The sequence below is a fragment of the Pleurodeles waltl genome, chromosome 2_1 (genome assembly GCF_031143425.1).
Source record: "Pleurodeles waltl isolate 20211129_DDA chromosome 2_1, aPleWal1.hap1.20221129, whole genome shotgun sequence".
NCBI classification, from domain to species: Eukaryota; Metazoa; Chordata; class Amphibia; order Caudata; family Salamandridae; genus Pleurodeles; species Pleurodeles waltl.
In genome coordinates, this window is record NC_090438.1 from 913226046 (window position 1) to 913298134 (window position 72089).

Consider the following 72089-nt stretch of genomic DNA (forward strand, 5'->3'; position numbering starts at 1 on the left):
GGGAACAGAGCTGCATGGTGCATGAAGAATTTTGTGGAAGGATGTCAACAGGCCTTGGCAACTGCAAAGCATGCAGTACAAAGGGTACTGTCTTGCATGAGAGGCACACTCTTACCTCCACCTAAGTTGAACAGTAGGACGTCAGGATTGTTGGGACCACTTGAGCCTACCATCCATGATGCAGGATCCACGCAGCTCAGCAGAAGAGGGGATCCATAAAGCCGTATGTCGTTGCAGTAGGTGCCTGCTGAAGCAGAGGAGTAACTCCTTCACCCCAAGGGAGATTTCTTCGCTGTTCTTTTGCAAGCTGAAGACAGGCTGTCCTCTGAGGATGCACAACTGGGAAACAGTTGCACTTTCTGGCAGGAGCTGAAGATACAATGTTGTCGAAGTCGTCTTTGCTTCTTTGTTGCAGTTTGTAGAGTTCCTGGAGAGTCCAGATGCAGTTTCTTCGGTGAGAAGGTGAAGTGGAAGAGGCAGAGGATTCCTGCTGGAGTCTTGCAATCCGAATCTGAAGAATCACCCGAGAGAGAGACTCTAAATGTCAGCTAAACAGATAAGCACCTATCAGGGGAGGGCTCTGACATCACCTATTGGCAGTGGCCACTCATATGCTCACAGAGTTCCCTGTCAACTTGGAATCCAAGATGGCAAAACCCAGGGACCCTCTGGAGGAGCTCTGAGCACTACCCCGGGGGTGGTGATGGACAGGGAAGTGGTCACTCCCCTTTCCTATGTCCAGTTTCGTGCCAGAGCAGGGACTGGGGGTCCCTGAACTGGTGTGGACTGGATTATGCAAGGAGGGTACCAAATGTGCCCTTTAAAGCATTTCCAGTCGCTTGGGGAGGCTACCCCTCCCAAGCCTGTAACATCTATTTCCTTTATTCTGCCTTCCTGGGCTCGAGCTTTTCAAGCAACAGGAGGGCAGAAACCTGTCTGAGAGGTGGAAGCAGCTGGGGCTGCCTGGAAAACCTCAGAAGGCTGGAATGGCAATACTGGGGGTCCTCTAAGCAGCCCCAGAGTACATGGAATCATACAACCAATGCTTGCAAAAGCCTTGGTGATGATTCCAACATGTTTGATACCAAACATGCCTGTGTTCGGAGTTATCATTATGTAGCTGGACATAGGTAGTAGCCTATGTCCAGTACACAAATAAAATGGAGTCCCTGCACTCATGAAGTCTGGGAAAATGGTCCTAGAGGTGATCGGGCACCTCTGCTAGTACACAATACACAGGTACTTTGCACCCTGTCCCTAGGGCTGGAGGCCTGCTATAGTGGTGACTTATAATTGACCGGGTGCAGTGTAAATGGCAGTGAAAGGGTGCATGCACCTTTTCAAGCATGCTGCAATGGCAGTTCTGTAGAAGCCTTTGCATGGGCTCCCTATGGGTGGCAAAATATATGTTTCAGCCCATAGGGATCACTGGAACCCCAATGCCCTGGGTACCAAAGTACCATATACTAGGGACTTAAAAAAAGGGGCACCAGGATGCCAATTCTGGGTGAAATACTGGGTTACCAGTATGCAACAACCAAATTTAGAGGGGAGAGAGCATAATCACTGGGGCCCTGGTTAGGAGGATCCCAGTGAACACAGTCAAGCACACTGACATCAGGCAGAAAATCGGGGTAACAGTGGCAAAAAGAAGGCACTTTCCTACAATGAGGTCTTACATGGCTTCATAATGTAACCTGCAATGTGCCTTAATTATCTGTTGTGCAGCTGTTTACTTCCTCACTAAAAATGGTTTGAACAAAAAAAGTTTTACCGGCAATGCTGATAAACCAATGCTCTTTCCCATTCAATTTACTCTGTGCTTGCAGAATAGTGCTGAAACTGTCGTATTAAAACCACAGCAGCACTCTTTTTGGAGAAGATGCAGTAGCTTCTCACACTTTCAACCAGTGAGGACTAAACAATCTTAAGAAAGTAGCATGAAGTTTAGACCTTACCCATACTACACAGACTACAGACAAGTTAAGACATTCAGATTATATAGAAAACCTTACAAAACGTTAAACACAATATGTTTACATGCTCATTTCACCCAAACCTTTTAATGAGAAAGTCAGCATTTCTGTCTTGTCAGTTTCTTAAAGAATAATCCTACACACCCAAGATCCATTTATTGGTTCAAATCAAGCTCTTGTGTTGAAAAGCATATGAAGCAATGTTCATCCAAAAACATGATTACCAGAGCACAATTGTAATTTGTACACACAGCTTATCCCTGTCAGCTGATTCCTCAGCTGCCTGTGAGTGTCATAAAAATGTATTTACCACGAGGGGGATGTAGATGGGTGGAGCTGGGTTTCAGTTCATACAGGAGCCAATTTCTGTACTGCCTTGGATTCTGTTGTACCAAAGGCTGGTTCTGAGTCCCCTTCTGCCACTGTGCTCTACTTTAAAGGCTTGCCCATTTATGTGGATGCAATGCAGGTTGTGAATAAACTCCCGGTCTCCAGAAAAAGAGTTAATATGCCGTACCGTGATGAACTAGCCAAAGCTTTCCCTCTAGGTAGAGCTTTATGGACAGAAGGAACCTTTCCAGCACTTGGAAAAGGCTGTCAGTTACTTTATTTGTTCCATCTCAGCATGACCAGTACAAGGTGCTGAGACTTGCCCAGGGTGGTCACACCCAGGGCAGACAAGAAAACCAACTCTGACATTTTGCATCACTGAAAACAGGTTCAGCAGGACCTCCAAAGTAAAAGTGTCTGGCCCCGTAGGGCCTACCCAGCTACAGCTTCCAGAATTGCCTCCCTTGAGGATTTTGAATGACCAAATCCTAGGTAAAATCTTGATTGGGGTAAGGGGCAAATGTATCTCACCCCTGGCAGGGATGAAATCTGGATTTTGATGTCAAAACCAACAGCTTCAGCAGCAGCTTGATAGCAACGTATCTGACTTTTGGGGAATCTCACGAGCTATTGTCTTAAAACATGCCCTAATGAAAGATTTTGCTAAACATGTCAAAGACTAATTTTGCAGGTAAAAACTTTGATCCGGATGACCCTTTTGGTGTATTTACCCTCTGCTCCATCGAGGTCCGCTTAAAATCATGCCTAGAGCTCAATAAACTGTTCCATGGACATGACATGAAATTCCACAATGGGAATCACAATGTGCAGTGCATACCCCTCAGTACCCCTACAGAAGTATGTATGGGCACTAAAGAGTATGCAGTGCACTCCAATGCAGTGCATACCCCTCGGCGCCCTTTCAAACGTACGTAAGGGAACCAAGGGTTATCCACTCCACTTCATCCCCAGTTGGTGCCCTTGCATAATTATGTAAGGGCACTGAGGGGCACACACTGCACTGGATAGAAGAGAGAGCAGTCCCTCTTTGCTTAAAAATCACTGCAGATTAAAGTTTAATCTGCAGTGGATTTAATTACAGAGGAACTGCTCCCTCTTCCAGTCCTGTTTAAATCCAAACAGTGCTGATTTAATTCAGCCATCATATTTCCTAAATAAATTAGTAATTACATGAGCAAAGTGGAATTACTCTATTACTACATTACTCCAAAATGGCTAGTGGAATTCAAAATTTAGCCCACCCCTAATTAACAGCTATTTTTTTAAACATTTTTATGCTTTTTGCTTTAGCATGTTTACATTTTTCAGTCCCTCTTAACTTATTTTAATGATCTTGGTGACTTTTTGCTCATTACATATTCATTTTCTCCAAACTGGCTTGGGAATTTTATTGTGATATATTGTGAATAAAATTCATGGTAATGCTTGAAATTAACATACACTTCTCTTGCTAATTGTCTGCTGCTTGGGCCTTTTCTACCATGGATTAAGTAGTCCGAATTGTTTTTTAATGTTACCCGATTGGGTTTCTGGGGTTGTTGGGTTTAACCGCACTAATCTAATAGGCCCGTTCCTGACCATTGCCATATGGCTTCTGTCAATCCAGATTCTCTATACACCAGCATGTGCCACTCTGGAAGTTTTTTTTTTTAAACATTGTAACGAGAGGCTGATATCCAAGTGTTGCCTGCTAAACACACTAGGGTAACAAAGGACCCCGCAGGCCCCGCAGTGCGCCCTCCTTCCCTGAGCTCCAGGAGGTCTCCTCAGCAAAATACCTGGGCCTGGGAGCTCCTGAATACGTCCGAAGGGGACCCTTCATCCACTTGACAAGGGAGCCCTCTCAAGTTTTGTTATGCCACTGGCTAAACAGCAAGGAACGTGAGAGAATCACACATGGCATAAAATCACGTGATTCGGAGATGTTTAGTCCATTTGAAATACTTTTACTCTTTGCTGCGTATTGAACACCTTAACTAAACACTGGCCAATTATATTATTTTACGGGACTGCACTATAATGTCAATTGCGCCATGCATGAAAATAGGCATTGAAAAAGTCATTTTGTTTGACATTCATCTGTTGAAAATACTGTTTACCAATCTCTATCGCGGACAAGACAGGTATAGCAGCGCCGTCAGTGTAAGATTTGAAAAGTCAACATAAGGAGGTGGTACAGGGGACAAGACCAGCAGAGCAAAGTTCTGTCACACACACAGAACTGATATAACACAGGCAGGGAATACTTCTCTTCCTCACAGAATAGGTACAGATCAGCCATCAGATGTACAGCCACATCCTTTTCACACAGAACAGAAGTAGGAAGGCAGCAAAAGTCCAAGCTTCCCTCTGCCACGGTGGGTCTTGTAGTCACTACATGACTCACGCTGTGTAGTGCTGTGCCAGTCCCGTTGCCATGTTTGCTCATTATGCAGATGTGTAGCAAGAATAGCGCCATCAGTAATGCAAGCAAGGAAAATCACCCACCCCGACCAGGGTTGAGTAGTAAAAGTTACCTAAATGGGATTGCAGAGGGCGCCTGAGAGCTCTGGCCCAGGTACTACTGGACCCACTGATAGCTATGCATCTTCAATTATGCATGATGTCATTTTCTTCTGGACTAAGGCCCTCATTCCGACTCTGGCGGTCATAGACCGCCAGGGCCGCGGGTGACGGAAGCACCGCCAACAGGCTGGCGGTGCTTCCTGGGCCATTCTGACCGCGGCGGTAAAGCCGCGGTCAGAAAACCGGGTCCGGCGGTTTCCTGCCGGATTTCCCCCGGTTGCCCAAATCCGCCATGGCGGCGCTGCAAGCAGCGCCGCCATGGGGATTCTGACCCCTTTCCCGCCACCCTGTTTCTGGCGGTTTTTACCACCAGGAACAGGATGGCGGGAACGGGTGTCCTGGGGCCCCTGGGGGCCCCTGCACTGCCCATGCCAATGGCATGGGCCCCCTAATAGGGCCCCAGCATGCTTTTCACTATCTGCCTAGCAGACAGTGAAAAGCGCGACGGGTGCAACTGCACCCGTCGCACACCTGCAACACCACCGGCTCCATTCGGAGCCGGCTTCAGTGTTGCAGGCCCCTTTCCCGCTGGGCCGGCTGGCCCTACCTTAGGTAGCGCCCGCCGGCCCAGCGGGAAAGTTGGAATGGCCCCAGCGGTCTTTTGACCGCGGGGCAGCCAAATGGCAGTTCCCTCGAGGCGGGCGGCAACCGCCGCCCGCCGGGGTCAGAATGACCCCCTAAATGTCATTTCTGTTGGTGCCTCTCCATAGTATTGATAAGAGCAGATCAACATAAAAAGATACATGACACTGGTTGTTTGAAGAAGCCTTAAATGAGGACAGTCTCACGATATTAAGATATGGTTCATACTGCTAAGCACACGTCGATGTAGAGAGTGGTGGCACTGCTGAGAAAATTATGCTCTGATCACTGATTTTCATGCAGAGAAAGGCTTTGTGCAGTCACCCAGGCTGCAGATATATTTTCACTTTTCCTGTGCAATGAGTATTAATGGCAGATTAATATTGCCAAATGTGGGATTGTTGTAGCAATAATGCATTGGAAAGGAGTGAAACAACACCTTGTTTTGCTGTGTGGAAAAGGCCGCTTTATTGGAACAGGTGCACCTAAATCACCCAACCTTGGCCTTTGCCTCACAAAACTAAAGCCTCACTAGACATGGGAAAAATCTATCCAACCTCCTTCCCCCTGCCCTACCCCCCTCCCCCTCCCTACTCTCGTCCTGCCTTTCCTTTCCCCCTCTCGTCTACCTAATTTTTCCCCGTCCTACCTGCTTCTTTTGAACCTGTCCGCTAATGTGCAGTTCCCTGCCTGTCAATCTCCAACTAATGCTCCTTCCCCCCTATAATACCTGAATTGCCCTGCCTTTTCCATCCTCCACAGCAGTTTTTATTACCTGCCCTGCAGCTCTCACCGCCACCAGAAAAAGACCCGGTCTTTTTCTGCCCACCCCCCATGCCTCCTTCAACAAAGCTTTCAGGTGTCCCTTCAACTGTAATAGATAGAGCTCTATCCCCATAAATGAAAGATGCACGCTGTCGTCCCTAAAAAATTCTGCATCTTCAAAACGCAAATCCACATGCTCTTGAAATGACAGCCCACTTTCATTACAAAAATTCCTCATCTCTTTGTTCAGCTTGCACCTCGCCCTCTCCACAGCCCCCGGCTTCCTGGCCCCCCTCCAAACCCGACACAGGACAAAAGCTGTAAAAACTACATGACATCCCTTCCACTGAGTCACCAGGAACTGCAAATCCTTCTTCATTGCCTTCATGAGGTTAAGTCCAGTCGTAGCCACTAAATCATTCTCCCCCAAATGGATACACAACAAATCAGGGCACTGCCTCCTCTCTCCCGCACTTTGCAGGCGAGGCAGAAGTTCACCCCATTGCTTCCCCCCTTTCCCAAACCAGCGGACCTGGTACTGGGCTGGGTCAAAGCCTAAATTCTCCCCAATAACAGTCCTCCATGACTGGCACTGGGCCCATTTTACAAAGGAGTGTCCAATCAACCAAATGGAATGATATGCCGCCTCCGGACCCAGCACCACACCCAAAAAAGAAAAAGAGAATGAAGACACATATACCAACAATACCTCAATAACTGTGCCCAAAAATCCCGCCCTCTCACGTACTGCGGAAAGCAATCTGACGCCACCTCCCCACGGCCTTCAGCTCCTCCCTGCCCCACCCCTTGCTTCCTGCTTCCGTCGCAACTCCGATCCGAAAAGAATGCGTACCAAATTGTGTGGCATCCAATCCCAAGCACTCCAACCCCTTGCGCATAACGGCTAATAACTGCGAAGCTGTCACACCCCTCCTATGGGCGTGGCGAAAGACCGCACCCGCACCAGTTCCTGTCTCCTTCCACAGCTGTCCCTCCAGGATCCCTGTGCAAATGGACCTATCAGGGTAGCGGCGAAGAAAAACCAGAGCACCAACATCCTTTTGATCCGTCTTGGATCTCCTAATTAACAGAGCCACTCCCTCGGCTCTAGAGCGCACCTCGTGCCATTGAATCCCCGGACGCCCTGCCAAACCCAATAATTCTGACACCCGAAGCGCCCCAAAAAACAACCACGACATTAAAGTCCGAAAAAGTAACGCTTCCATTGCATCGAAGCAAATCGCTCCCAAAACCGATAAAAGCCTTTTCAATAAACTCAAGGACAACGGCTACCTAATGCGACCGCTGTTTGCCATTTCCTTCGCCCACCCTTCTACAATTCTGTGGCCCAACTCCCCCGCAGATGGAGGATAACCCCAAGGAAGCTTACCCATGAATCCCAGTGCCACTAACTTTCCCGCTATGGTAAACCTGGACTGACCTTTCTCGATCAAACCATAATGAATTGTATTACATCTTCCACCATGTCCTCATGTCTTACCCGTCTCCTCGCCCCAGAGCCTACAAACTCCTCCTAAGCTTTTGCATACGCCCGACTAGTGGATGGTGCCAAAGAATTCAATACCAGCGGTAGCATCCTCTGGTGCCTATTCTCCATAGCTCCCCCAGCATGCTCGTCCCATGCAGGTCCACTCCTGTGACTAATCCATGGAATCGACCCCACTGAGAATGAGACAAAGCATCAGCGATATCATTGTTGACTTCCGGCACATGCCCTGCTCTAAAAAAGATGTAATTCTTTAAGCATTGCAGCACAAACACCCGCAGGAGCTGTAAAACCTGGCCATCCAGCACTGACTGCCGATTCACCAAGTGTACTACAGCCATGTTGTCCACCCGAAAGAGTACCCGTGTATGCTGGAGTTCCTCACCCCACAGGCACACCGCTGCCACCAGCGGAAAGAGCTCCAAAAAAGCAATGCTTCGTCCTCCATTCTTCCAATCAAAGGGCCATTCCTCCGCACACCATCACCCTTGCCAATAGATACCAAACCCTGTCGCCCCCGCCGCACCCGAAAAGATCTGTACATCCCACTCGCAATCCTACCATGCCTTCAAAGGAATTCCATTCAAAGTGTCCAAAAATGTGCCCCACATCCACAAGTCCTTACGCACACCTACCTTCAAACGCACATGATGATGCAGCAGCGACTGTCACGCCAATGCCAAAGCCAATCTCCTACAAAAAGTCCTCCCTGCTCTCACTACTCGGCAGGCAAAATTCAAGTGTCCCAACAGTACCTGAATGTCATGCACAGTGACCTTACGTCTCCGCAAATGTCACAAATTCTTTTCAGCATGTCAAGTTTCTTGTCCACTGGCAATCAGGCAGTACCCGTTATCATATCCAACTCAATACCCAAAAAAGACAGCGCCGTACATGGCCCCACTGTTTTGTCGGGAGCCAAGGGCACACCAAGGTCTCCCATGATCTCCACAAACTGTCTCAGCATGGCCGCACAACGCGGGCTGCCCGACGGAGCCGCAAAGAAAAAGTCATCCAAATAATGCGTCACCTGCCGGTGACCTGTTATCCGCAAGAATATCCATTGCAAAGCCGTACTGAAGCACTCAAATAACGCACAAGAGCTGGAACAACCCATGGGGAGTGCCTTGTCTACATACCATAACCCTTGAAACTGGATCCCCAACAACTCAAAATCCTCCGGATGCACCGGCAGCAGCCGGAAAGCTGACTTGATTTCAGTCTTAGCCTTCAGTGCTCCATGACCCAACTGCTCCACCATTTCGATGGGTACATCCACTGACGCGTATGACACTCTGGCTATGTCCTCTGGAATGAAGTCATTGACGACGATCTCTCTGGCCACGACAGGTGATGAATCAACCTGAACTGCCTGCACCCCTTCTTGGGCACGACACCGATAGGTGACACTATAAGGTTCGGCATCGGCCAATCCGAAAAAGGGCCAGCCATGCAACCCTCACGCACCTCCTTCTCCAACTTCTGACATGCCACCTCCTCTTTACCGTACACCGACCGAAGATTATCCGCCCATCGCCGCACCCGCGGACCCTCGTACCCTCGTACCCCAAACGAAAACCGCATCAAAAACCCCGTATGACCAAGTCAGCGTCCATCTGTTTGTCATAGTCTGCTAACCAAAACGTTAATCTGTCCACCTCAGAGTATGAGCCTTTTCCCGCAATTCCTTGTCTCGGTCTCTAGCCATCCCTGCCCCCGTAACCAGTTGACTGTCCCCTGCCACCAACCTCACTCTGGGCACTGCCTGCCATTGTGGCACTCTGTGTTCCTGTACAATGCGTGAGGGGGTGACGGCAAGAGCACTCGGAGCATTCATGTCGGAATTTACAATACTTCCGGGTACATATGCCCTTTTTGTAATCCCAGCAGGCACCGGAGCGTCCCGTTGGGTGGGGCGCTCTCGAAAGGGCCGATATGTGATAGGCAAACCGCTGGCCGTGAAAAACGTCTTCCCAAACTTTGTCGGGCCCATGGTGTGCTGCCATGGATCAGAATCTATCTCACCCCATTTCACCTCGGGGTCCGCGGCCATACGGGCCCTAAACTCCTCATCATATTGCCTCCAAGCATACCCCCTCATAGTTGAGCTGAGCCTCACGAATGATGTCCATGTACCTAAAAAACGACACCGCCCGCTCTGGAAATCACTTGCACTATACGCTAGCAGTGCCGATATAAGGCAACTTAACCCGCTTAGAGGCCGGCTCCCTCTCCTTTTCTACTTTAGAGTCACCCAACGTCTGTGTCCCCTGTAGCCTGTCATCAGTCGCCGTCCCGCTCACCGCTCCGTCCACCATAAGAGCGTCTCCAGTGACGTTTTTTACATCCCCAATCTCAGTGGCTACACCTGTATCTTGCACATACACTCCCTTAACAAGGTGCACTGTATCCTCCCTCGCCTCAGTCGCCACTGACACCATTGAGCCTGTGGACTCCTTACCTGGATATAGTAACGGGGGGCGCTCCTGCGCCGTCCGCTGCTCAGAACCAGGCCCATCTCTCCTGTGGCCCGCCGGCTACACCTGCCGTCGCTTCACACTCTGCAACAACTTAGTGATAGCATTAGTGTCCCCCTACCCTGCCAGCGCTCCCACCATTCAGATTCACTCCTCCCCTCTACCAGTTCCTCTTCCTCAATGCTACTCGATTCCAAGTCCTCCACTCGGCCGCATCCTACACACCATCCTGTCCACGACCACCACATACCTCACACCCAGCAGGAAAACCCCCTTTTGCCCTCCGTATACCTGATGGGCCCAGATGCTGCTCCCCCGGGTGGTGGACCGGCGGGCACAAAACCCTTACCACCACACCACCCAGCGGGAGCGTCCGCAGGCTCGCGCCGTCCTCCTCGCCTCCCTGCTGACGCTATCCGGCCGGCTGCCCCGGGCTCCGCCTTCACTTCTTGCCAGGTCGGCCGAGCCGCACCCTGCTAGCCTGGCTCATCCTTGTCAAAGTCCAGTGGTTCCTGCCAACAAAGGTCCGGTGGGCCGGAGTTTGAACTGACCTCTACCAAAATGCCTTTTGATGACTCGCCGTCCCTGCCGAAATCCTTGCCTGCATCTACGGTCCTTACCATCCCCTCCCCAAACCCTCCCTGGCTGGGCCCCATACACACGTGTAGAAACCTTAAGGGTCCAACAACCTGCGGGTCCTCCTCCTCCTCCCACCCTCCCACCCCCTGCTCCTTATCTACCTCATCCTCACTGCCGCTCCATTGAAACATGGTGGGTCCTGTGGCTGAGCCTGAATTCCTCCTGCTTCCAGCCCTCCCACCTCCAGCGACCGCCCAACCCCAGCCACCTCTCCCATCCCTGCCTCATATGAAAGCTCCCCCTCCACCCCCTCCACCCCCTCCCTTCCTGGACCCTCCCCTGGTCCCTTCCCAAAAACCAGCTCTGCCGCTGCATCGCGGCGCGATTGACGACAAGTTGAATCCTCATTATCCCAGCAGCTCCGAGCTCTCCCTTTCCCCATCCCGCTGCCAGCACAAACCAGGCCGCGCCCTTCTCCATGTGGGGCCCCCCGCCTTGTTCGGGAAGCTGGTGGCGCGAACGCTCCACCCTCCGGGGCTTCCCTTTTGCACTTACACACGCCAGCCCTGTCCCAGCTGCTCCCCGTCCCGCCCAGGCCGTGCCCCTCCTCCGCAGCCCTCCGGGAGCCCTCCCACCCCTCCTCACCTGTGAGAAAGGCTTGCTGGCACTCGGAGGTGAACACGCCACGACCGCCGCCGCTACCCCCGCCGAGGCCCTCCGCGCCGGGCACTCAGGCCCAAATGCCTCCGGCTGCACTAAATCCATGCATCTGGCCTGCTCAAGCAGCGCCAACGCCTGATGGACCTTCGCGTCTGCCATGACTCCAGCAGTGAGGCCCAATAACTTTATGTAAGTAAATTTCGTGCCTCATTGTTTTTTTATTTTTTTATTTTTTATATGTAATCCAACCCTTGAATTAAAACTACCTATAGCACCAAAACACTAATGAGCTTATCAAAAAGAGGCCACAAAAACGTGGGAAAGGAAAAACTGGCACCTGGCGCTCCGGCCACTAGGTCACCTTCCACAGAATGGTGACCGGGAGCGCAAAATGTCTGGCTATACACGGACCCCACCCCACAGTTAAATGGCACCTGGGACACCCACCCGCGTCGCGGGCTGTACCACCCTTCCCAACTTCGGGACCCCATCTTCCACTAGTAGCACAATAGACATCTACCTAATATTTCCTTCGGAAAAATATCACTGCCGTCATGTCTGAAATGTACACAATTATCTCTCTTTATCTCCTCCTTTTCAGCAATTCTCCTTTCATCTCTTGCTCATATGTTCCTCACATGCTCCTTTTCCTCAGTCTCCCAGTACTTTTTCTCTGTCTCTCATTCTCTGTTCTCTCATGCTACTGTCTCATGCATCTTCTTTCACACTCCACATCACTCTCCATCCTCTGATGCTCTGCTCTGTCCTCCCACTTCCCTCTAGTTCATTTCTCTCATATCTTACACTCTTTCTCATTCCCCTCTCGCAAATTATTTGTACACATTTCTACTCTCATCTTCTTCTCATAACCTCCCAGACAGCCTCTTCTCTCACACGACCTACTCTAACCCATCTGTCTCCCACACATTCACACATCTTTGGCACACTAAACTCCTTTACACAGCTTTATCTCTCACATACACTCAACTATCACATCCTCCAATGCTTCCAAACCTCTCCCAATTCTCGCAATCATTGCACACTCTCTTGCACCGTCCTCTCACACACCCTTTTTCTCCCAGTCTTTTCTTTTCATATTCTCTTTCATGCTTACGCCAGTTTCTCACATGAACATTGACACACTCTCTTCAGCAAATGTTGTATTTTTGTACTGCACTTCACCGGGGCAAAGGTTGAAATATTGTTTCACACTTACAGCAGTGAAAAAAAACAGCCTCGACAATATAGCCACATAAACTAGAGATGTTTGTGGAGCAAAACCCTATGCGGGACAGCAGACCTAAATGCTGCATTGATGAATGTAAGATTAGATGTCACTGTTTAGCAGGTATTTCGTTAATAAGAAGCAGGTAGTAGTGCATAAGTCATTCAGAAACTATTAGGCTTTGATGTTTTAGTTCACACTAAAGAGTGCTTTTTTCAAGTTAGATAACTGCCAACCTCGTATAAAAAGGTTTTGAATGAGCGCGCACTGCAAGCCTCACAGCATGCCTTCCCAGACTTTGAGATGCAACTGTTAACATTCGTCAGAGTCTCCCTTGAGGAGCAAGGTCTGAGTAACTTTGAGCTCTGGAATGAGCTGTTGTAAAAAACCTTGTAGTCTTACTTCTATGATGGGTTAGACTGGCCAATCAGACAGTGCCTGATAAGCTAGTTTGACAGGTCAGTGTGTGGCCCGTTTTTTGGCTGTGTGCTATCAAACTTGTAACACTTTTGTGCGGTTTTGTTGTATTTAGTGAGTTAAAACCAACTATTATAAGTATTAGTAATATTATTAATATTAATACTATTTTGCCCCGAAAACATGTAGCCATATCACTGAGAAGAAGGCAATTTCATGTTATGACATCTCCCTGGGGACGGAAGGTGAGGGTTTTATGGAAACAACATCAGGAAAGCGGTCTCATCAGATCATCATCAATTATTTTGCTAGTACACAACAAACACCATCTGGCTCTTACAGCAACCATTATCTACCAAAAGCAGATTTATTAGAAAGCTTCTGTATCTACAGAAGGAGTGTTTGCTTTTTCAATATTAACCCACTTCATATGAAACTATGTTTTTGTTTGTTTCATTTTGTGGGTGGCTGTTATGAAGTACCCGCAGCAATATATGTATACACAAGTGTTTGGGAATACCATGATTACTGCATTTACTTGTGCATAATGCAAGCAGGCGATTCGCTGAAAAGATAAACATGAGCATCAGTGAGAAGATTCACTGTTCTGAAAACAACCTTCCTCATGGAAATACACGGATAATCATAACGAGGCAGGAGAAGTGTTTGCTAACAGAACCTGTTTACAGACAGTCAGAACAAATTCACTTATTGCTCAGCATTTTTCCATATATGAAAGTAGCATATGGGGACACCTTCCATCGAACTATGTTTGACAGGGTTCATGCCCGTGATGACGTAGGCACTGACATAGGCAATGACGTAGGTAATGACATGTATACCATGCCCCTAGGTTGTCAGTCAATCACCGTGCCTGTCATGTGTTGTTGCTGTGTGATTGATAGCCCTAAGAGCTGGCGTGTGGTTGTGTGCCCGGACATGTTCAGGTTGTCAAAGGGTTGTGAAAAATTACAACTCCAATAATTTGCCTAGTGTGTGAATGACCACTTTTTTTTTGCGTTTAGACCGCATATAAGGCTACCATAAGCAACCAGTCTTAAGCATCGGAGTATCCTGATCAATAAGAGCCCTTGATTGCCAATATGAAGAGATACAAACCCATCATTAGAAGGGTGTCCACCGAAGGCGACATGACAACTTTCGCTAGATATAACAGCCATCCACCCTCAGTGTTGGATGAGGACATGCATCTGGGCACCCCTAATGATGTGGGTTTCGATGCTACGGGTTATCACGGGGACACTGACCATCAGTTTGAAAAGCTTCCCCTCAAGGATGTGCTGTTGATATCACCTATTAAGGGTGATGGTGGTGGGAGTGAAGCCTTATGTAGTGGTTGTTGGAGTGTGACCTTTAGAATTAATATTATCATGAAAAGCTTGCAATATAATGTGTAATGAAGCTGCATAGAAAATGTGATAGCATAGAAAAATAATGTATGCGTTTGAAATGTGCCCACGGGGAGTGGCCACCAATGTATACGATGATTAATGAAACTGATTAATGATGAATTAACAATGTACTAATGTATGACTTTGTATTGGCATTAAGAGTTATGTATTCGGTTTTGTTAAATTAATTGCTAGGCCTTAGTTAGCCGGAGTAAATTCTTTCTCATGGGACCCGACTTGCTCAAGGAGACATTCTTGCCAAATGCAACATTGTAATTCGCAACAGGTGCATGGCCGCCTGGACTAGGAGAAGACAATGAAACTACTGGCTGGAGCGTAAAGTGTAACTTTTCTTACCTGACATTCCACCCGATGAAAACGTCAATCACAGGAGTCAATCGATTGTATGAGAACTGTGTTTTACAGAAAATTCTAGTAAGGTGTGTGGAGAATTATTGGACAGAGATAATGATGCACCAAATATTGCCCAATGGGAAATTAGAGACTTGTTAGACTGTTTTAATATAACTGCATGACTCAAGGAGAAGGGAGCTACTTTTGAGACGATTCTTTGCCACTCTTCCTCATCCCTTGCATTTCTGAGAGACTTTGGGGGTCATTACAGCATTGATGGTAAAAGCCGCTTACCGCCATGCAGAAGACCGCCAACACACCGCCGCGGAATTCTGCCACGGTCATTATGACCCACAGCTGAGAATCCGCCAAAAGGTCAGTGATAAACTGGCGAAAACAAAACCTCCACGTCAGGCCAACAGGAATACGCCCACACTATCACGACCCATGAATCCACGCGGCATCACAACACACACCAACCCACACATCACCTACACCACCCCATGGCATGGCGAAGACCCCCCAGGTTCTCTGAGGAGGAGCTCAGGATCATGGTGGAGGAAATCATCCGGGTAGAGCCACAGCTATTCGGATCACAGGTGCAGCACACCTCCATAGCTGGGAAGATGGAGCTATGGCGAAGAATCGTGGACAGGGTCAATGCAGTGGGACAGCACCCAAGAAATAGGGATGACATCAGGAAGAGGTGGAACGACCTACGGGGGAAGGTACGTTCCATGGTCTCAAGATACCACATCGCGATACAGAGGACTGGCGGTGGACCCCCACCTCCTCCCCACAACTAACAGCATGGGAGGAGCAGGTCTTGGCTATTCTGCATCCTGAGGGCCTCGCAGGAGTAGCTGGAGGAATGGACTCTGGTAAGTCAAATCTTCACTACTATATCCCCCACCCTACCTGCATGCCATCACATACCCCCACCCTCGCCCTCACCCCCATCTCTCCTACTCCTCACAAATGTCCCAATATCACAAACCACCCATCCCCACACCAAGCCTTGCATGCAACACCAAGACATGGACACCCATCACCAAATCATGTCCACTACAGATACCCATACACCCTCCTAAACCATCATCACACAAGGTCCCACACAGGAATGCAAGCACTGGGGTACTCGGTCAACCACCTATTGCACACCATGGCACACACAGATGCAATAATCATGCTTTTACACCCCTACTGGACCCCTACCCAACGTCACCTGACAGGAGGGTCCAGACATGTCCACACCACCCACAGAAGAGGCCCACAGTGATGACAGCAGCTCTGTCCAACTGGATCTAGACGACGAGCCCGGCCTATCTGGGACCTTGGGACAGTCGGTTCCCCTCACGCAGTAACAGGCCACCACAGAGCTTCCCCCTCTGGAAACACCAGCACAGCACCCACCCAGCGGGCCCATACCTCTGTCCCCAGGACACGTCAAGCAGCAGTGTGTCCACCACTATAGGGAACCCAGGCTAACCCAACACCCCAACAACAACAGGGACCTGGGGGCAGTGGGCACACCGTTCAGAGGACAGAGGCCCAGGGAAACAGGGAAACTGGGAGGGCTGCTGTGCGACAGGGGGAGGACAGGCCCAGGGAACCTATTCTCCGCGAGGCCCTCTCCAACATCATGGGAGCCTACCATCATTCCCAGGAGATGATGGCAACGGTACTGGCCAAGTTTCAGAAGACCCAGCGGCTGCAGGAGAAACACTATTTGGGCTTCAGGGAGGAACTCAAACCCATTAATTCCACCCAGTGCACCATTGTAGGGGTGCTGAAGGAAGTCCTCAACACCAGGAGGGACACTGTGGCACAACAAAGGGCCCCTGACACTAGCCTGGACGATGAACTGTCCACCACCTCCGCCGGCGCTAGTGGACAGGAGGCACTGCTACAGGACCACCAAGCCAGCACCCCACCCCCTGCAGATGGAGAGCCACCCCGCAAACGGTCCCTGAGATCCAGGACAAAGACAGAGAATGATGCTAAAACACCCGCCAAGAAATAAGACCACCCTGATTGTCACCCTTTTGTCCCACCTTGTCACCATGTCCATCCTCAAACTGCCCCAGCTCCACTCCCTATGCCCCTTTGGACAATGCACCTATGAGACTAATAGCTTGGACTCTGCCATGGACATTCCTCCACCATCACCCCTCACCATTTTACAACCCCCTCCAATATTGAGCACTTAAATAAACACCCTTAAAGCACAAAACAATCTGGAGTCTGTCTGTGATTTCGAATTAGTGTATTAGCAATTACAGTGACAAAATGCTCTTTCAAATGTAATATCAACATACCTATGTCACAGCTCTAGTCCATGAGGAAACAAAGCAGATGTCACACAGTGGTACCCACATCTGTGAAATCGTAAGGGAAAGGGACAACTCAGTGACTATACTCTGGTTGAAAAGGACAGACAGTAGAGAGGTAGTAGTTTTAAAGTACATGTAGCAGGCAGGTTTGTCTTCTTACCTTTGTCTCACTGGAAGAATTGCAGGATCACTGAGAACCTGTTGTCGATGTCCTATTCTTCTGCTTCCTCATCTTCAATGTCCACAGGCTCCACAGCTGCCACAACACCTCCATCTGGACCATCCTCCTGCAGAAAAGGCACCTCTTGTCGCAAAGCCAAGTTGTGAAGCATACAGCATTCCACGATGATCTGGCACACCTTCTTTGGTGAGTAGAATAGGGAACCACCTGTCATATGGAGGCACCGGAACCTGGCCGTCAGGAGGCCGAAGGTCCGCTCCATAATCCTCCTAGTTCACCCATGGGCCTCATTGTAGCATTCCTCTGCCCTTGTCCTGGGATTCCTCACTGGGGTCAGTAGCCATGACAGGTTGGGGTAACCAGAGTCACCTGCAAATGGCGAGGGACAACTTTTAGACACACACTAACTGTTAGGGACATCCACAGACCCAGACAACTATTCCCACTGATTTGGTTCCAGGTGCTCACCTAATAGCCACACACGGTGCCTCTGGAGTTGCCCCATCACATGAGGGATGCTGCTATTCTGCAGGATGTAAGCGTCATGCATGGAGCCAGGGAATTTTGCATTAACATGGGAGATGTACTGGTCTGCCAAACACACCATCTGCACATTCATGGAATGGTGACTCTTCCGGTTTCTGTACACCTGTTCACTCCTGCGGGGGGTACCAAGGCCACATGTGTCCCATCAATGGCACCTATGATGTTGGGGATATGTCCCAGGGCATAGAAATCACCTTTCACTGTAGGCAAATCCTCCACCTGAGGGAAAACGATGTAGCTCTGCATGTGTTTCAGCAGGGCAGACAACACTCTGGACAACACGTTGGAAAACATAGGCTGGGACATCCCTGATGCTATGGCCACTGTTGTTTGAAATGACCCACTTCCTAGGAAATGGAGTACTGACAGCACCTGCACTTGAGGGGGGATTCCTGTGGGATGGTGGATAGCTGACATCAGGTCTGGCTCCAACTGGGCACACAGTTCCAAGATTGTGGCACGATCAAGCCTGTAGGTGATGATCACATGTCTTTCCTCCATTGTCGACAGGTCCACCAGCGGTCTGTGCACCGTAGGATGCCGCCATCTCCTCACATGCCCCAGCGGACGGTGCCTATGGAGGAGAACAGTGAGCACAGAGTCAACCAACTCTGAGGTACATAAACACAGCTTACTCCAAAAACCATTCATAAACCGAATTTTGCCTGTATGAGTGTTTAGCCAAGGCCTAGGTATGTGTGACGCAGTCAAAAATAAAGCCATGTGGGCCCCTGAAATGGCGGCTGCCTGACCTGTAAAGTGGGACAATGGGATATGAGGTAACTGCGCTGGCGTTGTCCACCGTCGCGGTAGGCGGTCGAAGACCAGAGCGCAATTCTGCATTGGTTAACATTGGACCCTATGGGTCCCAGGAGCCAATGATGATGTACGCCTGTGGTGACGGTACGCACCGCCGCAGACGTGACAGCCATTTTCTCACTGTTCAATCACTCGATACCTGATCTTCGACAGGAGAGGACCTACACTGCAAGTGCTGCTGTGACCTCAGTCTGGAAGAGACTCCGAATTCACCAGTGGGACGGAGGGCGAGGGTAGCTCCACGGCGGGGACAGGAGCTGACACCAGCGATACAGACTTATCCTCTGATGGGAGCTCCCTTGCGGTGGTGGTCCAATCTGTGCCCCACGCATCTACAGGTACAGCCGCCACCCCCCCTACCAGCACTGCCCACCCAGCAGCCCCTCAGCATTTGCCCCGTGCCTGCTCACCCAGGAGGGTGGGCATCACCTTCACCCCAGGCACCTCAGCCCCTGCCCCAGTCACCCCTTCTGCCCTCAGTGAGGAGGCATTGACCGCCTGAGATCCCTCACTGTTGGGCAGTCTACCATTTTGAATGCCATTCAGGGTGTAGAGAGACAGTTGCAAAAAACCAATGCATTTCTGGAGGACATTCATTCTGGTCAGGCAGCCCTTCAGTGAGCTTTTCAGACTCTGGCCTCAGCACTGATGGCAGCCATTGTCCCTGTCTCTAGCCTCCCCCCTCCAACTTCCTCCACCCAGACCCACACCCCTGTACCTCAGCCTATCCCAAGTACACCATCAGACCAGCATGCACACACAAAGGAAGCTCAGGCAAATATAAGCACCACACATCCCACAGGCACTCACGCAAGCATCACACACATGCATACACACCAACATCCACTGCCTCCACTGTGTCCCCCTCCCCCTAGTCTCCCTCCTCCCTCCCTGTCTCGTCTCCACTCACATCTGCATGCACTACATCTTCAGCCACTACGTCCATCACCACCACGCACCGCTCACGTGCAGTCACCACCCCCACTACCATTCACACATCCCCTGTGTCCTCTCCCAGTGTGTCTGTGAAGCCACCTCCCAAGGTACACAAACGCAACCACACACCCACCCAACAGCCATCCACCTCACGACAGCCTCCAGCGCATGCACCTTCACCCAAAGTCAGCAAACATACACCTCCTACGACTACAACCTCTTCCTCCACTCCCAAACCCCCTCCAGCTAGCCGTCCCAGTGTTCCTAAGAAACTTTTCCTGTCCAGCCTTGACCTCTTTCCCTCACCTCCCCCACCCCGTCAGTCTCCTAGGGCCCGACTCTCCAGGTCCCAACCTGGCACCTCAGCCAAAACATCGGCGGGACCAGTGGTGCCAGGAGTGCACCAGGCAGCAGGGCAGGCAGTGTGGCAAGGAGCCACAGGACGGACTGTCCCCCACATGTCAAGCATAAAAAGTTGGACAGTGCCCGGCAGGAGAGGGGAAAGACAGCAGCCACCAAAGCCACTTCCAGGGGTACAGTTGAGATTGTGGAGACAGCTGCGACACCATCCAAGGTGGGGAAGGGGCACAAGAAAACCGGCAAGTCTGGGAAGATCAGCACGGCAGACAAGACCGCCATCAGCCCCGCTGCCCAGGAGGCGACCGCCAGCAGCCACACTGCCCCAGACAGGACCGCCATCAGCAGCCCTGCTGCCCAGGAGGCGAACGCCAGCAGCCACACTGCCCCAGACAGGACCACCAGCAGCAGCCCCGCTGCCCAGGAGCCGACCACCAGCAGCACCACTGCCCCAGACAGGACTACCAACAGCAGCCCCGCTGCCCAGGAGGCGACCGCCAGCAGCCCCACTGCCACAGACAGGACCGCCAGCAGCTGAAACAGTGCCAAGGACACCGCCGCCACAAGCACCGCAGGCCCATGAGTGCAAAAAGCTCTGACGCTACTGAGGCTGCCACGAGCAGGATGAAGCACTCTGGGCCTAAGGCCCCCTCCAAAACCAGCGGAGATTGACATACACTACCTCAGTCCTTGGCAGGATGAAGTACGCCGGGTACAAGGCCCCCTCTAGAACAAGTGGAGATTGACATCCACTACCTCAGTCCTTGGCAGGATGAAGCACTCTGGGCACAAGGCCCCCTCCAGAACCAGTGGAGACTGTTATCCACTTGAGAGACTGTGGCTTTGCACTCCCCAGGATTGAACAGTGGGCAACCCACCCACTGTAGAGACTTGAGAGACTGTGGCTTTGCACTCCCCAGGACTGAACAGTGGGCAAACTACCCACTGTACAGGCTTGAGAGACTGTGGCTTTGCACTCCCCAGGATTGAACAGTGGGCAAACCACCCACTGTAGAGACTTGAGAGACTGTGGCTCTGCAATCCCCAGGATTAAACAGTGGGCAAACCACCCACTGTAGAGACTTGAGAATGGGGCCCTCTCGTGGATTTTGTGTCGTGCACTCAACCGGCTGAGGTGCCCCCCTTCCCTTCCCCCTGAGATGCCTGTTTTACTTCTATCTGATGCCCCTGCAGTGTTCTCTCCGTCTTCTTCGGGTATCTTGTGTGGACCTCGCCCATGCCTTTTGGGCCCAGTGAGCCACGGACTATGATGGTGGACTCCTTTGGACTTGTGTTCTTGGTGTATATAATTGTATATAGTATAAATGGATATATTTGTAAATATTTTTGATGTATGTAATTGAATATATCACAATTATTCGACTCTTCCTTTTGTCCTTGCATTCTTCCAGGGGGGGTTTGGGGGTTGTAAATGTAATGTATCAACATGTACTTGTGTGTGTGTTGTAGTGGGTGAGGGTGGGGGTGGGAGTGTTGTGTGTTGCGTGTGTGTGTCACTGTTTTTTCCCTACCCCCTCCCCTGTGTTGTAGGTGCAGTACTCACCGTTGTCTTCGCCGCCGGCGTTCGTGCTCCTGGTAGAGGAGCAGGAAGATAAACTCTGGGAGTATCTGAAGTTCCGGTTCCATGGCGTCCTGGTTCCTCGTGGGATGTGTAGAGGTGAGCGTTTTCCCTTAGAAGTCCTGTTTCCGCCGTGTTTTTGTTTGCGGTGAATCCGCCCCAGAAAAGGTGGCCGATTGGTGGGTTGTATTACTGTGGGCGGTACATTGTCTCCCGCCTGTCTGTTGGCGGTTACCACTGCGGTGTTTGTTTGTACCGCCATGGCGTTCGGAGTGTTAAAGTGGCTGTCTATGTTGGCGGTTTCCGCCACGGTTGTAATTCCGTTTTTTTTACCGCCAGCCTGTTGGCGGTCTTACCGCCGCTTTAACACTGACCACAACGGTTGTAATGATCACCTTTGTCTTTAGCCGTCTGATACTTTAAACCATACTCATCTTACCCCTTGTCCGATATACACTTCTCCTCCTTATGAGGGAAGAGCCTTGTTCTTTATTCATGCCCTACTGAGACTTGCTGATGGCGAATAAACTGATGTCCTGAGGACGAAGACTGACGCTGATTGCTGATACGTTGGAGGGGTAACTATCTGACGAAAATTGTAATTGTCTGCTTGCCTTTCCTTTCTAGGTACCAACTGCTCTTTTGATTGAGGTCATAGTTAGATGTTTTCCAAATTTGTGTTTGCCAAATTGTTTTGCATGAAGCCCAACATGCTAATGCGAATTCGAAGTTTGTTAAGGAATCCACTAATATCGGATGCAAATAGACAAAGGACTGAATTCTTGCTTTGTTGAATAATGTACTAATGATACTCTGCTAAAGTTGACTCATGTTAACGTCGTGCTTCATTCTAATGTTTATGATCTATGCTTTGATAAAGTTTTGCTCTGATTGCCAAGTTATAGTGGTTTTGATGTGCTTGTTATTGTTGAAACTCATAAATATGATACTAGATTGTAACTAATAGAGAATAAATATCATTACTCACAATTAGATTCGTTGTGGTTATTCATGGATGAAAGGTCATGGTGCGTTCGCTATATTGAGCTATATTAAATGTTATTGATTATCTTAACGATGTGTTATTGTGAACATTGAAAGAGTTATTGACATATTGATTGTGATGCTAAAAGGATATCTCGTTCTGGGAAGTCTCCAAACGTGGTCAAAAGGTTCATTGGCCTAGACGTGTCTCCTGGTAAGATTACTTATCCAGGTTCATATGCGTTAGCACGGTGCAGAGGGTGGAAATGACCACGTCAACATGGAATATCTTGAAGAGGCTATGCAATTGCATAACTTCCTGGTTTATGAAGGTTTTTGGCAATCCAAGACCCTGAGTCTGTAATCGTGCAGCAGCCGAGCTCAGACTCTGGTCAAGCGACGATGGAACTTGATGACTCTCAAGATTTAAGAAGGGCCGCAGAGTCTCGAGGAAGTGTTGAGGTTAGTAAGAACCGTCTATAGACAATTAGCATGTATACCCGTATTTTATGTATTCTTAACTAATAGCTGTCTTTCTTTTGAACCATAGGAGTCTTCAGCCAAAAGAAGAGCTGTGGATGAGTTGCAACCAAAGGTCAACACCATAAATGTTTATTGATTTTGCTGTTCACATCAGAGTGAAAGTTCCATAAGCCAAAACAACGAATCATGTAAGAATGGTTGTAGAAGGATTATAGTGGGTACCTTGGGTACTTACACCTTACACCAGGTCCAGTTATCCCTTGTTAGTGAATGTAGTAGTGTTCAAGCAGCTTAGGCTGATAGGGGTAGCTATGGCAGAGCAGCTTAGGCTGAACTAGGAGACATGCAAAGCCCATGCAATACCACTTATAGTTACACAGTACTTATACAGAAGTAAAGACAATACTCAGTGTTACCAAAAATAAAGGTATTTATTTGGGTGACACAGTACCAAAAATATCTTAGAGACAATGCTCCTGGAGGTAAGTATTATACACCATATATACACTAGACACCAAAATTAGACAAGTAAATAGTCATAGAACAATGCAAACAGTAGGAAATCCTATAGAATGCAATGGGAGAAAATAGGTCTACCCGCAACACAAACCATATACTAAAAAAGTGCAACGTGAATCACAAATTCCCCCCTAGACAAGTGTAGTGTGTCCAGAATCGCTGGGAGAGTAAGAATACAGTAAAGGTAAGTAAATTACCCCACCCCAGAGCCAAGAAAAGCAGGAGTAAAGTACTGCAAGTTTCCTAGGACACCCTACACCTCGTTTTTGGGATTTTTGCAGCAGCCAACCAAGTCAGCAAAGAACAACTGCTGGATTACTAGACCTGAAGACCAGCAAAGGAAGGGGACTAAGTCCAGAAATCGAAAGAAGTTCCAGAAAGGACAGGAGCCCCTGCCAACCCAGAAGAGGGTGCAAAAGAAGAGTCCCTGGTTACTTGAAGACTGCAGAAATGCACCCTAGAAAGATTCCAGTGGGTTTCTGCATGATGCAAAAGATGTCCCACGGTGTGAAAATAGTTTCAGATGAGATTTCATGTTGGAAGGCACCAACAAGTGTTGGCTACGGCAAAAGTGTGTTTTTCATCAAAATGGCGCTGGATGGACCCAGGAGGGACAAGGAAACCTCAACTCTGTGTGAGGAGGAAGAGGGGGCACTCAGCACTTTAGAGAGCCATCAGGATGCTAGCCAGCATCCCCAGAAGCTGCAGGATCCAGGTTAAAAAAAGGTGCAAAACATGGTTGATGCAGCACAACAAAACAAGGTCCCACGCTGCTGGAGAACAGCTCAGCAAGTTGAGCATTGCAGGGTGGAGTGCTGGGGACCTGGGCCAGGCTGTGCACAAACGAGTTTTGCAAAGACTGCACAGAGGCCCCAGGAGGCAAAGAAGACACAAAACACAGGGCTACCATCGTTCTCGGGGAAGGCAAGGTCTTACCTCCTCCAAATGGCATCAGAGCGACTTCAGGACAGTCTATGTTGATGATGTCCACCCTCTATGTCTTTAGGAGCATGCTCATCGCTGTGAGAGGAGTCCCAGGGCACCAGTCGTAGCCTTGGAAGGTGCCTGCTTGGGGCCATGGGAGTGACTCGGTCACTCCACTCGAGATTTCTTCGGTCTTCTGGTGCAGGATGAAGACAGGGAGTCCCCAGAGCATGCACACTGTGGAAACTGTTGCAGTTGCTGACTTTGAGCTGAGGTTGCTGAAGAAAAGTGTCTCTTGTAGATACTTTGTTGCAGTTACAGTGTTTATTGGAGCAGGCTGAGGTTGATCCGAGGTCAGAGGATGCTGAAGTTGTTGCAGAGGATTCTTGAAGGAAACTTGCAGGCAGTATCTGAAGAGAACACAGAGGAGAGACCCTAAATAGCCCTGAGAGGGGGATTGTCTACATTATCAAGTATGGACCTATCAGGAGGGGTCTCTCATGTAACCTGTGTGTATTGGCCACTCATAGCCCTCAGAGTGCCCCCACACCTTGCAAAGCAAGATGGCTGAAGTCTGGAACACACTGGAGGAGCTCTGGGCACCACCCCTGGGGTGATGATGGACAGGGGAGTGGTCAGTCCCCTTTCCTTTGTCCAGTTTCCCGCCAGAGTGGGAGCAAGGGTCCCTAAACCGGTGTAGGCTGGTTTATGCAAGGAGGGAACCATCTGTGCCCTTCACAGCTATCCCTCCCCAGCCTGTAACACCTATTTCCAAAGGGAGAGGGTGTGACACCCTTCTCTCAGAGGAAATGCTTTGTTCAGTTATTGTTAGGCTAAATTTAAGGCTGCGTTGTGTCGGTGACTATTAGGGAGTTCCGATGGTCATCGTGAAAACATACGGGGATCCCTCTATGTACAGGGAGCATTATAGAGTTCAGGCTGGCTATGGAGGACTGCAGCCCTACTTTCAAGGGGCCCCTGTTATGTACGGGGCCAGATTAGGGAGCTTCTTTTGGAGTTTGTTTAGAAGAGCCATGCCTTTCTTGAGAAGAGGGTACGAAATTACAAAACCTCATGTTAAAGCGGCGGCTCCAAACATAGCCTATAACGTCGTGGGCTCTGTAACGTCTGCTGAGCGCATGAACAAACAGCCTCTAGAAGGAGCTGGGTCTATGTACAAGGCATGTGTGCGTGCTAAAAGGAAGCAGAGGGCTTCAAGGCACAGGGGTCCGCCAATGCCCTATAAAAAACAGAGGACTTCTTCAAAACGACCACACAAAAGAAGAGTCATAAGAAGAAAGAGATCTACCAATAAGAAGAGAACACACTCTAGTATGAATATTTTTTTAAATCAGCTATCATGGCCTTCGTACACTGCACCTCTGGTGAATGCGCCAAATCTGAGCTAGATTTGTTTTCTCTAAAACCCACACAGACCAGTATCGAGAACAGTTTTTTCATGGAAGTATCGCCTCTAGCTGCTCTGACACCTCTGGCGCCGATAGAGTTTTTTGTGTTGGGGTCCACAGATATGTATTTGGATCTCAACAATACTCTGCTGCACCTCGTCTGCAAAATATCAAAGCGAACGGTGCCAACATTGATGCCGATGCTAAAGTGGCTCCAATCGCCTACCCCGTTGCTACCATGTTTAATCAGGTGGACACTAACCTGAGTGATCGACTCATCACGCAAAGTGATAACATGTACGCCCACAGGGCCTACATAGAGAGTATTCTAAATTACAGTCGCAAAGCCCTGGACACACAGCTTTCAGCGGGGATCTTCTCACACGCATTTTGAGGATACGGCATTGGACGGGAGTAACAATGGTTTTAAAATAAGAACCAGCTTCGCCGTCGACAGTAGACAGTTTGACCACTTGGGGCACATACATTCAGACATTTTCTTCCAAGATAAACTTCTCGTCAGCGGTATCGATCTTAAGATCAAACTCAACCGCAACAAGGACGCGTTCTGTCTCATAAACTGGTTATATTGTCCGCAGGCCTGTTTGTAAAGAGAGTGAAAGTGTCACTGAGCATCAGACTGGCCCCGCCAAAGCTTTACAACTATCGAACGCCAAGTACGCCATTGAAAGAGTTGCTCTGAAGATATTCAGCATCCCCGCCGGTACTAGATTAACGCAACAGCAAAATCTATTTCTGGGGCAGCTCCCGAAACTCATCATCATAGGGGTTGTGGACAATTCAGCTTTTAGCGGTCTCTATACCTCTAACCCTTTCAACTTCAAGGATGACAACATCAACTACGCCATTTTGGTCCACGAGGGAGCTGTTATTCCCGCAAAACCATTCACCCTGAGTTTTGGAACATCCAATTTTGTCTGGGAATATCTCGGTCTGGTCGCAATAACGGGGAAGCACCTTCATGACTCAGGAGTCGGTGTTTCAAGAGAGGGGTATGGGACCGGCTACACGCTGTTTGCGTTGAACCTGACTCCTGACACGGAACACAGTGACCAGTACAACTTGATCAAAAATGGAAATCTAAAAGCTGAAATACACTTTACACAGGCGCTGGCTACCAATGTGAACATGATTGTATTCTCTGTATTCGACAACGTCATCCAAGTCAATCACGCCCGAAAGATTATGTTTGACTATCATCAAAAGACTGTAAAATGGACACTGTGCAGATACGTGACTTTTTAAGTAGGCATAAAAACGCTAAGAAATACTTTTTAGGTGTATTTTCTAGCAACGGGCTACCGGAGGAGATAGGCCCAGAAAGACCCTCCACACTCGTTTTTAACACCGATCCGCACTACAAGGGTGGTACACATTGGGTGGCATCAACCATGATCTAGTATAACAAAATGTGTGTACAGGATTCTTTAGCCATAACCTGCGTCAACATTGTATATATTTTATTATTAAAATGTCTGAGGGCTTGATGTTTAGAGATTTTGAAAATCTGTATACCACCAATCTAGTAAACAATGACGGTATTGTTATGAAATATGTGTATGAAAACTCAAGGACTATGTCGAACGTTGTTAAAACAGAATACGGTGTTTGTCAAAAGTGTAAGGCCTTGTAATGCCTCTATTTGTACTGATGATTGTCTACAATGAAAATATTTTAACCTCTTAGCTGCTGGGCCTTTCCCCCCCCCCAGTGCTGAGCCCTTTTTTGGCTATTTGGGGTAGTTTGCGCTTAGGCCTTCATAACTTTTTGTCCACATAAGCTATCCACCCAAATTTGCGTCCTTTTTTTCCAACTTCCTAGGGATTCTAATGGTACCCAGAGTTTGTGGTTTCCCCTGGAGGAGACCAAGAAAATAGCCAAAATACAGTGAAAGTTCGTTTTTTCCCAAAAAATTGGAAAAAATGGCTGCCGAGGAAGGCTTGTGGTTTTTTCCCTGAAAATGCCATCAACAAAGGATTTCTGGTGCTGAAAATACTATCTTCCCACCTTTCAGGAACGGGCAGACTTGAATCAGAAAACCACATTTTTCAACACAAATTTGGCATTTTACTGGGACATACCCCATTTTTACTATTTTTGGTGCTTTCAGCCTCCTTCCAGTTAGTGACAGGAATGGGTGTGAAACCAATGCTGGATCCCGGAAAGCTAAACATTTATGAAAACTAGATAAAATTCTAAATTCAGCAAGGGGTCATTTGTGTAGATCCTACAAGGTTTTCCTACAGAAAATAACAGCTGAAATAAAAAAAATATTGAAATTGAGCTGAAAACAACAGCCATTTCTCTTTATGTTTTACTCTGTAACTTTTTCCTGCTATGTCAGATTTCTGAAAGCAATATACCGTTTTGTCTGCTGGACTCTTCTGGTTAAGGGGATATAAAAGGCTTGTAGGTTCATCAAGAACCCTAGATACCCAGAGCTAATAAATGAGCTGCACCCTGCAGTTGGTTTTCATTCTATACTGGGCATACAGCAATTCATTTGCTGAAATATGAAGAGTGAAAAATAGGTATCAAGAAAACCTTTGCATTTCCATAATGGGCTCAAGATAAGGTTTTGAGGAGCAGTGGTTATTTGCACATCTCTGAATTCCGGGGTGCCCATACTAGCATGTGAATTGCAGGGCATTTCTCAAATAGACGTCTTTTTTACACACTCTCTTATATTTGGAATGAAAAAATGTAGAGAAAGATGAGGGGCAATAACACTTGTTTTGCTATTCTATGTTCCCCCAAGTCTCCCGATAAAAATGATACCTCACTTGTGTGGGTAGGCCTAGCGCCCGTGACAGGAAATGCCCCAAAACACAACGTGGACACTTCCCATTTTTTTGACAGAAAACAGAGCTGTTTTTTGCAAAGTGCCTAGCTGTGGATTTTGGCCTCTAGCTCAGCTGGCACCTAGAGAAACCTACCAACCCTGTGCATTTCTGAGAATTAGAGACCTAGGGGAATCCAAGATGGGGTGACTTGTGGGGCTCTGACTAGGTTCTGTTACCCAGAATCCTTTGCAAATATCAAAATGTGGCAAATAAAACATGTTTTCCTCTCATTTCGGTGACAGAAATTTCTGAAATCTGAGAGGAGCCACACATTTCTTTCCGCTCAGCGTTCCCCCAAGTCTCCCGATAAAAATGATACCTCACTTGTGTGGGTAGGCCTAGCGTCAGCGACAGGAAATGCCCCAAAACACAACGTGGACACATCCCATTTTTGACCGAAAACAGAGCTGTTTTTGCAAAGTGCCTACCTGTAGATTTTGGCCTCTAGCTCAGCCGGCACATAGGGAAACCTACCAAACCTGTGCATTTTTTAAACCTGGAGACCTAGGGGAATCCAAAATGGGGTGACTTGTGGGGCTCTGACCAGGTTCTGTTACCCAGAATCCTTTGCAAACCTCAAAACGTGGCTAAAAAATCACGTTTTCCTCACATTTCAGTGACAGAAGTTTCTGAAATCTGAGAGGAGCCACAAATTTCTTTCCACCCAGCATTCCCCCAAGTCTCTCCATAAAAATGATACCTCACTTATGTGGGTAGGCCTAGCGCCCGCAACAGGAAATGCCCCAAAACACAACGTGGACACATCCCATTTTTTGACTGAAAACAGAGCTGTTTTTTGCAAAGTGCCTACCTGTAGATTTTGGCCTCTAGCTCAGCCGGCACATAGGGAAACCCACCAAACATGTGCATTTTTGAAGACTAGAGTCCTAGGGGAATCCAAAATGAGGTGACTTGTGGGGCTCTGACCAGGTTCTGTTACCCAGAATCCTTTGCAAACCTCAAAACGTGGCTAAAAAAACACGTTTTCCTCACATTTCAGTGACAGAAATTTCTGCAATCTGAGAGGAGCCACAAATATCTTTCCACCCAGCGTTCCCCCAAGTCTCCCGATAAAAATGATACCTCACTTGTGTGGGTAGGCCTAGCGCCCGCGACAGGAAATGCCCCAAAACACAACGTGGACACATCCCATTTTTTGACAGAAAACAGAACTGTTTTTTGCAAAGTGCCTACCTGTAGATTTTGGCCTCTAGCTCAGCCGGCACCTAGGGAAACCTACCATGCCTGTGCATTTTTAAAAACTAGAGACCTAGGGGAATCCAAGATGGGGTGACTTGTGGGGCTCCGACCAGGTTCTGTTACCCAGAATCCTTTGCAAACCTCAAAATGTGGCTAAAAAACACGTTTTCCTCACATTTCGGTGACAGAAAGTTCTGGAATCTGAGAGGAGCCACAAATTTCCTTCCACCCAGCGTTCCCACAAGTCTCCCGATAAAAATGATACCTCGCTTGTGTGGGTAGGCTTAGCGCCCGCAACAGGAAATGGCCCAAAACACAACGTGGACACATTACATTTTTTCATAGAAAACAGTGCCTACCTGTGGATTTTGGCCTCTAGCTCAGCCGGCACCTGGGGAAACCTAGCAAACCAGTGCATTTTTGAAAACTAGAAACCCAGGGGAATCCAAGATGAGGTGACTTGTGGGGCTCTGACCAGGTTCTGTTACCCAGAATCCTTTGCAAACCTCAAAATGTGGCTAAGATAACACATTTTCCTCCCATTTTGGTGACAGAAAGTTCTGGAATCTGAGAGGAGCCACAAATTTCCTTCCACCCAGCTTTCCCACAAGTCTCCCAATAAAAATGATATCTCACATGTGTGGGTAGGCCTGGTGCCCGCGACAGGAATAGATCAAACAATGGTCAATGTTGGTCCTTACATGAGGCAGCTGTTGACCCTGGGGTGATCCATTCCTGACGCAGGCACTAGGTGTAGGCACTCAAGTGGAGTAGTGTTTTTATCAGGAGAGGTGAGGAGTCACTGGGTGGTAGGAATTTTGTGGATCCCAGCATATTCCTGTAGTTTGTGTGAAAGAAATGCGAGAAAAATAGAGTTTTTATTCAACATTTCAGCTTTGCAGGGTATTCTGGGTAAGAAAACTTTGCGGTGTCCACACAAGTCACACCTCTGTGGACTCCCCCGAATATCTAGTTTCCAGAAATGTTTGGGTTTAGTGTGTTTCTCTATATGGCCGCCGAACCCAGGACCAAAAACACAGGTGCCTGCCTTACAAAATCAGTTTGTTTCGCCATAGATAATTTTGATGTCTCCACAATACGATTTGGGCAGTGGAATTTGGGGCTGAACTAAATTGGGGAGCTCCAAAGAGAGCACTCTCTCTCTCTCTCTGCTTGCCGCCGCATTCACCTGCTCTCTGGGTTGGGCTAACCCACTATTACCCAGTTGCACAAACAGCTTGCGAAGGGACAGCAGGACTGTCCTCATCACCTCCCTCATAATGTACTGGAAGAGGAGTTATCGAATGGGACTCCTCCAACTGAAAAATCACTCCCAGAGTCTGCTCCATTGTCCTATCCCTCAGATGCTGTCTCAGTATCTGATGTCTCAGTCTCTGATCCTATGTCAGAGCTGTCCTCTATAACCCGAGTGCCGGCAGCAGTCATCCATCAAGATGCCATCTCTGCTATTGGCTAAACTGTTGCTCTAAAACACTAGCCTACGTAGACAGTCACAAAATCGATGGTGTGTGTGAGATACGTGCAACAGTAGAGGCCACCTTACCTGCGCTTCTTCCCTCAATCAGCACGTTATTTCAAGACACTCAAAAAACACCTTGTCACATAACATTCGTCACAGTCTTTAGCACCTCCTGCGACCAGTCCAACAATCATTATTGGTGCTCCCACTCCCTTCTCCTTGGATTCCCTCATTACCACCCAGCAAAAGTGCCCTTCATCTCTCCATAGCCGCCCTCCACCCCGCACATACATTTCATTGGTATTATAGCGCAGGTAATGGCTGACTTTACTAATGTTCTCAGTTATTTACATAAAATACAGATTTGCTCTTTGCAGTAGGCATATAAACCTTCTGTGCTTCTTTATGGCACTAAAACTGCCACTAGACAAGTCTGACCCTTTTGTAGCAGAAACATAGTCACAATACTTACTTGACTTTTTATTGCTGCCTAAAAGCTACAGTTGAAAAGCGTCAGTTGAAGTATGTGCATTGCTTTGAAGACGCAAGCTGCAACTGCCAGACAACTGGCGGCAAATCTATATGTATATATTATATGTGGGTCTGGTTTTCCTGGGGGCCGATCGCAGCCCCCAGGGAAACCACACACATATTGACAAAAGTGATATATATATGACAGCCAACCACCTGAAACTCAACTCAAGCAAAACCAAAATAATCCTCTTTGGCCCACACAAAAACACCTGGGACCCCTCATGGTGGCCCACCACGCTAGGCACTGCACCCACCCCCGCCAACCACGCACGCAACCTCGGCATCATCCTAGACTCCTCCCTCTTGATGACCCAACAAATCAACGCTCTCACCTCCTCATGCTTCAACACACTCCGTATACTGAAAAAAACATTCAAATGGATCCCCACAGAGACCAGAAAAACTGTCACTCTCGCACTCATCAGCAGCAGACTTGATTACGGAAACGCCCTCTACGCCGGCACCACTCTAAAACTCAAGCGCAAACTACAGCGCATCCAGAACTCAGCAGCACGACTCATCCTCGACCTCCCCCGACACGAACACATCTCTCCACACCTCAAATCCCTCCACTGGCTCCCCATTGACAAAAGGATCACCTTCAAGATCCTCATCCTCGCACACAAGTCACTCCACAACACAGGCCCTGCCTACCTCAAAGATAGTCACCTTCCACACCCCCACACGAAACCTCCGCTCAACTGACCTCTCTCTCGCCTCTGTCCCCCGCATCAAACACACCATCACCGGGGGCAGATCCTTCTCCTACCTTGCACCTAAAACCTGGAACGCCCTCCCAACCCACCTTCGCAAGACCCAAAACCTACTTCTTTTCAGGAAGGGCCTCAAAACCTGGCTTTTCGAACAGTGATCCATCCAGCCACTTTCCCCCCGTACCCCCCAGTGCCTTGAGACCCTCACGGGTGAGTAGCGCACTTTATAAATCTCTTTGATTGATTGATTGATATATATATATAGATCTATCTCTCTCTATATATATATATCTATCTACATAGATATATCTATAGCTAGATCTATATATATATATATATATATATATATATATATATATATATATATATATATACACATATATCTATATATATCTATAGATCTATCCATGTACATAGATATATCTACATAGATATATCTATCTATATATATAGATCTATATATATATATAGATCTATTTTTTTCAGTTATTGTATGGTTTCCTTGGGGGCCAAAATGGCCCCCAGGGAAACCCTACAACATCTAAAAAAAAATATTGCCCCCACAGGGGGTCGCCCTGCCCACGGGCGACCCCCTGTCCATTTTATTTTATTTTATTTTATTTTATTTTTCGGAGAAAAAAAATATTTCCCCTTGGGGCACCTACCTTTTTTTAAAAAAAAATATGCCCCCAGAGGGGGGGTGGCCCGTTTTCTGAGGGGGCCAACCCCCACTAAGTGAAATCCCTGGCATCTAGTGGTGTTTCCTGGCCCCCGATCGCAGCACAGCTGTGCTGCGATCGGGGGCCAGGAAACAGTTTCAGAACCCTTGTAAGAAAGGGGAGACTTTCCCCTTTCTTACGAGGCCTTCTGAAAGTGTTTCCTGGCCCCCGATCGCAGCTGTGCTGCGATCGGGGGGCCAGGAAACCTGAAAGTGATTCCTGGCCCCCGATCGCAGCACAGCTGCGACCGGGGGCCAGGAAACACTTTCAGGAAGGCCTCGTAAGAAAGGGGATACTCTCCCCTTTCTTACGAGGCCTTCCCAAACGTGGGGAAGGCCGATTTCCCCATCGGAGCAGGAAGCGGCCGCAAGGCTGCTTCCTGCTCTGATGGGGAAATCAACTAAGGGGCGGGTGGGGAGACACAGAAGCTTCCGTGTCTCCCGGGGGTAGAAAAAATCCAAATCGGGTGCCCGGTCGTGACCCGCACCAGGGAGGAAGTGCGGGCGTTGGCCAGTGGCCGACACCCGCATTGAAGGGGTTAAACACGTATACAGACTTTGTATTTTTTTCTATTCACACACCACACATTTTAAAACCATAAAAAAAAAAAAATTACTGACGACTGTTGAAAAGTTAAAAGTGTTTCTTATAAACAGTTTGCAGCACAAACATTTGCATGGGTAAATAAATAATTGAAGAAAAAATCTTTTGAGACACAAACCTTTTAACAAAACTGTACAACGGCTCAAATGTTGTGATAACATTAGAGCTGTAGCCAAGTGTGCATTTTGAACAGTCTCTTTTTAGGCTCCATAGTTAGAGCGTTGCTGCTCCTAGAGGGTGTTTGCTGCGGAAAGAAAGGCGATGTCGACATGGTGGGACTCTGCGTAAAAACACCAACGGTCGGATTTTTCAAACTTTCAAGCCTTCGCCGGTGGTCAGCGTTACAGACGATCATGGCAGGAATGCTGAGTTCTGCTGAGGCGCGTAGGAACTGCTCCCATCCTCTAGGAGCAGTTTGGGTCGATATAGTTTTGCTGTGCGTGAGACCTCTGACCAGATCATACATGCGTGATCCAGCAAGCATTTGTCGCTTGTAAATTCATCCCCCCCGGTTGTTCCAAGAGGTCAGATCTTTAGTAGCAGCCATTTTACTGAGTAACATTTGAGCCGCCCCTCTATACTTCTGAGTTATATTTTTTAAAAGGTCTTCGACAAAGGCGTCCGTGGAGGCTGGGGATCCTGGGTCTTGAGGCGCTATCGGGTCTGTTGGCAACTGTCCTATGGTGGGTGTATACAGAGTTAGTTTGTTTTTTTCAGCGTTCCATTGTTTGTAATACTGTAAAAAGTTTTGAACGGCTCCTGAGTTTATGCCCCGCTTTGTCGTGTGGATTTAAATCAGTTAGATCCAAAATGGCTTTGATCTCAGCATCGAGACGCTACGTCTCATTTCTGCGTATGTCCCAGACGTCAGTGGTAGAAGTGCCCAACTGTTCCAGCTGTTGGCAAGGCACCAGGTAAAAAATGTTGGGGCGTGTTCCATCATGTCGTCGACAGAAGACCTGGAATTATCTGTATAGCTATACCCAGCAGCGACTCTATAAAACCTCCAGACTGTTTGACCAGTTTCTTTTTAGAGAGGAGCAACACCCTTTTACTGCCGAGCTTCTTAATAATGTGGTGCTTCTTCTTCCTCACCAGGAACTGGCTCGTCGATATGGGGACATTACCTTTTAGGGTGTTTAGGGCTATTTCTGAAATGGCAGCCACTAAATCATTCGAAGCAGTGCACAGGATAGCCTTTCTTTTCTGGGGCTGGCTTGACCAGCATTTTTAGGAGGTCTAAATTATGTTGTAGCCACACAGACATGGTAGTGACCTTATATCATAAGCTTTAGAGTGTAAATGTTATAAAAGTATTTTTAATGGGTCTTTTTATAGGCTTTGGGGACTGTTTTAGGCATGTAAGCGACTGGGAAGTCAGGTTGGAAAATTCCAGAGCGTAGTCTATGGTCTTCCAGAGTGTTGGGTTTTAAATATACCAGCAAGTAACCATGGGGTTTTGCAGTAGCGTTGTTAAACGCATAAATAAAAAACAGTGTGTTTCCATAGTACATCTGTTTAGCTATAATTGATATCTGAAACTTGTCGTGGGGAGTTTTAAATAAGACCAGGTATGAGGATTTGACAGTTATAGAACGACTGCTCTTACCCTTGTAAAACAAGTTCTTTACGATGTAACATATTCTTCGATTATGGTGATGTGAATATTGATTAAAAGCCCTCTCGATCTCGGGGTGGTCCCTGCCTTCGCGCATGAGATCGTCCACAATAACCATGTTTACAAGGTGTTTAGGTAACAAGTCATTGCCGTAGAGATTACTAGGAATGCCTTCTATAAATCTGATGTGCGGGAACTTTAGGGATAGTTCAATGTAAAGATCTTGCCAGCAGGAATAAAGCCATACAATGTTGTTAGGGGTCTGAGATGAAACACCAGGAGCATTTTCTAACAGTAAATAACTTTTACAACTATTTGAGGGACCTGCTAAAATGCAGGAGAACGGGTGTAGCACTCTTGTGTCCATAGCGGTTGGGTGTTTGCCCCTCTAATGTCTTTTAATAACCGTACAGCAGTGTTTTGTAGTCATCGGTCAGGACCCTTTTATCAAACACTACTCATAGGGTTTTATAGAATGGCTGTGTTGTAATTTCCCACCTTTTTTTGACTTGACTATGCTGGGGTGATTTATGACTATTGTTTTATTATTTTTGCGTTCGTTCGATGCGTAGTACACCTGCACCAGACCCTTCAGACTGTCAACATTTATTTTAACCACATTGCTTATGTTTAAAGTGATACCTTTGACTTTCTTGCAAACCTTGTTGTTAGAGGTTTTGTAACTATAGGTCTTGGGTCGGAGGAGGTGAACTCGAGTATGTACTCATCTTTTTCAAGCTCGCTGGTCAAATCCTTGATAATCACCTAGTGCAGGATCATCGTCACCCTCTTTACTAACCAAAATAACAGAGTTGGTGTTGTTGTACAATCAATTGTCCTGAAGCTTATCCAGCAACCTGTAAATATCTAGGCGAGTGTGAGCAGTTGTGAAGCACGTTATGAAGACGTTTATATTGTTACACGTTGTGGGGTACTCTTTGGCGTATTTCCAGCATAGTACGGCCGTCTCATCGTGGATAAATTCGCAGCTTGACACCTCGTAAGACGGTGTGAATAGATACTTAAAAAGATCATCTGGATATGTGACGATGGATGTGTTTGACAAGTTGGTATGCTGTGTTAATTTTCCGCATAAGGAATTGAGACAGAGCTTAGCTAAGTGACGTCTGACAGGGTTAACCTTAATGAACGCCAGTCTCAGCGTAATACCCTCGTGATCGTGGTAATCAGCAATTTACTTTTGCTTCGAGGGCTCATCGGCGCACCATTCGGGATACCCTGATGTCTCCTGTTTGTCTCTGAGAAACAAGTTCATGTATTCAGAAAAGAGTTGGGTTGTGGTGTATGGAAAATGAAAAATTTCCAGTATTTTAATGAGACGATACCCTTTCTCGAGGGCCGTTTGTACCTTGATGGTACACCATGTCCCCTCCAACAGCCTTTGCTCATCACTATGTCTACACTCACTAGTCTGTTTACTTTCAGTGCATGTTCGATATAGGGGGAACATTAGTTTGCTGTCGACTCTGTATGGAAGCACCGGGAAGTAAAGCTTCAGCGGAAGGTGGATTTGACACTTAACGAGACCAAAGTACTCCACTAGGGACTTAAAGTTCCTATATATATGTTCCTAGGATGCCCCACCGGGTTCAATTTCACCTTGTTTTCAAACAGATACAGACTGGTGAAGTAGTAGTAGTGTATTTTCTCACCCTCACCAGCGACCCAGTACAGCGAATGAAGATGTTCTCTTTCTCTGAGACGTACATGATCCACTGAATAGACGGGGTGGAGTAACGTTTCTGCTTACCGTTATAGAGGTCAGGCGGTACTAGAGCTATTGTTTCAGGTTTTAAAAACATGTACTTATAAATAGACATGCACATGGAATCCAGCGTAACGTTCTTAAACCGGTCTAGGTATTCCGAGATTTCTTTCCTCTTACGGGATTTGGTTTTGATAATCCTGACTCATTTCGTCATCTCAAATTACCTATGTGAGGCACTCAACAACAGTGCATATACACAAACCAATGATGTAATAGAATTATTTCACAAGTACAATAGGATCGTACAGACAGTCCAAGTATATCAGATCGAGTTATCCGATGTTTATTAAAGAGAAAAAGTCCTCCTGAAGATGAAATCACCACAGTATTCGATCACTGAAGCTTCACAAAATTGATTTGAGATGCAACATAGGTCTTGAAGAGCGAACAAGCCAACACGTTTTTCGTCATGGGACCATAATCCCAAAAGACTTCTTCAGGGCTGAAAATAGCATGAACACAACATTTGAACAGAGAACAAAAATTTCGAGTTTTATGCAAAGGGTGAAAACACTCACTATAGCATAGAGACAGACAGAAGGAGGAAGATCTCAAGAAGAAAATTAACTAAAAGCAACAAAAACACCCGAATATCCCCAAAATAGAGAACCGAGAGTTTCAAAATTATATAGCAAAAGGAATCCAATAGAATACCCGAGACCACTAATACCGGAGAAGGTACTAAAACAAGTAAAGAACGTGCAAGGCATATTGTAGTCCCAAGAGTTAAGCCTACAATAGAGCACACCAAGCAAGGTCTCAAAGTGACTAAATAGCGAGGCATGCAGAGAAAAAGGGCACACCCACCAGATCATGCACGGTGTCCACTGTGAAAATCATCAGAAATATTTGAATTCATGTACACATTTACCTCAAAAGCAGAAATATCTTAGAACAACAAGAATCTCTCAAAATCAATAGAGTCACCACGTAAACGTCCGAGTCCAACTAGAAAAAAAAGGGGGTTTAGCCACACATATTAGAATAGCAACTAACACCCTGTAGAATACCGCAACCAACATCAAACCCCTCAAGAAAGAGAACATGAGAATAATTGAAACACCAAATACTTGCAAGAGATTCCTCAAGCATAAACCACTGTATCCGTATTAAGAACTTCAAACATCATGTATATATCATATGTATTCGATCCCCAAACAAGCAGCAAAGAAAGAGGATTAACCCCACAGCACATTAAGCAAAATGCCCATTAAACGGATGATAATCACCGCGAGGAAAAACGCGGTATGTCCAGTGCACAACAAGCAATCCTGACTCACCAGATATCATAGATAAATTATACCGGCGTGCCTGTGTATATTCCAAATGCGACCGCGAGTACGCAAAACGCATTAGCTACTGAACGGAGGTTAAATAGGATTCATGCAAGTAGTAAAAATAGAAAAAGGACCAAACATAGAGACATGAAAATAAAAAAAGGACAAGTAAACACCTCGCGTATAACCATGGTTATAAATAACACTGCAATTGCATCGAACGAGAGAAAGAGAAAGACTACAACAAGTTAATACTAAAAGCACAACCCACATAGCGAGATGACAGAAGTAAAAAGAGGACCCAAACCCATGGTAAATTGTTGAAGAAAAACCAAAGGAAGTACACAGTAAAAATACGAGATCTAGAACGTGTCAGGTGAAATAGAACAAAGATTAATCATAAAAGATATTCAAATTATAAGTGGGGTCTAGATATACATAACCAAAGCACCTACATATAGGAATATCAAACATATGTAACAATACAATAAATTTTGGTTATCAGCTCAAATGTTGTAAATCAAAGGAAATAAACATTGTGTATTTACAACAATAGCATACACATGACATTGACTAAATACAGAACAGAAAATCATAATTGCCATCCTAAATAAATAAAAAGGAAGAAGCAAGTGTAGACTCAACATGCAGTTAAATAAAATGTCAAACCATATTATGATAAATACTTATATTATTTGTTAATCCCCCAAAAAATATTCTAGCTCCCTATCAGAGTTGAGTCCAAATTCCACCGCCCTCAATTTCATGATCCATCAAGCTTCTTTTCTGTGCAGGATCAGTTCCCTATTTCCTCCTCTAGGATTTATGGGAACCTGCTCAAATCCAATGAAATCAAAGCTTTTGTGAGCAATCTGTGAATTGCAAGTCGTAATGTGCGCCACAACAGGATATCTTACATCACAGTTCTTAAGAGCTCTGACATGTTCACTAATTCTGACCTTCAATGGGCGAATAGTACTACCTACATATACTGTATACGAAGACAACGGCAACGTATCATATAGATAACAAAAGAAGTATTACAATCAATCATTGAAGTAATCTTGTAAGTCCGTTGATTGAATGTGGAAAACTCATGAGTATTATGGCAGGCCCAGCGGCAAACACCACAATGACCACACTTAAAGAAACCCACTCCCCGTGGTGAAAGCTATGTTTTCATGGGCCTGATGACTGTGAAACTGGGGCTCAGAATGTCCCTCAGAGTTCTACCCTGCGATAGGACGTAGGTATTTTTGTGGGAACCACATCTTTCAACGATTCATCCTGGAGTAATGAATCCCAGTGTTTCAACATGAATTTCCTCAAAATCAATGAAGCATTGTTAAAATCTGTGACAAATCTCACCTTGTTAGAATCTCTATCGTCACCATGGACTCCCTTCATTTTCAAAGTATCAACTCTCTTGAGTTGTCTAGCCCGTTGTTGTGCTCTCTTAATCACACGATTAGAGTAGCCCCGTTTGGCAAACCTCTACCCCATATCATCTATATGACATAGAAATTCATGGTCCAGACTGCAGTTACGTGGTGCTCTTACCAATTCACCATATGGAATAGAAACAATCTGATGTTCAGGTTGGCACTATTGGCGTGTAAAATAGAGTTACACGCCGTTGCCTTACGGAAAAGCCTACTTTGTATACGGTTATTCACAACAAAAAGTTCCACATCCAAAAACTCGATACTCTCCGAGCTAAATTGATATGTAAATTTCACATTCATGATGTTAGAATTCAGATAATCTCAAAATTCAATCAATTTATCCGTACCACCCGTCCAAATTAAAAAACAATCGTCTATGTAGCGACCCCAGTACAAAATATATGTTTGCCACTGAGTAGATCCAGGGCCCCATACCCACTTGTCCTCAAACCACCCCATGAAAAGGTTAGCATATGAGGGGGAGAATTTGGAGCCCATCGCTACACCCTGTTTTTGACGAAACCAGTTCCCATTGAACAAAAATAAGTTGTTGGTAAGAATCAAATCTATCATTTCCACTAACATGGCGGTATGCTCCCATAAGCTAGCCGATCTCTTGTTCAAAAAGTATTGAACAGCCCTACGTCCCAAGTCATGGTTAATACAGGTATAGAGAGAGGTGACATCCAAAGTGACCAAAAACATACCACTTTCCCAATCTATATCGCTCAAAATACTGAGGATATGTGTGGTGTTCTTAATGAAATATGGAAGATTACAAACCAGTGGTTGTAGGAAAAAATCCACATACTCAGAGAGTCTTTCCGTCGGGCCAAGTATTCCAGACACAATAGGACTGCCAGGTGGAAAAGGTAGTTTTTTGTGTACTTTGGGTAATGTGTAGAGGCAATCTCCACCTTCACCACAATGTCTCTGAAAAGGTTGCACGCTTTTCGCAAGATCATGACATCTGCCTGACAGTAAGCTTTCAACTCTGTTTGAAAATGAAACCGATTTTCATGGTTTTCATCGTACCATTGTAGAAAGCTCTCTTTTTCAGATGGCATCATGTACTCAACGCCGTAACTGTCGGGCGAAGGCATAGGACCGCTGTAATTCTGATTAGCCCGTGTGTTAAAAAAGTGAGGGAAATAACCTTTCCAGCCTTCAAAACAAAGGCTTTTGGCAACTTGCTCAACTTCATGGGCAGAAAATTCAAAGTTTCTATGAACCTAATTTCAAAAGGCACAACCTTTAACAGCATCAGTTTGGAGCCCTGGATGATGAGGTCTACAGCCATCTTTCACGAATCAGGTCATGGAGAATAAAAAATAAAAATCATATGCTTTCGAGTTGAAAGCGAGCATGGTATACTCTTAATATTTCGGCTGCATCAATGTGTTGAGGAAATCTTTTACGCACGACCTGCCTTCAAACTCCCAGTTTTCATCGGCCATTAGATGATGAGCGTAAATGTAGTTCGGCTGGTGCACACCCGTCTCCTGTGTACACTCTATATTGAATACGATACAGTCTTCTGTTTTTTTTCTGGGGGAAGCCTTCGAGCATGTAACACTTGTGTGCGGTTCTGGCTATGAAATCCGCGTTACACCTGGGACATTGCATACCTTTACAATCGTGGTCGACGGCCTTGTAGCGCCCATAGGTCCGACAGTCCAATTTACGGTCACACTGGGCAAGGCTGACGTGTACGTTCAAACAGTCTTGTGACCGACAAAACATTTTACACTTCGAACAGTTCACCTCCGGAGAAGCGACATCGATGCATCCGTCCCTCTGACACATTTTACAGTGCATCTCACACTGGTGTCTGATCCAATTGTTGTATATGTGGCCGCAATGCTCACACACGTACGTAGCTGCTAGAAAACCCTTCAGGTTTAAGATACCTTAAAAGTGGTTTTTGTGATGGAGCACATAAACGGTCTTGTTTTTCACATGCTCATCAGTAGTGAAGTACTTTCAAGAACCGCTGTGGTACAGAACTTTTACTGTAACAGCAAAATGATTCTCAAAAAGTCCCGGTCCCCAAAACCAACCAGTCTGTCGGACAGTATTTGGAGCATCTCATGGGCGTCCGCTGTCATAGACATAATGAAGTGGTCTGGGGTAGCTCGGTCCATCAACAAACCCACAATGCTCGCCACCAGGCACATGTTGTTAGCTCCGGTGCTAAAGTCGAGCAACCATCAATATTTCTTGCCGATGATTTTACTATACATGATGCTCTTTAAGGTTCTGGAAATATCGCCCTCACGCTCCTCACAATGAGGGCAAAGATTCTGAAGGTCCCGTACCCCAATAATTCAGCCTTGCTCTGTAAAATCTTAGACAGGTTTTCTAGAAATGTCACATCGTCAAACATATCTCAAGATGACCATCTGGTGAACAGAGGACTGTTGAGACCCTGCCACTAAAAACACAGCTGGAAGAAATCATTAGGCCCCACATCGTGTAACAATCGTTCTATGAGCGTTTGTACGGTGTGGTGGATAGCTATAGCACCCTGATCGGAGGAGTTTATACGATCTTGGTTAATGAACCTAAATGCCTCATAATGCTCTGTAGCTTTAAACCATTCTACGTTACGACTATACCGTCTCACACTCTCTAGAAACACTATATCAGAAGTTCCAGGTTGAGGATCTATACTGGCGTGGCGACTCTCGGGAGGGCCATTTTGGGGAGTTTGACTGTTGTTTAGGACACCTGTATTGTTTAACCTCTGTACAGCGCATATTCTGGCTTTCTTTAACTTACTTAATAAAAGCCTGTGCTGTTTGGTGCTATCTGCCCACTTTTGCTTCTTACTGGCCCACCCTCTTTTAGGGAGTCTCCCACCGCCTATTTGAATGAGCTTCTTGACACACTCTGGAGCTGAACCCTCTGAGGACCCTACTTCAGAGCACTCATATGCATCTTCTATGTGTGTGGGATCTTTGGGTCACCCTACTTGTCGCAGATGGGGTTTGAAGTTCATGACGGTCCCTGTGTTCTCACTGAAATGTATCTTCTGGGAACTGGGAGGGTCGGCTTTAGATGCTGCCAGCAATATCTTTGGAACTTGAAGGTGTTCTATATGATTTTTAGTTTTGATGGTGCGTAAGAAACGGAGGGCTTTAGTTAGTATAGCCCCCTCCTTTTTGTAATATTTGGATTCCATGAATGATGAACCGTCGGGGCGATTCTCTGTCCTAGTCACACAGGCATCACTCCTATGTCTGTAGCAGCTGCTTTACAGGCCAAGATCACCTCGGTTCTACACCGATCCTGCCTCTGAATTACCTCCCTTGGAACGACCCTCAGGGTTCGCTGCCCTTTTCTGGTCATCTCCGGTTTTAATGTCTTAGAACAGAGCGATGCTTTTAGCTTTCTGACAGCCCCCTAGATGTCTTTAATGTATGTCTCTAACACATTCTTATGGTCTAAAATATCTAGCATGCTTTACAACAGCAGTTAGGCCAAGATCTCCTGAGGCACCATGATTTGCAGTACATAGCATCAAAACTATACCTTTCCTGAGTATTACAGACCAATTGTCCCTTAAACTGCTTCAAAAAAATGTGCACAATTGTTCTCTCCCTGATTGTATGTTAGAATATGTCAGCCCTTTCATACGCCAGACACAGGTACAATCATGTACCAATGCCATTGCATACAAGTTTGTCCTGTTATAATAAGCATATTGAAACGTAATTCCATATTCCACCTAACCCACAAAGTCCTATGTTACACAGACTGCTCTAAGGAGTGTATTTATTAAATACAAGCCATAACCTGCGCAAAAACTTAATTATAAAAATGCGTTGTAAATATGTGTCAGTTACTTACCTGTAGTATCTGCTGGTCTTCCCCTGCGTTCTGGGCTGCGTCCTTCTGGGCCATGTTAGTTGTCTTAGAGTAGGGTCCTGGAATAACTTGGCGCTCGGTACACCTCCAAATTGGTGGGGACTTAAAATTGTCCAAGATAGGTCTGTGCTCAGGGTTACTGGGGTTTTTTCTATACCGATGACAACTGTTAATTATTCACATATAATACTTTAGAGGAAAATGGTTTGTGCATTTTATTTTATATCCCAGCTGTACAACGTGTCCTGTTAACCATACTATGGGAATAGTGATGCCTGTCAGAGGGGCATATCAAATGATGTCTTGTGACACAGCCCTCACAGTCTCTAGTCATAAATTTCAACCTTCCTTGGCATTTTGACAGCTCTGGGACCCTTCGGATTCCTTTGTGTGGGCTTGATGCTTTGACAAATACTCTCTGATTTAAATCATCGTCAGGCATTCTGTTTGTTGTAGCTGTTTACACTAGGCTTTCAAGGGCACCGTTCATTTTAAAAGTCTTCAGCTGAACAACCGTTGAATGTCTCTGACATGTTGGGTCTGATTTACAGCTGACTGTGACATTTTGTTTGTTGTAGCTGTTTGCAGGGTGATTTGACACTATTGTTTGACTCTGCCCTTTCCTAACTCTGTGTTACTCATTCTGTAACCCTTGACAGGTTTGTGCAGTTTGTTTTATTGGTTCCTTTTATAACCATCCCACTTCTTTTTTTTCGTCTTCAAACTCCCACTGCCAGCCCCACCTCCGTGTTAGTCAGCCCTGAGGCACCCTGCCCATTTACACATACCCTTTGCTCTGCTGAAACAGACAGCACAGCTCTTAACGTGCCCCAACAAGCCCCTGTTAGACTCACACAGTGCGCAAAATGCTAGGACTTTAATTTTACACATACCTTAACACAGCCAGACTTACCTTGATGGATCCACACACAGCGCAAGCTGTTAGGGTTGTAATTTTTCACAACCCTTTGACAACCTGAAAATGTCCAGGCACACAACCACATGCCAGCTCTAAAGGCTATCAATCACACAGCCACAGACACATGACAGGCACGGTGATTGATTGACAAACTAGGGGCAGGGCATACACGTCATTACCTACGTCATTGCCTAGGTCAGTGCCGACTTCATCACGGGGCGTGTCACCTGTCAAAATAATTTGATGGAAGATATCCCCATAAACTGCTTATGAATATTTATATTTCCTAATTGAAAGGAATTTTGCAGCGTTGCATTTTCTTACACTGTCAAACAACATGTCCATTCTATCTTTGACACGCGAACATTCACTCCATTTCACCGCAATTTAGCCCAGATTTATATTAAAGTGGCGCAGTGCAGTGCTTTGCCAAAAATAGCAGCGCCGCGCTGCACCACTTTAGAATCACAGAGGTGTGTTGTATTTAGAGGAATACGGCGCACCCCTGCATTTCCTCCTGCAGTGGCTCTGAATTAAGCTGCCCAGCGCCTATGCGGGCATCGTTGCACCATAGTGCAGGGGTGTCTGCGTTGAGGGGATAGATTGTTTATGTGCAAGAAAGTGTTGCTTACTGCACATAAACAATCTATAAAGGTGATTTGGCACTTCTGTGTGTGCTGCAAAATGCAGCAAACATACAAGTACCAAAGCGTCCTTTTGAATGATTGTTTATGTGCAGGAAGGTGTACCTTTTTGCACGTAAACAATCATCAATGGCATTTTGCTTTTTCTATGTGTGCTGCAAAATGCAGCACACATAGAAAAAACAAAAAACAAGGAGGAATAAAAGCATTCCTCCTCATTTTGCCATACTGATGCCTCCCCCGGTGGCATTAGTTTTTGGCACTGCCTCAGGTTTACGACAGTTCGTAAATCTGAGGCAGCATCAAAAGCAATGGGTTTTGCAGTGGAACACCCACCGCATCAACCATTGCACACCCCTCTGATGCAGAAAACTGCGTCAGAGAGGTCCACATTTACGAGGAGGCATAATGCCACAGAAAGTGGCGTTACGCCTCCTTGTAAATATGGAGCAGTGCTTAGCGCCACTGGAGCGTCACAAAAAGTGACGGTCCAGTGGCCCTAGGGGCTCTTAAATATGCCCCTTTATTTTCAGGGGTATAGCTTGGGCAGTAAGATTGAGGGGGCTGAGTTTCAGATTTTCCAACAATCACTCTGGCTTACAATGTTAAAATACATTAGACAACAAGCAGGGCACATGAGAGGGACTAAAGGGGCAGTGGAAAGGGAGAAAAAAACAGATTAAAAGGGGTACTAAGTGAAGAAAATACAATATCTTGTAAAATAACCAACATATTTGAAGACTTTAATGCCCTAGATAAAAGGTTGACAGAAATTGGTCTTCCCCTTTATATGACCTCACCTTACAATACTGCTTTGCCTACATTTAACTGTAAATGCAACTATGATTTACAATGAGTGGCCATCACTGTATCCAATGGTTTTAGTGCACTGTATAACAAAACTGAGTCCTTGGCAATAATGGCTGAATGTATCACGTCCAAAAATCTCTATTTCTCATATAGTAGGATCTTTAACTTCCTCCCTGGTCAGGGAAAACCTCTTGATATGAGGCGACTGACCTCTGAACACTCTTTTCCGATACCCAATTACATACCTCACCCTCACAGAATGATCCATAATCTCCTTCCCGGAGAATTTAATGCCCCACTGACTGACTGTCTTTCTATGGATGGCATTCCTACTGGCATTCCTACTGGGAGCAAGATACACTGTAAATTGTCTTGGACCTGCAAATTACTCCCTTGGCCTGGTGAGCCCCCTTAATATATTCCAGCATTTGTTCCACACTATCGCAATAATAGTGGATCACCCTCAGACCAAAAACTACATCTAACAGAATGATTTACACCAGAATCTAATTGAGACCAAATTAATGTCCTTTACTTATGAATCTACAACCTCCTCAATATTTCGATGTGTACTACATAAATGCAAACTGGCAGTCAAGCATCTGATTGAGTTCACCTGAAATGGATTTGGGGCTTAAATTAACCCTTGGGGAGTCTTTAACTGTCTCAGGAGGAGAGCCACTTACAGTATTTAGATATGCATGCCTGCCTAAAGACTCATTTCACAGCAGTGACATTTGCTCAGCAGGTGCCACATATAAAGTGCCAGATTTGCAAACATTTTTTCTCAAGAAACAGACACCCAAAGCAGAAGCTTGTTTCTTGAGAACAAAAAAAGTAATGGCTCTGATGTACAGGGAGCTTTTTGTTCCAGTGTATGAAGGGCCTTTATCATTTCCATGCTCTTGTGGCAGAGACGGGCATGGTAAACGAGTGACAATCTTCATACTCTAAATAGGCTGGGACAACAGTCACTGTGGCCAGGCAATCCTATGGCGAGCAAACGTCTGGGTCAAGGGTAACCATCAGTGGAGTCAGCAGGGACTTCACTGGTGGTTACTCAGCTGTTTACCCAAAGCTAAGTAGAACAAGGAAATCATAACTTTGGCAGGTCAAGATAAATGTCAATTTACAATGTTACTCCTGTCTCCACAAAACCCTAAAAACTCCTTAAATCTCAGGATATTACTGAAACAGGGCTAAACGAACTTCTCTACATTGCATAGAATGGCTTATGCCTCCTAACTATGCCATTGTTCTGCTAGACAGAGAATGAAAATTGGGAGTCAGGGTAGTTGTTCCGTCTAAGAATTACATTTTCTGTAGGTAAGTGGCAATTGGCTTATTCCCCCTTTTAATGTCTCATAGTGGAAAGTATGTATTTTGCCCCAAAATCAACTAGAATACACATAATTTACCATTCACCATATGACAATCGTGCCTGTATTGAATAGTGAATGGAACATACTTCTCAACCCATCCTTGTCAATGATAACCGCATTTTTAGGTGATTTCAACAAGCCCCCCAAAAGAATGATTTAACAGTTCTTCTTTCTTTCTGCAGGAGAATGGCTTGATAGAACACTTCCTAAAACCTACTAACATTTAAGATGCCACTTTGGTCATATTATTTCAAACAAAAAAATGCTCTGAGATGAAGATCCTCTTGCAGTTTACTGATAAGACCCTTGTCAAATCCTGTTCCACTTGTCTTTCACTAAAACATTGGCCTGCATCTTACACAAAATACTCAAAACTCTTGTTAGTGAAACTAGAAATATAAACCACAACGATCATACTCCCTTATGCCCTTTTTGTCTATGGGGGTCATTACAACATTGGCGGTAAAAGGCGCTTACCGCCGTGCAGAAGACCGCCAATACACCGCCGTGGCCGCGGTAGACCGCCACAGCTATTATGATACACATCTAGAAATCTGCTGAAATACAGACACCCACACAACACCGCCACTCCAAAGTTCAGTGATAAACTGGAGGAAACAAATCCTCCACCTCCACGCCAACAGAAACACGCCCATGCTATTACGACCCATGAATCCACGCGGCGGTCTTTCAACCGCGTATTCCATTGGCGGTACACACCGCCGCGCTCAAAATACACACACATCTACAAAACACCGCCACATTGGACAATTACAAATACAACACCTGATACATATACAAACAACACTCCCACACACCCAACACAATATAAAATACACGCCCACATCACCCACAAACCCCTACGAACAGAAATTCTGAAAGAAGGCCAGAGAAACAGCCCAGCAATTGACAACCCCATCACACAGAGGCACACAACACCATCACCCACACAACATCCACGCACAAAACACCACAAACCACTACACTCACCACACTCATCACCACATACACCACCCCACACCTCACCCACACCACCCCATGGCACGCCAAAGACACCCCCGCTTCTCCGAGGAGGAGCCCAGGGTCATGGTGGAGGAAATCGTCCGGGTAGAGCCACAGCTATTTGGATCACAGGTACAGCACACATCAATAGCCAGGAAGATGGAGTTATGGCACAGAATAGTGGACAGGGTGAACGCCGTGGGACAGCACCCAAGAAATAGGGAGGACATCAGGAAGAGGTGGAACGACCTACGGGGGAAGGTGCGTTCCACGGTCTCAAGGCACAACATCGCGGTGCAGCGGACTGGCAGCGGACCACCACCTCCTCCCCTACAACTAACAACATGGGAGGAGCAAGTCTTGACCATCTTGCATCCTGAGGGCCTCGGAGGAGTCGGTGGAGGATGGGACACTGGTAAGTCAAATCTCAACTATCATATCCCCCACCCTACCTGCATGCTATCACACACCCCCACCCTCACACCCTCCCCTATCACTCAAAATCCTCACTAATCTACCCATAACACTAACCACCCATCCCAACACCAAGCCCTGCATGACACAACTAAGCATGGACCCCCATCACTAAAGCATGCTCACTGCACATACCCATTACAACCCCCCAACTATCATCACACAAGCCCCCACACAGGAATGCTTGCACTGGGGTACACGCACACCCACACATTGCACACCATTACACACACACATGCAATAATCATGCTCTTATACCCCTGCAGGAACCCGAAGGACCGTTACCACACCAGAGGGTCCAGACAACACCACTCCACCCCCAGAAGAGGCCAACAGTGACGAGAGCAGCTCTGCCCTACTGGATCTTGATGACCAGCCCGGACAATCGTGGGCCTCGGGGCAGTCGGTTCCCCTTGCACAGGCACAGCCCAACACCGACCTTCCACCCTCTGGTAACACCAGCACAGCACCCACCCAGTGGGCCCAAACCTCCCTACCCAGGACAGGTCAATCAGCGGTGTGTCCACCACTACAGGGCACCCAGGGTAACCCACCACCCCAACAACATCAGGGACCTGGGGGCAGTGGTAGAGGGCACACGGTCCAGGGGACGGAGTCACAGGAACATAGGGGAACTGGGAGGGCTGCTGTGCGACAGGGGGCGGACAGGCCAAGGGAACCCACTCTCCACGAGGCCCTATCCTCCATCATGGGAGCATGCCACCACTCCCAGGAGACGATGGCCACGGTCCTGGACAAGTTGCAGGAGACCCTGCGCCTGCAGGAGGAGCAGTATATGGGTTCAGGGAGGAGCTCAGGACCATTGGCTCCGCCCTGGGCACCATCGTAGGTGTGCTGAAGGACATACAGCAGACCTTGAGGGACACCGTGGCACTCCAAGGGGCCCCTGACACTAGCCACGACGATGAACTGCCCACCACCTCCGCCAGTGCTAGTGGACAGGATGCCCCGCCACAGGACCACCACACCAGCACCCCATCCCCTGCAGACGGACAACCACCACGCAAGTGGTCCCTGAGATCCAGGAACAGGACAGAGCAAGATGCCAAGACCCCCGCCAGGAAATAAGACCACCATGATTGTCCTCCCACTGTCCCACTTTGTTACCCTGTCCATAGTCGAACTGCCCCAGCTCCACTTCCAATGTGCAGATGGGCAGTGCACCTGTGAGACTAATAGACTGGACTCTGCCATGGACATTCCTCCACCATCCCCCATCACCATTTTACAATCCCCCTTTATTGTTTTGAGCACTTAAATAAACACCCTTGAAACACAAAACAATCTGGAGTCAGTCTATGATTTGGTACTTTGTATTCTCAATGACAGTGTCAAAATGGCTGTACCATTGTAAGGCTAACATACCTATGTCACACATCACAAGCCAATGAAGGATGCAAACAGTTGACACGTAGGTTACCACACCTGTGAAACTGAAATTGAAGGGTACAACTCAGTTAACAAATAGTGATTGAAATGGAGGAACAGGATAGAGGTAGACGTGTGAAAGTTAATGTAATGTTAAACCTGAAAATGTTCTCACCTGTGTGTCACTGGAAATATTGCTGTATGACTGACTCCCTGTTGTCGTTTTCTTCTTCCTCAGCTTCATCCTCATCACTGTCCACAGGCTCCACAGGCTCCACAGCTGCTACAACACCGTCATCTGGATCATCCTCCTGCAGAAAAGGCACCTGGCATCGCAAAGCTAAATTATGGAGCAGGCGATGATGATGTCGCACACCTTCTTCGGTGAGTAGAATAGGGATCCACCTGTCATATGGAGGCACCTGAACCTGGCCTTCAGGAGGCCGAAGGTGCGTTCGATCACCCTCCTAGTCCGCCCATGGGCCTCATTGTACCGTTCCTCTGCCCTGGTCCTGGGATTCCTCACTGGGGTCAATAGCCAGGAAAGGTTGGGGTAACCAGAGTCCCCCAATAGCCATACACGGTGCCTCTGGAGTTGACCCATCATATAAGGGATGCTGCTATTCCGCAGGAAGTAGGCGTCATGCACTGAGCCAGGGAACATACCATTTACCTGCGAGATGTACTGGTCTGCCAAACAGACCACCTGGACATTCATCGAATGATAATTCTTCCTGTTCCTGTACACCTGTTCACTGCCGTGGGGGGGAACAGAGCTACAATAGCACCTATGACATTGGGGATATGTCCAAGGGCATAGAAGTCAGCTTTCACTGTAGCCAAATCCTCCACCTCAGGGAAAATGATGTATCTCCTTATGTGTTTCAGCAGGGCAGACAACACTCTGGACAACACGTTGGAAAACATAGGCTGGGACATCCCTGATGCCATGGCCACAGTAGTCTGAAATGGCCCACTTGCAAGGAAATGGAGCACTGACAGCACCTGCACGTCAGGGGGGATTCCAGACGGATGGCGGATTGGTGACATCAGGTCTGGCTCCAACTGGGTACACAGTTCCTGGATAGTGGCACGGTCAAACCGGTATTTGACGATGACATGTCTTTCTTCCATTGTCAACAGGTCCACCAGCAGTCCGTACACCGGAGGATTCCGCCATCTTCTTATATGTCCCAGCTGACGGTGCCTACGAAGGACAACAGCGAAGAATCAGTCACTATTCCTCCAGGTATGTACCCACAGTTACACACAAGACTACACCAGACACAAAACCCTTCCTGTATGTGTGTTCAGTGTAGGCCTAGCTATGTGTGATGCAGAAGTTAATGAAGCCATGTGGGCCCCTGAAATGGCGGCTGCCTGACCTCTAAAGTGGGACAATGGGATTGTGGGGTAACTGCGCTGGCGTTGCACACCGTCGCGGTAGGCGGTCGTAGACCGCGGCGCAATGCTGCATTGGTCAACATTGGACCCTATGGCTCCCAGGAGCCAATGAACAGGTGCGCTGGTGGTGATGATGCGCACCGCCGCAGACGTCACCGCCGCGGACATCACCGCCATTTTCTATCTGTTCAATCACTAGATACCTAACCTTCGACAGGAGAGCACCTACACTGCTAGTGCTGCTGTGACCTCGGTCTGGATGCGACGATGGCTGCTGCGTCTGGGGAAAGGGCCCCTGCCTTCACTGCACAGGAGTTGGAGAAACTTGTGGATGGGGTCCTCCCCCAGTACACGCTACTCTACTGTCCTCCAGACCAACAGGTCAGTACAAAGCGAGCACATTGTATGGGCTAGGCCTGGGTGGAGAGGGCTGGTTGGAAGAGGGAAGGGGGCAGAGTTCATGGAACATTAATGCATGGGAATGAATGGGCCACATGGCCAGAGTAGGGAGGGCGCCACGCACAATGACGGTGCAGTTGGTAATGACTGTTCCTCTTCCCTTGTGCATGTCATGTAGGTCAGCGCCCACCAGAAGAGGGACATTTGGTGTGCCATCGCCAAGGAGGTCCAGACCCTGGGGGCCCACCGGAGACGGGGCACCCACTGCCAGAAGAGATGGGAGGACATTCGCCGCTGCAGCAAGAAGATAGCGGAGGCTCAGCTGGGGATGGCCTCCCAACGTGGGAGGGGTGCCCGTCGCACCATGACCCCCCTGATGTTCCGGATCCTGGCGGTGGCCTACCTAGAGTTGGATGGGCTCTTGAGGACATCACAGCAGACACAAGGGGGTGAGTACAACCTCATTCTGCTGACTTTGCGTGCAGTGAAGGTGTCTGGGTGGGGGAAGTGGGCTGTGGGTGTCCCTAGGCCAGGGCGAGTTAGGTAGTCAAGGCCCCTCCATAATGTAGGCCATGTGGCACTCAACCCCACCTCAGCAGAGTGCCAAGTCGAGGTATAGTTGCCCCTGTGGCATCCATGTGCGCAGATGTCCACCATTGCCATGTAGGCCATAACCCAGAAATTGCATGTGCAGAGGGCAGACGCACTGCGTTATGCAGGGGGCTGCTGCGTCTGTCTTGTCTGCCAACGGTAGCAGAATGCCATGCACTAAAACTCTCTTTCTTCTGTCTCCCCCCCCTTTTCCTGCTCTCCCTGTCCTTTTGTACATCAGCATCAACAGGCGGAGGTACAGTGGCACCGGAGCACGAGAGAGCTGCATCCCACATGGCCATGGAGGGCCACACCACGGACTCAGAATGCACCAGTGGGACGGAGGGCGAGGGGAGCTTCACGTCGGCCACCGGATCACCAACCATCGACACGGACTCGTCCGCCGATGGGAGCTCCCGTGTGGTGGCGGCACCATCTGTGCCCCCCACTTCAACAGGTACAGCCGCCACCTCCCCTACCAGCACCGCCCTCCCAGCAGCCCCTCAGCGTTCGCCCCGTGCCCGCTCACTCAGGAGGGTGGGCATCACCTTCGCCACAGGCACCTCACGCCCTGCCCCAGTCACCCCTGCTGCCCTCAGTGAGGAGGCCATTGACCTACTCAGGTCACTCACTGTTGGGCAGTCTACCATTGTGAATGCCATCCAGGGTGTAGAACGAGAGTTGCAACACGGTAATGCATTCCTGGAAGGCATTCATTCTGGTCAGGCTGTCCTTCAGCGAACCCTGCAATCTCTGGCCTCAGCACTGATGGCAGCCATTGTCCCTGTGTCTATCCTCCCCCCTCCAACTACCTCCACCCAGACCCAATCCCCTGTTCCCCAGCCCATCCCAAGCACACCTACAGACCAGCATGCACACAAGTTAACACACAAAAGTAGCTCAAGCAAACATAGGCACCACACATCCCACAGGCACTCACACAAGCATCACACCCATACAGACACAGCAACATCCACTGTCTCCACTGTGTCCCCATCCTCTTCTTCTCCCTCCTCCCTCCCAGTCTCGTCTACACACACACCTGCATGCACCACATCTACAGGCACCATGAGTCGCACAAGGAGACCCAGCACCACAAGCCGCTCACCTGCACTCACCACCTCCACTGCCATTTACACGTCCCCTGTGTCCTCTCCCAGTGTGTCTGTGACGCCCCCTCCCAAAGTACACAAACGCCGGCAATCAATCACTCAAAATCCATCCACCTCACGACAGCCTCCAGTACCCGCACCTGCACCCAAACCATCTAAAGTGACACCTCCGACAACCACCTCCTCTTCCTCCACTCCCAGACCCCCTCCAGCTACCCATCCCAGTGTTCGTCAGAAACTGTCCCTCTGTAAATTGACCTTTTTGCCCCCACCCCCCCCTCCAATTCATCAGTCCCGTCATGGCGCCTCAGCCAAAAAGCCTCCAATACCAGTGGTGCATGTTCAAGGCTTGTGGAGTGCACCGGCCACTAGGGCAGGCAGTAGGACCCGGAGCCAAGGCACTGGCAGCCCACCCCCTGTAAAGGCTCTCAAATTGGAGAGTGGGCGACGGGACCATGTTAAGACTCCTGGTGGGACAACAACTGACATGGGTTCGAAGGGGATTGGTGAGTCAGCTGTGACTCCAACAAAGGTGGGGAAGGTCCAGAGGAAGTCTGCCCAGCCTCTTGTGAGTGTAACGGCGGAGAAGTGCGCCACCCTTTCCGGCGGACCAGACACAACCGTCAGCACCGTCGTCACTGCTCCAGAGACCACCGCCAGAGTCACAGCCCAGGAGGGCCCAAGTATCGTCACTGGTCCGGAGACCACCGCCGGAGTCACAGCCCCGGAGGGCCCAAGTATCGTCTCTGGTCCAGAGACCACCGCCAGAGTCACAGCCCAGGAGGGCCCATGTATCGTAACTGGTCCAGAGACCACCGCCGGAGTCACAGCCCAGGAGGGCCAAAGTATCGTCACTGGTCCAGAGACCACTGCTGGAGTCACAGCCCCTGAGGGCCCAAGTATCGTCACTGGTCCAGAGACCACCGCCGGAGTCACAGCCCAGGAGGGCCCAAGTATCGTCACTGGTCCAGAGACCACTGCCGGAGTCACAGCCCAGGAGGGCCCCGGCTGCCACAGTCCCGCTGGGCAATGAATGAACGTCATGCAACACACCAATGCCCAGTGTAGAGAACGTCATGCCACACACCAATGCCCAGTGTAGAGAACGTCATGCCACACACCAATGTCCGTATCAGAACCGCCATGTCAAAGCACCGCTGAACAGGGCACAGACCGCCAAGTCAAAGCACCGCTGAACAGTCCTGAACCGCCATGTCAAAGCACCGCTGAACAGGTCACAGACCGCCATGTCAAAGCACCGCTGAACAGTCCTGAACTGCCATGTCAAAGCACCGCTGAACAGGGCAAAGACCGTCATGTCAGAGCACAGCTGAACAGGGCAAAGACCGCCATATCAAAGCACCGCTGAACAGTCCTGAACCGCCATGGCAAAGCACCGCTGAACAGTCCTGAACTGCCATGTCAAAGTACCGCTGAACAGGGCAAAGACCGCCATGTCAAAGCACCGCTGAACAGGGCAAAGACCGCCATGTGAAAGCACCGCTGAACAGTCCTGAACCGCCATGGCAAAGCACCTGCTGAACAGGGCAAAGACCGCCATGTCAGAGCACCACTGAACAGTCCTGAACCGCCATGGCAAAGCACCGCTGAACAGGGCAAAGACTGCCATGTCAAAGCACCGCTGAACAGGGCAAAGACTGCCATGGTGAAGACCGCTGAACAGGGCAAAGACAGTGTAGGAATGAAAAGGCCGCCACATCAGGCATCCTTATCCCATGTGCAGCTGGGACAGTGACAGGACATGAACTTTCACAGGGAGACTCATCCAGTCTGGGCACCAGTCCCACACTGTACCAGTAAAAAACTGCATCTACTTGAGAGACTGTGGCTTTGCACTCCCCAGGATGGCACAGTGGGCAACCCACCCAGTGTAGAGACTTGTGAGACTGTGGTTTTGCACTCCCCAGGATGGCACAGTGGGCACCCACCCACTGTAGAGACTTGTGAGACTGTGGCTTTGCACTCCCCAGGATGGCAGGGTGGGCAACCCACCCACTGTAGAGACTTGTGAGACTGTGGCTTTGCACTCCCCAGGATACATCAATGGGCAGGGAGCCCCATCGTGGATCTGGCTTCGCATTCATCTGGTTGAGGTGCCCCCCCTTCCCTTCCCCCTGAAGTGCCTGTAGTATTTCAATCTGATGCCCCGGCAGTGTTCTCGCCGATAGTGGTCAGGTATCGTTTGTGGGCCTCGCCCATGCATTTTTGGACTGTTGGTGCACGGACATTGTTGTGTACATATCTGCACTACTTCTCGTATTGTATCTATAATTATGAGTGAATTTGAAATATATATCTGTATATTTTTGTATGACATGTATATTGGCACATTACATTGTTTGACAGAATTTCGCATTGTCTATTCATTCTTCCGGGGGGATTGTGGGTTATTACTGTTATTTATTGTGAATGCATTGGTGTGTATGTTGTAATATGCAAGAGTGGGAGTGTTTGGTGGGTGGCCCCCTAACTTTTGCCTCCCCCCTCCCCCGTGTCGTAGGTGCAGTACTCACCGGTGTCTTCGGTGCCTACGTAGCTGTTGGTCGTAGAGGAGCAGAAAGACAAGGGCAGGGAGTATTTGTAATTCCGGCTCCATGGTGGCCTCCTTCCTCGTGGGATGTGTTCAGGTGAGCGTTTTCCCATAGCAAAAGCTGTTTCCGCCGTGTTTTTATCCACATTGAATCCGCCCCGGAAAAGGTGGCGGATTGGTAGGTTGTAATACTGTGGGCGGTACATTGTCTCCCGCCTGTCTGTCTTTTTTTGTCCGCCGGCCTGTTTGTGGTATTACCGCACCTTTCACACCGTCCGCCAGGGTTGTAATGACCCCCTATATCTACCCAATTATTAAAGATATAAATGTGAATGAAGGTAAAACCTATTTTTAACAATCCTATGGTAGATATCCTAAACAATCTTACCCCACCATGGCAGAAAAGAATCAAGAGCAAAAAGCTGCTTTGTGGTGTGCAAACAATTTCAGTAAAATAAATCAATGTTCTAGTCTATGTAAATTGCTCAAAGACAATACCACACCAGATCTAATCTGGACATCGCCTGCACCACCAAAAGATTGTAGATTGTTGTTGAAGCTAAATCTTAGGCTTTCAAATCTCAAATCAGCTAGACTAAAAACAGACCCAGGAAGCTTCTTGAATTTGTCAATTGTTTAAATTTTCCAAACACAATTGATCCTGACAAAAAGTACAAGAATGTACAATTTTTTTTATTAAATTAAAAATGAATGATATGTCCTTATTTCTCCAATTCAAGAGCACTCACCTTAGCCTAGGCAGAAAGCACCAAAATAACTGTTCAACCTGTAAAGAAATATTTTAGACTGAACTTACAAACTCAATTCGTCAAATTACCCTGTTCATCTTCTTCTGGCTACATTAGCTAAAGATATACAGTACAGCCTCATTGGTCTAACATGGTTCACCTTTCTGCAATCCAGGGAGGTTGGACAAGGATTTCCCTTCTAAAAACCTCAACTTCCGATTATGATGATCTTAACAAATTCCAACCAATCTCAGATCTCTGGTACTTGGCTAAAATCTTGGAAAGCTGAATAAACAGTCAACTCAAGCAGTTTCCAAATGACTATATTAAAAAATTAGAAGTACTTTTATAATCAAATATCTAACAAATTGCAGTAGCTTGGTGTTTTTTTTACATATGGTCACTAAGATTCATTCTTCTCCCCTGCATCATCGTTAGACAGCAATGACTAACTGTAGTGGGAAGGATCATAGGGGCACGTGAATAGCACTAACCTCCGCAATGGCAAGATTGAAAATTAGTAATTCTCTATGCCCTGTCACTTTTATGTTTGTGACATAACAACTATGGAATTCTCAGAATGATACCAAAGGTAATATTGTCTTTATGGATTAAAGAGAGGCTATAAAAAATAATGTTCATTTAACATGTGCTATATGGTTATAGGGGTCACATTCCCAAGTAACTACTTACCGATCTATGAAATGTATTGAACATACTAATTGGAAACCTCCTTTTGAACTAATGGGTTTCATCTTTAGATAAGATTGGAGGGGTGGCCAGGTTTTGTATCATGTATGATTTAACTGGGTGATGTTTGGGTGATGTCTTCTCCTTGTCTTTTCCACCCTATGTTCAGTTCTGGGAAAAGTATTGTATTGTATTTTAAGTCTCCAGTGTAAAATGACTCAAGAATATATATGTTATATGTTTCCTTCCAATAATAAAAAAAAAAAAAAAAAAAGGAAACCTAATGAGCTTTTGGGGGATGGCCGGATGGTAAATCCATGGAGTGCCTTGAGGGGTCCTAACAAATCCCATCTTCAACGTTGTGTGACCATGGGCTGCCTAATTAGGTTCTCATATCTCCACAGGTGTCAGGAAAGCCTTTCCATACACAAGTTCATCCTCTTATGTTCAGGTGCATTAGCATGAGCCAATATGCTCTCTCATATACTCATATGTGACCCTAATTTGGTATACTTAGGTTTAATATCATATCTTGAGGTTCTTTTTCACATGGGAACAGACTGCCTCGTATACACAGGTACAGTAGTTGACATGCCATGATCAACTTTATATGCTCAACATATAGCTTTTCACAGTCCTGAATAACCTTGTACTGCCACAAATACCAGAACAAAATTATAAGACAAGGTTCATAATAACACTATTTAGCCTCACGAGGACATGTATTCCTTGAATTGACCTTGTGCCACAGTTTTGCAGTTTTACAGTTTTATATTAGTAAAATCTTTACCTGCAGCTTTACATGCTTATGCACGTTTATATGTAGATGGATAGCATAACCTTCCTATGGCCTACAAGGAACACATACTTATTCCCAGATTCACTCTGTACTGCCCATGTGGTTTTTCACATTTTGATTTATACCCTAATATACTCCCTATTTCCAAAATAATAATTAGAATCCTGAGTCTTACTTTCAACCAAAGTGTTAAGATCCATGATAGACAGCGAGAAGTAGAAAAAGAGAAACATCCTTTTATTAAGTCCATGTCATACAGAGACCCAATCCACAACGGAAGCCATTTCAGCTCATGTCCACGTGGTCTCTCCAATTGATGCTAATACAATTCCATTGTCTGCATTCTAGTGAGGAACACATCATGACTTAGGTGCAGAACACTTGGGTTGCATCTAGTAACAGTAGCCTAAGACACGGAATACAACACCAGGGGCCTGATTTATACTTTTTTAGCACTGCATTTGCATAATGTTTGATGCAAAAGAGGAGCAAACTTACAAAATGTAATTATATTTTATACGTTTGCGCCACTTTTACGTAAAAAAACGATGCAAATGCGGCGCTAAAAAGGTACAAATGAGGCCCCAAGTCTCTCTTTCATCCTAAGAGTGAATGGGATGACTAGAATGTGTAGTTTTGCTACAAAGAATTAGATATAGCAGATGCAGGCTCAGCTACTCCAACAGAGTGGGTACGGTATGACCCTTGCACTTTTTATGTCTGCAGTACTGCAATCATATTAACATAGGCTTCCTAAAAGAAGTCTGTTGCACAACTTTAACAAAACTTCACAGTAATATTAGGCTCTAGAAATGAAAGCTTTACACAGAGTAGATTAGCACAATGTGTAAAGTAATTATGCAGTACCAAACCAGTAATAAAGTCCAAATTAGAAAACAAGAGTAAAACCTAATAAAGAAAATGGCACAAAAAAGAAAAAATCAAATAAGAGGAACTAAAAGTATGATTTTTTTAATACAAATGGAGCGAAAAAACACTAGGGGCCTGATTACAACTTTGGAGGAGGTGTTAATCCATCCCAAAAGTGACGGTAAAGTGACTGATATGCCACCAGCCGTATTACGAGTCCATTACACCCTATGGAACTCGTAATACGGCTGGTGGTATATCCGTCACATTTGGGACGGATTAACACCTCCTCCAAAGTTGTAATCAGGCCCTAAGTGCCGAAGATGGTATATGGAAGCAGTAGACCAGGAACTAGGTGTCCTTTTAGGCTGATCACAATGGAAAGCTAGGGAATGCGCCAAGTGGGTTCATTCCACTCAAACATTTTACCTTTTCACTTAGCCATTTTATGGAGCACAAAATCCTTCAGTGGGGCAAGCCTGAAGCTGTATCCAAGGAAAGTGTATCAAAATCAAACACCTTTGCTGCTAGGTCCCCCTGCTGGCTCCAAAAGTCTTGGAGGTCCAACAATTGTCCAAGTCCCAACTTTTTAGGGTGTGGAGCAGCTCTTCAGGGTCACTTCTATGGCTCCCTGGACCTAAGGGATTTAACTTAGGGTCCACAACTCACTCTTAAGAAAACCACTAGCAAGGCTCAGGCCAGATTGAGTTGGTACTCGTCAACTGGTCACGTCAGGTAAAACACCTCTTTCAGGTTGTTGTGTCCTTGTAGCCACAGAGGTTGTCCAACTGACCACTTGAGTCCACTTCTTGATCCAGGACACAAGATGGAACAGGTTCAGTCTTTCAGGGCTCCTTTTAGATTTTAGGTCACAACCAGCAGGGCCAGTACTCTTCTGATCCTCCGCAGGTCCAGATAATTTTCTAAGGAGGGGTTACTTGGGATGCTACATCTATGTTTGCACTAGTCAGTGGGTTGAAGTGACTCCTGGACACTCCCTAACGAATGGAGAAAAAGTTCCCGGAAGCAACCATACCCACTTTTTCAACACTTACTGTTTGCCGTACTGCAAACAATTCCACAGTGCCCCTCACACCTAAAATCCAAGATGAGAAAACCCTTTTTCCTTAGTGCAGAGCTTTTGTGTCCAACAAGAGATGTGGCCATGGGAATGAGCAATCCCTTCCCCTGTATCCACTACACACCAGTTCTGCAGGTAGCTTCCTTCCCAATTGGTTTGGTACGAGCTGGTAAGTGTAGGCCTTGGGGACAAGGGATTTCCCTTATTTGGGTATTCCTTTAAACTAAACTATGAATAGACTAACTTCATCTCTGTCTCTTTCAAGTTAATTAATTTTCAGAGCCCATCCCAACTGTTCTTACTGAGTTGATAAGGAGCAAATGCCAAACACCCAGTACATGCTGTCATAAGGCCTAAGCCATTGTTCTACTTTTGGAGTAGTTTTCATACATCATTAAGGTCACACATTTGCTGGGCAGCTACTGGAGAGATAATGCAGTTTAACCTAGGTCTTTTCATTTTGTGGATGTATTTCTGCACCGTACACTATGGCTTTACTGAATCTGTAAACGTGCCCGTTAGGGTTAAGCCAATTTTGATATGCTCAAGGGAAAAGCACGGGCACTTTACTACTGTTTGTCAGGAGTAACAATGGACAGAGTTCCATGTCCAACATTATGAAGATCCCCAAAAAGGCAAATAATCTGGGGTGACCAGAAGAAAAAGACAGATATACTACACTCTGCATGAACCATGAAACGTAAAATGACTCAGGTTCAATTTATTTTAGCAATTTAATTTTTCTCTATAAGCGGGCTTGCAGATATCAATCTAATTCATGCTTCGAATGCTGAGAAAAAATGTCTTTGCTGATAGGACTGAGGTGGATAAAACTTTATGTTGTCATCATCAATTAAGCGACTTGTATTTTATAAAAAAGAGCAACAGATTTCTGTTCACGTTAAAATTATTTTCGAGTGATTTGTGTAGCTCATTAAGAGTTTCCATCCATCATGATGGGGGAGCTAAATACAGAGATCTATTTACATTCCTTAACCGTTAGGCAATGGGTTGAAAACTCTCTCATCAGAACTTTAAAAAGGCATTTCAGGATTAATTGCTGTCTATGGTTTTGATGCCTATACAGTGCCATGTGTATGTAAATTGAGGGCCAGTCGTAGAAGTACCAAGCTAATGGTATAGTATTTTGTGGTAAAAGGAAATAATTATGATTGATTCTGCTCCGTGCAAATGAAAAATGAATGCTACAACGTGTGATGATCATGGTACTCCCTTTTCCCTGCTTTGTTTTCCCTCGAATAGTACGGTTCCATAAAGGGTTGTAATACTACAGAACACACACAACATACCATAGCCGATCCGAACACTGCACACTCATACAAATGCCTACAACAAGTTGACTTTCTTGAAGCAGAGGAGGTCTTTGACAGTATTAGTTCAAAGTGTTCAATGTTAGTTATGCATAATTTTTAAATAATTTGCCTCTAGGAGTATTAAAGTAATTGGTGGTTAACACAGAGCCAACAGATAATCTTTATCGATCAATAATATATTGTCAAAACCATTCAGTACCTCAAAGGGATACCGTAGTTCCCTTTTCTTTTAAACCTCTGACAGCTGCGGTTTACCCCAATATTGTTCTACTTTTCTTTTCCACAGGCATGCATCAGGTTATATTTTCGCAAATACCATTTTGTATTTGCTCATGACAACATCCCTACTTTACATGCAATTACTCTTTCACTGGACTCTGCTTTACATTCTGGCTACAGCTTACATCAGTAAAGTTCAGAAAGATGCATTCTGCATAGTCGCTTGCCGCTTTCATTCCTGATGTGTCTGGAAGAACACTCCAAGCAGATCAGGTAACAGGTCTGGCCCTTAGTATGCAAAGTCTCATAGTTGCGAGCACTACTAAGATGACAAATCGTGTTCTGAGTCCAAGCAGGTTTTGAAAGTAGAAGGGAGATAGCAATGCAACACTTCTTTTCACCCTAGATCTCTTATTGAATTATCAAATTAATACATGTTCTGATCAAAAACAATGATCACCCATGAACCCTAACGAAACCTACTACCCACTAACCAAGTCAGCAATCCGTTGGCCACATTCTCCAGTAACACCGAGACAGCAGTAAATATGACGGTTAAATAAGAATGTGAAATCCTCAATGAACTCCTAAAATACGAGAAACTACCCTCAAGGTTTAACACATCACCTCTTCACATAACCAACTTACAGACCAACCTGCAGCACAAGGAACACCAGGGAAAATCTGAAAATATCTGGCATAACTGCAGCATACAGTTTTTATTTACAATGTATTTGGGCTGCAGTACAGATGGGTCTCTTTTGTATTGTATATTATTCTCTTTTAAAGCCCTTACAGGAGACTAGAGGTTATGTTGCCAAACAGTTCACAAAGCTTTTTTGAGCTTTTGGCAAGCTGAGAGGCAGGCAAACTATTAATCACTTTGATGGTTGATGATATCTGTCATGCAGCACCACTGGGGAGTACAGTTCAGTTTCCAAACTCAAATTTTGCTGGCTCAGAAACGATAAAACCTCTTCCTGGATCATCTCTTTGGGTATCCCCAGTGCTTTAAATGGAAAAATAGAAGTGCAGGTACTCTGTACCAGAGTACCTGCTTGTTTCTGAGAAGTGCCGGTACTCTCCAATTAAAAGTATTACGTTTTTCTTGAGATGTGCCGGTACTCTCCCTCTCAAAATAAAAAAGTGCCGGTACTCAGTACCGGAGAGTACCGGCCCATTTAAAGCACTGGGTATCCCCAATAGTGTTTATCCTATAACATAGTGTAGAAGGCAAATCCAGGTACAGTTGACATAAGGCAAGCCGAGAATGCAATTAACCTTGGCAGATGGGATACTCCACCACAAAAGTGACAGATATCCCGCCAGCCGTTTTACAAGTTCCATTATATTCTATGGAACTTGAAAACAGTGGGCGGGATATCCGTCACGTTTGTAGCAGGGTATCCGATCCGCCAAGGTCGTAATCAGGCCCTGTATCTCCATCATTTTGAGGAGGACAGATGATCAAATCAAGAGTCCCTAACACAAGTGTATTAAATTGTGGAAAGGTACATAAATAATATATTTATAAGACGGCAAGTAGAAGGAATTAGGGCCAAAGAAATTCAGATAGTATCTCTAGCCACTCAAGGTCATAACAAAGACAAAGAACTTTCATAGACGCACTCTTCCTGATGGAATCTAGAATACCAGACAAAATTAGGTTACTTGTGTTATCACATTCATCCTAATATTCAGTAAAGTCATAAAATAGCATGAAGCAGCACTGTCAACTCTTTCCAACTAAAGAACATTGCTCACTTTTCCCCTAGTTACCATTAAAAGAAGACAGCTTCTGAAAGTAATTTTGTCTACACCAGACCAAGACAAGGTAAGCAATGTGGAGAAGGCTTTAATCTATGGAATATGTTAACCACTCAAGAACAGTTCGCTTTCAGACACTGTGGTATCTGCAGATAAAGCAAGTTATCAAGGATCATAGAAGTAGGGTTAAACTATCCCGGGCTCGAAATATCTCACACAAATTGTAACTCTGAGAATGTTATTATTGTGTTTGTTGTTATTTGTACACGTTTACACTGTCTAGATAATCATTCCACTCATTAGTACGAGTTTAAGACCCAAATACAGCAATAAATTACAAAACGTTGACCAGTCAACCTTTGCAAAGAGCTTTCCTGTGTGCGGCAACACAATATCTCATTTTAGTAACATTTGATTCGTTTGAGCTAAAACAATTTTTTGGAAATCTGCAGACTATGCAGCATATGATGGATTATGTGAAAAATGTGAAAAAATATCCATGTTCAAAGGACACCTATAACTATCTCTGCCCCATGCTGATTCAGCATACAATTGAAGGTCTCACACACTAGAAACCCTAGAGCAAGCTACTGACTTAAGGATGCCCTCAAATCTTGCTCCTGCCCAAAAGGCCTTTGGCACCTTTGCATCTCAGGTGAAATAAGCACCCAAATATCCTGTGTTTACTCCTGCCAGGGCCATAACCCCTTTAACCCACCTATTTAGGGTAATGGGGGCTACCAGAGTAAATCGATTATGCAATACAATTAGTATTTGCATGGCAATTGTTCTCAGGTTTTCAGTTACCTTTAAATAACGCTAAAGGTGCCTTAAAACACGCAGGTCAAGAATTGTAGAAACAAGGGATTTCTATAGAGAACGAAGCATGCTTGTATGCCTCGTAATGGTAAAATTGACCCCACACTAGGAAAAAATGCATCGCAGAGCTGTCCCGAGACCTGATATCTGACACTCTATAAAAAGTACTTCACACCAGTTTCAATCACATAAAACCAAAAAAATATGCACAAGTCAAGATATCACTTTTTAAAAGTTTAAATGAGTCTCAATCCTTTAGGATATGTGTTTCTATCCTTGTACCACACAGTACCTGGGATGCGTCAAGAATAATGATGCACGGGGTCACACAAGAAGATATGTGTCGAAAAATAAGGTGTAGCGTCAGATTTTCCTGCGCAGCACAGACGACACATCAACCCTTTCCACACTGCAAGGTGATGCGTAAATTTACATTGGGCAGCCATGTAGTCCATTTAACAGAGTCCAGTTGAACTCCCAAAGTGTCTAATTTTGGAGGGTCATGGACTCAGTATATATACGCAAAAATGCCTTTGAAGTGGGGAAACCTTCAAAGAGTGGTTTTAAAGTGCACAAGTTCCCCTAATTTGCTCACAGGTGCCTCCCAATAGGCAGCACCTACCACCATGGCAATTACACTCATTGGGTCTGACCAACCCAGGGAAAACTGTGTCTATAAGGACAGCAACCAACAGAGACCACTGACAGCTGTCAATGTAAAGACGTAGGCCCCAGGCCATCCTCTGCTAAGTGAAAGCCCTTAGCGGGGCCACTGGGTAAGTGTCTCCACCAGCCTTGGGGCTGGCAGGGTGTTCCCTAGGGGCTCCTGAGGTTTCCTTGACCTCTGGGAAAACTCAGAGTGGGGAGCAGTAGCTCCAGGAGTTTTGCACCCAACTTCCACTCTACCTCCTCCCACTTCAGGGTGGTATCCTGCCACTCAACCCCGGGTCTGTCAACCCAGGGTCTGCACCCTGAGGCTGAACAGGGGTGAGTCCTCCCTCACCTTGCCCCTACTTCTGGGCTCCTGTACCCTCCGCAAGGGAGTGGTACTTCCAGACAACTGAACTGTCAGGGTGCCCAAACGGACCACCCCTCCCAGTTCCCCTGCCCCCAGGGGTAACTCATTCCCCAGAATGCCAGAATGCAGTCTATGGGCATCTGGGCACTAACATTGACCCTCCTCTGTGTCACTTCCCCACCCCACTCCAGGGATACCAGGGTGGAAACACCCTACACCCAACTGACCGGTGTACTGCTCTGGGAAAACCAGTCTCTCCACCATCATGGTATGACTAGCCTCAGTATCCCTCAGAGCAGTGACTAGGACCCCATTCAATCCTACCTGGTAGAAGTTATCACTCCCTGCCTCATGGATCAACCAGCTCACCCTCTGAGCCTATCTCCCAACTGAGGAACATCATGGTATGGTCTGTGACCTGCCCCTGGGGACTATTTTCCACTAAGGCCACATTCACAACACCTATAGAGATCCCACCAGTGAATGGTTTCTTTGGACAGACAGAGTCCCCCTGCTTGTGTTCTAGCTGGGAGAACTCAAAGTAGAAGGGCGGAAATGGCGTACCGTGTGTCACCTCCACCCAGAACCACCATACTGTTTCTCAGATGTGTCATTGGAACACTTTCATCTGCCCTTACTCTGGGACTTGTCTGGATCATCTTTAACCTCCCTCTCACTCTGCTGGAGGGAACCTCATCCACTCTTCTTGGGGTTACTCCCAGGTACTTTCTTGAACACCCTGGTGCTAGCCAGGTGCTAGCCCAGAGGTCTGCCACCTCAGCAAGCTTCCTGGGATCAATAAGATTACTGTCAACTAGGTGCTGAGGCAACTCTGTAAAACTGATACTGAGCATGTGCTCTCTCATGATTAAATTGTACAACTCAACATAATCACTAACCTTGCATACATGCACTCATCCATTCAGTGCCTTACCCGAGTAATCAATGAAATCTACCCAGGATTGGTTGGGGAGATTTTGAGAGTCCCTGAATCTTTGGCAATATTTCTCAGGGGTCCGTCCAAATTTGGAAATTAAAATGGCTTTCACAGGAGTCTACTTGGTCTGGTCCTCAATCCCTAATGTTAGAAGTGTGTTCCTCCCAAGTGTTTGCACCTGTTTCCACAGGCCTGCCACCCAGTGCTCTTCAGGGACCCCATGTGCCCTCAGAGGAACTTCATAAGTAGAAAACCACTTAACAATGTCATCTCCCACCATGTAACTGGGCACTAAGGGGGTCATTTCTACCCTGGCGGTCCGAGACCGCCAGGGTAGGGGACGGAGGAAGCACCGCCAACAGGCTGGCGGTGCTTCTGGGGCTATTCTGACCGCGACGGTAAAGCTGCGGTCAGAAAAGGGAAGCCGGCGGTTTCCCGCCGGCTTCCCGCTGCCCCTGTGAATCCTCCACGCCGCCATGGGGATTCCGACCCCCTTCCCGCCAGCCTGGTTCTGGCGGTTTTCACCGCCAGAACCTGGCTGGCGGGAACGGGTGTCATGGGGCCCCTGGGGGCCCCTGCAGTGCCCATGCCACTGGCATGGGCACTGCAGGGGCCCCCTAACAGGGCCCCACATTGATTTTCAGTGTCTGCCTGGCAGACACTGAAAATCGCGACGGGTGCAACTGCACCCGTCGCACACCAGCAACTCCGCCGGCTCCATTCGGAGCCGGCTTCCTCGTTGCTGGTGCTTTCCCGCTGGGCGGGCGGGCGGCCTTTTGGCGGTCGCCCGCCAGCCCAGCGGGAAAGTCAGAATGACCGCCGCGGTCTTTTGACCGTGGTACGGTCTTCTGGCGGTTCCCGCCAGGCGTAGGAATGACCGCCTAAATCTTTGGGTATACATATTTTCTTGTCTTCATCAGGTACTGTACGCTGCCACCATCACTGCTGGAAGCTTCCTGCCTGACCTTGAACTCCAGCACCTTTAGACTCAGTTTCGAGCCAACTACAGTTTCTTCTCTGCTAGGGGTCTTTCAGGCCTCTCATCTTCAGCTCCCCCCAGCCTGCTTTTCAACTCTCCTCTCCTCTGCCTCTATTTTTTATTTTGCCACTAAACTACAGCTGGAATTCTCTCCCTTCTCTTCTTTCCTCTGAGGTCAGGCCATGCTTTGAGATCCGGCTCCTTGGTCTCACAGGTAGCACAAATCTAGTGATGTCATCCGAACTGCTATTGGCTGCTCCTCGGAAGAACCCTTTTCCGGCTCCCCCAACTCATCATTCTCTTGGTTGCCAGACTCTGCTCAGGACCGCAGCGCCTTTTGAATTTCTTCCTGCTTGAAAGCTCCATGGGCAGGTGCCCCCATCTCTTTGCAAAAGCACTTCAGCTGGGTAACTGTGTGTTCCTCCATCTTAGCCAGGTCAAACTCTCCAGTTCCACTTGTGGACCCAGCTAGAGACATGATGTATAGGATGTATAAAAAATGTTAAGCAGGGAAAGTTGCAGAAAAAAATCGAAATGGTCTTTACATATGGGTAGGCAGTGTACACATAGCTATTGTATGGCACTGCACAAACACAAGTCCTATCCTCATCGCTGATCACCAATGTTAGAAATTGAATCTCTTGTTGGCAGAGGTATACACCCTTGTCGTAGTAGGAACCACAATCCTAGTCCGGGCAGCACCCCTTCCCTGTTGGAGGACCTTCTCCCTGGAATAGGTAAGGTGATCATCCGACAGGGGACGGGGTGGGAGAGTAGGTGGTGTTGTGTGTGAGTGTGTGGTGTCTGCATGTGTGAATGTGAGTGTTGAGGTGTATGCGTGGTTGTATGCATGTGAGTCAATGCATGTATAAATGCTGAAGTGAGTGTGTGTCTGCATGTCAGTGTGCATGCATGTTTGGATGTCTGTATGTATGCGTGCCTGAATGTCTGTGAGTATGTATGAGTGAATGTGTGTATGGATGAGTGTCAGTGTATGCGAGTCTATGAATGTGTGCGTGAATGGGGGTGTGGGTGTGTGTATGGATCGGAGGTGGTGTGAGAATTGATTGGACAGGGTAGAGGGCTGTGAGAATGGATCGGAGGGGCTATGGGGGTGTGCGAATGGATCGGAGGGGGTGGGGTGTTGATAATGGATCGGAGGGGGTGGGCGGTGTGAATGGATTGGGGGAGCGTGAGTTTGGATGGGGGTGAGTGGGGTGTTAGGTGCTTGTTGTGGGAGTGGGGGAGTGGGGGAGCTGTCTACCAGTGACAGGGAAGAAATTCCCTGTCACCAGTAGACCCTACCGCCATGGTTTTCATGGCATTGCCACCTCTGCGGAAACCATAGCAGTAGGCTGGCTCATAATACAGCTGGCGGTACTCTGTGGGCCGCCTGGTTGCAGATGAACATTTCCGGCCAGGCGGTTCATACCGCCATGCTGCTTTGAGTGGTGATGTGGCGGGTTGGCAGTGGCCAACCTGACATACTCATAATGTGGCGGTATACACCGCCAGCCTGTTGGTGGTGATACCGCAACATTGATCCTCGCTGTCAAAAGACCACCAGGGGGTAAAATGAGGGCCATCATTTTTTAAAGTTTTAAATGGGTCTCAATCCTTAAGAATCAGTGATTGTATCCTTGCAACACACAGTACCTATATTGTGTCAAAAATACAGATGCACGCAGTCGCAGATGAGGAGATACGTCAAAAAATAAGGTGTTACATCAGATTTTCTGGCACGGCACAGATGATGCATCATTTCTTCACATGCTACAAGGTGATGCATTGATTTAAAAGAACACAGCCTCGGTTCCAAGGAGATGCATTAAAAAAATATGGTGCTTTGTCAGATTTTCTGCTGTGGCAGAGACGATGCATCATTTCTTTCCACGCTGCAAGAGGATGCGTCCTTTTCCAGAAGTGCAGCCTTGGTTCATCTCTGCGATCTGGGATATTTTGAAGTCAGGGACATTGCGCTGACATCCATGATGTGCTGGTAAGAAGAAGCAGGTGTTGCGTAACCAGTAGGCGACGCAGTGATTTTTCAGCTGCGATGTGGATACTGCATCGATTTCTGCAGGCGTTGGATCAATTGTCCGATGCACAGGGAGATTTCTTCTCTTTGGTTAAGCCTTTGTGGCCATGAGACTTCAAAACAGGCAGCAAGCTCAATCCAAGACCTTGTAGAGCACTTGTGGGGTCCTCTGGGAAACCTCAGAGTGTGTGTCCTTCCAGCAGAGCCAGGGGCCAGCAGGCAGAAAGGCAACAAGCAGGGCAACAGTTCTTTTCAGCAAAGCAGTCCAGATGAGTCCTTTAGGAAGCCAGTCAGTCCCTCTGACAGAGTTCAGTTGCAAGTCCAGAAGTGTCTAATTTTGGAGGGCCACAGACCCATCGTATATACCCAAAAATGCCTTTGAAGTGGGGTAAACCTCAACAAGTGGGTTTGAAGTGCACAAGTTCTCCTTTCAACCCAGTCCTGTCTGCCAGGATCCCTGTGGGGGTTTATCGGTCCTTTGTGTGAGGACAGGCCACTGACCTTTGAAGTTTAAGAGAGAGACCCTCCACTCTTACTGCCCAAGGAGACCCATTCAGTATGCAGATGAATTTCAGAAGTGACTGAGCACCCAGTGTTTATGACTGTCTGGATGGAATGAACAAGAAAAGCTGACATAAGGGCAGAACAGACGTATAGTGGAGACAGGCTGTAAGGCACAGATAGCAGTAAGTGCAGAGACATAGCCACTTTCTAAAAGTGGCATTTTTAAAATAGTAATATTAAATTCACTAGTAAGCAGTATTTTCTGTTACTATTCTGGCCACACTAAAATGGCAGGGCTACTCCTTTCAGATTATAATTTACCACTTAAAATAATACAAGGGCCGTTCTAATGCTGGCCTATGAGAGGAGCAAGCCTCACAGTAGTGAAAAACGGCTTTGGGAGCTTTTCACTATCAGGACATGTAAACTGTACTTACTTAAAAAGTACATGTCCTGCCTTTTACTTACATAGCAACCTGCCCTAAGGGTTACCTAGGGCCTACCTTAGGGATGGCTTAGGTGTAAGAAAAGGGGAATTTAAGGCTTTGCAAGTACTTTCAAATGCCAGGTTGAAGTGGCAGTCAAACTGCAGACCTGTGACATGGTTGGTGGGCTACTTAGGTGGGTGGAACAATCAGTGCTGCAGACCCACTAGCAGAATTTAATTTACAGGCCCTGTGCACATCTAGTGCACTTTACTGGGGACCTATAGGTACATTAAATATGCCAATTAGGTATGAGCCAATGTTACCATGTTTAAGGGAGAGAGCACACGCACTTTAGCACTGGTTAGCAGTTATAAAGTGCGCAGAGTCCTAAAACCAGCAAAAACTAGGTCAGAAAAAGAGGAGGAGGAAGGCAAACATTTTTGGTTGACCCTTCGGAGAGGGCCATTTTTCAACACATCTCACTCAAGTATACCACCATCCTCAGTCCCCAGGCCCTGACAGGTGCTTCTAATGATTTTAACAAATTGGTAAAACAACCGGAAATGGTTGATAGACCATATGCTAGGAATCTGAACCTATATGGCTCTCCTGCTCAGGGACCCACACATTTTTTCCATGACTGTGAAATATTGCCACAGTCAGATAAACATATTGTAAGTCTAAACACATCATACAGTCCCCTGGAAGAAGGCTCTCTCTTGGACTGATAATCGCCTCCATTTCGAAGTGTTGATAAATAACAAATTGGTTAAGATCTTTCAAATATTTAATTGGCCAAAACATCTTTGTCTTTTGAACTGAGCAAACCTGGAGAAAACCCTTTACCTTCACTGCAATTAAAGCTACTCCCTCCTAAGATAGCTGGACTGGAAAAGAAACCCGATCTGTGCTTGTGTGGCATACATTTCTATTTGGAGCACCCGCACTGTTTGAAGAACCAAAGGATCAATTTCAATCATTCGTAATTTTTGTGAAAACAGTCCTAACCTGCCTCGAATTCAATTCTTTTATTTGACTATTAATAATCATGCAAGTACAAACTTGATGGGTACAGTGAGCATTTTATAAAAAACAACATATCACTATATAAAAATTAACACGCTGAAA